The 53,952-nt window shown below is 39.0% G+C and overlaps 1 protein-coding gene across 1 annotated transcript; it reads left to right on the plus strand.

Moving 5' to 3' along the window:
- The first annotated feature begins 1,903 nt into the window (after nucleotides 1-1,903).
- Nucleotides 1,904-38,391, plus strand: capn9 (calpain 9). Its single transcript, XM_016999296.2, has 20 exons — nucleotides 1,904-2,645; nucleotides 9,308-9,377; nucleotides 10,899-11,017; nucleotides 11,412-11,545; nucleotides 13,520-13,688; nucleotides 19,510-19,593; nucleotides 21,071-21,156; nucleotides 22,978-23,055; nucleotides 23,326-23,486; nucleotides 23,872-24,029; nucleotides 25,606-25,814; nucleotides 26,332-26,368; nucleotides 26,608-26,688; nucleotides 28,514-28,571; nucleotides 29,409-29,473; nucleotides 31,721-31,789; nucleotides 33,156-33,234; nucleotides 34,477-34,593; nucleotides 35,405-35,463; nucleotides 38,036-38,391. The coding sequence occupies exons 1-20, from the start codon at nucleotides 2,433-2,435 to the stop codon at nucleotides 38,060-38,062; spliced, it is 2,073 nt and encodes a 690-aa protein (XP_016854785.2). The 5' UTR covers nucleotides 1,904-2,432; the 3' UTR covers nucleotides 38,063-38,391.
- Nucleotides 38,392-53,952: the final 15,561 nt, after the last annotated feature.

Genomic DNA, 53,952 nt, shown 5'->3' on the forward strand with positions numbered 1-53,952 from the left:
CCTTCTCACCCCGAAGGGGACTCAGGGCGGATCACAATATACACATATGTGGCAAACATTCAGTTCCATATGAACACAGAGACAGAGACAAAGACACAGAGGCAATTTAACCTTCTCCAGCTTCCAGCTTCCTGAGGGTGTGCTCGATTCCGGCCACAGGGGGAGCCACTGCTTCATCATCCCCTGGGACATCTTGATGGATACTTCCTCATTCCAAACGGCAGCTGGACGATTTTTATGGTGTCGTAAATTAGTTAAAGTAGCCTTCCCGCAAAGTGGTACCTAAATTCCTATTTGATAAATGCAACTATCTTTCAGTTGCTTAGGTCAACAACGAGCAGGGACTATTTTTTTTAATGGTTGGGTACTCACTCTGACACGGGCTGGCCTCGAACTCATGACCTCTTGATCATAATGATTTATTGCAGCTGGCTACTTAAGCAGCTGCGCCACAGCCCGGCGCAGCTGGTTGACCAGCATTTAAACTTCTGCCTTATAATCATACAGAAGGACTCAATATTCAAAATGCGTAAGTGTTATTTTTCCTTTTTTTCTGTATGAAAATTAAAAACATTTCTCAATCTTTTAAAAAAGTGATCTCAAGACTTCTTGCTAAGCAAATTGGAATTGTAGTAAATTTTCTAAGATCTACGCCAGATTTTAAAGTTGGCAACACATTGTAAAAACAGGCATGGACTTTTCCTTAGCCACGAGAGCACATCCTTTTCAACAGAGGAACCTGTCACTCTGAGCCAGCTTTGTCCATGTAAGACTGAGCTGTGAAATAACATGAAAAGCAATCATAAAGTGACTCAGCAGCATACTTTACACTCTATTAAGTTTTATTGCTATGCCTCCCTCATGTTTGCTTTTGGTAGGATAAGAGGTAAAGCTTCTAGCTGAAGTTATTCTGTAATACCTGGCATAGTTATATTGTCTACATTATTAATGTAGTTGCCACAAAAATATCCTGGTCCACCTTGTCCACGGTATATGGGGAGCGGTTGAGTTGACAGGAGGGACTGATGGTGACTCATTCTCCCTAATTCTTGGCTAATGTATTGCACTGTAATGAACGTGTCACACCCGGATCTGAAGTGAGAAAAGAAAGAAAGAAAACAGTTCATACAGTTAATCTGGCCCCATTCCAGTCATGCCTGTTTCTTTGGTAGCAAATATGTGTGGCCTCCAGTGTCATAACAGTTCTGATGTCTGTCTTTCAACAGCCATCTGTGGTCATAGGTTAGGCCTGGCATAGTTTACACACGATAATGGCACTTCATACATACAGGATTGTTGCACATGCATTAAAGTGTGTGAAATTGCATTGTCTTTTGTGCATTGCAAGTGCAGAGTGGATTGTCACCCATGATCTTCAACCATTGAGTACTACATTGGTATTCAGTATAGGCATTGCATTGCATAGACTCTGCTGGTGGATATTTACATTATGGTGGTGTAGGATCTTGAACATTGATAGACATGCACTGTTTTAAAAACAGAATGAAAGTTCTAAAAGCCACCTGGAAAAACAATTCTACTTTTAGGTGCTGTTTTCTGCTGCTGTCTTGCTGCCAAAATGCACAGCAGCATATTTAGTAGTCACATGATGGACAAGTGTGCTTCCCTATGGATTAGAAGAATAATGCTAACTCACAACTACTGAGAAAATGCCAGGCCTTGATCTATAGCCACTGGGATTAAAGAATATGCAGCACTCCATTGACTGTTGGATTGTAATTTTCCTTGATTTTAGCTAGCAAAGCCAATGATGTAGAGATGATTACAATTACAGTCTAACATCTGAATGTCTACATGTTCTCCATTCCTGACACAGACCACATTGCTCATTTGTACATCTGACAAAAAATGTCAATCGTGATGCCTACATACAACTCACAGCTGGGATTTTCATGTTTGGCCACATTTTTAGAGTCAACCATCCAGCAAAGGCAAAGCCACCACTCCCTCCCCTTATCACTTGCCCCTGAAGGCGGAGCCTTGGGAGTGCCCCTTTTCTTGGTTTGGGTATGGTGAACACATACTACATGGTCAACAATGGCGTTATATCTCTGAGATGCACGGTGGTTTCTGAGTTAACCTGCCAGAGGGCAGGCATCCAGCAGCCAAACAAGTTTCCTTTTCTGTTTGTTCTCAGGGTGTTCCTTTCTTTGTATTGTTTCCTGTGGGTGAGACTGTCCTCATGCCATTCAATCAGGTGCAAACAGGGAGGGCTGCCTGCATAGAGGTTTGTGTTTTTTCTATCTCCTTACTTCCCTGACAGTCTAGATCTTCTTGCTTGCTGCCTGGGGCAATTTGATTCTATCTCTTGTTCTTTGGTTCTAGTTATTTTTGACGGTTGGCACCTTCAGCTTTTTTCCCTCTCAATTCTCCATTCCCTGCCTTCTTGGTGACTTGCTTCTAGGAGAGCAATGCCATACACCTATCGGGACTCCAGCCCGCGGCCTCCTCCAGTGCCCCAAAGCGCTCGTGCAACACACTCCACCGGCCAAACGTACAAGGAGCTGAAACTCGAATGCCTGCAGAAAGGGATACTCTTTGAGGACTGTGATTTTCCACCCAATGACGCTTCCCTTTTCTTCAGTGAGAAGCCTCCTGTCCCCTTTGTATGGAAGAGGCCTGGGGTGAGTACAAAGATTATTTTCTTTATATCTTATCCTGTAAAATTTAATTCAGAAACAGGCTTTTATTTATTGAACTGCTCAGATTCTCTCTTACAATATCACAGTGAGACAGTTTGGCTGTGTTCACAAGGAGGAGAGGTGGTAATGGCTGGCATCCTGTTGGTTAAACTGGGTTAGAATAGACCCAGTCAATAAATTGCTGAATAGTGGGGTCACCATATATGTAATTTAATGCCTCAATTTCTGTTTTACTTACCCTTTCCTGTTCGTTTTCATGCTGGTCTAACCAAATTTTTATATTTATATGAACACACATACATACACATACATATGTGTAAAATCCAGTTAACTGAATGGTTCAACTCCCAAATGGCAAAGCACTGAAGTAGACAGCTATTGCATTATCTGCCTGCTGTATAATTTTTCTCTAGTCAGGATTAACAATTGCATTTAGGCCAACATCCTCTATGTGACCAGGTTTTTCACTATAGGATTCCGGTTACTTTTCCTTACCTTTCACATTGTTTACCCTTTGTCTTGGGAATACATTGACCCTTGTCTTGTTGGTAAGTGCCCCAAATTCTATATTAATATGATTGCCTTCCATCGTTATAATGCAGAAATCGAATTACCATTATACAAGATATATATTTTGGGTGGCAAAATATAGCCTACTTTGACTGTGCCCCCAAATTTCTCAAAAAAGATCATTTATTTATATCTATTTATTTATTTGCTGAAATATTTGTTCATTGCCTGTCAGCCTTCCACTGATGCTCAAAAGATAAAAAGAGATGGAACTGTATTTAAAACTTAATCAATGAAATACATTTTTTTTAAAAAAAACAACTCACACAATTTAAACAGCCCCAAGCTAAACTGATTTTAGGGACTTAAGCCCATACAAAAAATATAGTCCTGGCTATGTAATGGAAGCTCACAAAGCATAGCCAGTCTGACATCTCTTGGGAGAGGCTTCCAATCTCCTGGTAGAGAAAATGGATGCAGTTGTGAAAGCCAACCCAATGCATTTATGATAGTTATTCTGTTTGTTTATAATGTGTTCTTCACAAAGTCTTGTCTTCCTTTTGTCCTTTCTTAGTCTTATCTGTCTATAGGAGAAAGGAAGGGGGGCGGGGAGGAACCCAATAGCATATTTGAGACTAATTTATTTTAACATGAGCTTTCATGTATATTCATCTACTTCTTCAAAGGCACTGATAGAATCAAAAGCACACCATAACTCCCAAATCTGCAGGACCACTAGCTATGGTTTTATTTGTTTGCATCTGACAAAATACTCATCTGTAGGCATTTTCTAGGTCCTCCAACACAATATAATGGTATGCTTCTATTGGAAGTTGAACACAGATCAACTTCTAGAGATGCCTAGAGAGGCATCTTGTGTAGGCATTTCCTAGATCCCCCAATGCAATTGTATGGTATGCTTCCAACAGATGATGTTCATTCATTAAAGATTGCTATTATCCACAGTTTTCATTGTCGGTTGTAAGTATAGGAATGTATCCCCTGTGGCTTATTTTTTGTAAGCAGCCCCAAGTGCTGTTTGGAGAGGGGGCGGGATATAAATAAAGAAGAAGAAGAAGAAGAAGAAGAAGATGATGATGATGATGATTTGGATATAAGAGTTATATGGTATAGTCAAGGCAGTAGGGATTGTGGTCAGAGTATAAAAGGATTACACAGATGCTCATGATAGAATAAAGCAGTTAGTCTCAAAGATATTGCAGAACTGCACCTTTCAATAGTGGAATGAATGAACTGTTTTTTAATAGGAGAAGGAGGAAGAATCAGTCAGCACAAGAACTAAGGAATGTGGTGAGGGGTAGATGGTTCTCCTTGTCTGTTTGTGGCCAGAATGATATCCGTGGGTGTGACTATCCCTCTGACACCAGTGGTACAGTCATGCTCAGTGATGTCATTTGGCATTATGTGAGGAAGAGGAAGGAAGACCAAAACTGACCTCCACTGGCATTTGTAAAACACTAGATGAACCCTGGGTCCAGAATAACTTTTTTATGATGAACAACTTTTTCAAAATACACTGTTCACTTTAGAATGTTGTTATTATGTGCTGTCAAATTGACTCCAATTCTTGGCAACTATCAACCACCTCACATGAGGTACTTTTCGGCAGCATGCAGTGGTTTGTCAATATTTTTGCGACTGAGCCAACCAGCCCCCATCCCACAACATAGAGCAACTTCCAGCCGGGCTTGGAAGTGCATTACTTTACTTCCATATTAGCTTGTTCTCTCCCAGACCAGCATCCACCAAAAAAAAAATCAGATATAAATAGGACAAATTAGCAGTCAGAAATGGGGTTTAGTAGTTTCTTATACATTTAAACATTGCACTGCCATTGGGAAGGCATTGGTAGTGGTGGTGTGTGTGTGGAGGGAGGGAGGATGGATCCCATCCTGTCCAACATTCAACTGTTGTTTTCTGAAAGTTATAAGCCATATGAGAAAGGCCTTCCCAGGTCTTAGATTACAACTGAACTCAATTGCTGTGGTAACCTGTTAGTGTTATTCACTGTCCTTTTTTGGCCAAAGTTGGAAAAGTTGCTTTTTGAGACTATAGAACTGTGGTTTTCAAACAGCACTCTGCATTTATAAACATTTACTGGGGCTTCACAATAAAATCTTCCTTCAAAAAGGGCTCTGTGACTGAAAAAGTTCAACCACCAATGCTATAGACCATTCCAAAATCCATTTGCCATCATGGTCACTGGCAGCAAGTACTATTTGCATATTTAGTCTGGCATTTTTGAATTTAATTTGAATTAGTGCCCTTCAATATTTCCACTATTTAAAAAACTTAACTAGATATCTTAATATTCCATGTATGCTTACATTGTGTGTGTGTGTGTGTGTGTGTGTGTGTGTGTGTGTGTGTGTGTGTGATTAATTTTGTTATGTAAACAACTCTGGTTGTTTTTCAAAAGCAAGCCAGAAGAAAGGAAAGAACTAAAAACATAACAACTATTCCCATCATATCTTCCTCTATCTGACCCATAACTAATTGAGGGATGGAGGCTGAAAACCAGGCTAGCATTCTGCAGTGGATATACTGTGGATGCATAGATTAGGTTGTAGATTTAAACAGTTGGCACCTCAATAACCTCAGCGTTCAGTTCAGTTCAAAGGTTCCCTCCAGCATAGATTTTGTTATTCTTCTGGTGGATAGTTTTAACAACACTTTCTCCTACATCATTTAAGAGATTGTGTATGGATCCAACTTGGAGATTCAGGGCAATTCTATTGACTGCTTATTTCTGTCACTCATATCTATAAAGAATTTCCAAGCTTAGTGACCCCAAGGTGACATGCGGATTTTTTGGACAAAAACCTCCATGACCATTGTCTATAATGGCATGTAGGAAGATTCAACTCAATTCAGATTGGATATTTCTTCCCACACATACATAAATACAGAAATGTATTATAATAATGTAATATGGTTAGGTTCAGAGGTCAAGATATTTTTGGCTGAGTGACACAACCTTCTAGTGATGGGTTATGGGAGTTGTAGGTCAGAACCTCAGATAGGTTCTGAGAGGCTTGTGAGAGGTTGTTGCAGGAATGCAAAGCACCACTGCTAATATTACAATCTTCCCACCTGATGATATCCTCAAAGCAAGCAAACAAGCACTGCCTTTACTTTGCTCAGCTTAGTTACAAGCTCCACATGACCCGGTTTGTTGAACAAGCAGGTGGTGCCAGTGATGTGGAAGAGGTTGGCTCGCCTTGCCTTTTGTTTTCTCTCTAATCGTGACATGCCCAGCGTGGTCATGTTCTCCGCCAGAAAAGGTCCTGAGCAGCAGGAATGCAGCCGCTCAACCAGCTCACCTGTTCTCTGACATTTCCCTTGAAGCAGCCAAAGTGGTCTGAGTCTCTTAAGGTTGGGGACAGAAAATGTCAAGCACTGCTCTGTAGTCATTTCTTAGCTACACATAGCTAATCTGGGTTCTTCAGCCTCTATTAATTGTCTTGGCTGACAACAGACATTTCTCAGGTTTTTTTACTGCACAGATTCAATTTATCTTCCATTTCCAGCACAGTGAGCAAAGTGTGATGCTATATGTAGGTTCCTGCTGTACTGTTTCTTTAGGATGTGAAAGACAGGTGGAGGGCCATCTGTCAGGAATACTTTGATTGTCCTTTTCCTGCATAACAGGAGGTTGGACTATATGTTCCATGTGGTCTCTTCCAACTGTGTGATTCTCTCAATTTTGATATTGTGGCATTTATTCAAATGTCCACTGCAGTTTTGTCAAATCTTGATTCATGTTAAATTGTGGGGTCTTTTTTCTTTTCACTAGAAAATTCAAATGCATCTTTTTTCCCTTTTAAAAGATACTTCACATATTTGTTTTGTTGTTGATGATGATGATATGTAGATTCAAATCATTTCCAACCTATGGTGACTCTAAGACTAACTTGTCACAGGATTTTCTTGGCAAGATTTGTTTGGAAGAGGTTTGCTATTGCCTTCCTCTGTAGCTGAAAGAGTGTGACTTGCCCAAAATTACCCAGTAGGTTTCATAGCCAAGCAAGGATTCACACATGTTGGAAGCGAATTGAGAACATACTGCAAGTCACTTCTGGTGTGAGATAACTGGCTGTCTACAGAGATGTTGTCCAGGGGATGCCTAATGTGTTACCATCCTGCCGGGAGGTTTCTCTCAAGTCTCTGCAAGCTAGAGCTGACAAGCGGGAGCTCACCCCCATCTTGCGGATTCGAACCGGCAACATTCAGGTCAGCAACCCAACCTTCAGGTCAGCAGTCCAGCCGGCACAAGGATTGTGCATAAATGTGATTGCCTTTAAAAGCCTGTTTGAATAAAATGTCGTTGCCTGCCGGTTAAAGGGAAGGAAAGAGGGGGCCAGTTCAGCCTCCCCTTGAAGGGCATCTCAGAGAGTGGGAGCAGCCCCTGAGAAGGCTCTCTCCCCCCCTCTCCCTCTCTCATGTCCTCAACACACAAGCCTGTATTGGCAGTGGGACCGCGAGAAAGCCTCCCTTTGAAGCTCTAAACGTTCTGGCAGGTTTGTATCAGGAGATGTGATCTTTCAAATGAAACCAAGCCATATACCTGGGAATAAACCTGTATTAATTAGGGAGTTAGATGATCCTATCACTGGCCCTCTTCACATTCTGACTGCAGCATTTTTACCTTCCCCCCAATGTTTCCAAAGGCAACCTCACATAGTCTAAATGGGATATAAAACATGGGACCTGTATTCCAGTTGCTTGTGTTAATCAGCAGTGGCATGTAGTATTTGTCAAGATACATTTTGCAAGGATATATGTACTGAATATCTCCTCACACAATATTTTAAAAATCTGCTAGTATAAGTGATACAACTTACTGAGATTGTTTTCACCATCATTACAAGCCCCATTGCCTCCCAGGGTCCTTCCACACAGCTGATTAAAATCCCACATCTGCTTTGAACTGCAATATATAGCAATGTGGACTCAGATATCCCAGGTCAACGCAGATATTGTAGGATTTTCTGCCTTGCTATTCTGGGTTATATGGCTGTGTGGAAGGGCCCCCAGTGAATCAGTGGATTCAAAGGCAAGGAACTAGTTCCAGATTTAGATGCACTTCTGAGCACTAGTAATGTAATGTTTGTATAGTGTGTACAAATGTATGTCGCAATAGAGATTCTCTAGTATTTCCTGTTTCTACTAAAGACACATGCAAATTTATAGGAATTACTTTAGACTTTTATATGAAAAGTGGGGCTTAAAACTTCTAACTACTGTTGACTCATCTGAACAACAAGAACAAATAAGGGTTCTTCGTCCCACATTGGTTCTGGGTGACTGATAGCTCATTTTACAAGTATTAACACTACATTTGCCATTGTAGGACTGAATGCACTTTGGCATTTTCAGTGGAAAATCCTGTAATTCAGACCCAGTAATTTTCCATAAGCTTTCCGAGCAGTCGCTGACAACCTAAGATCTTTGTATATCTTGGCAACTTTATCACTTCAGAGTAAGAATAAGAGATAGAAAGAGTAAGAATAAGAGATAGAAAGATTATCTGGAAGTGCTCAAATAAATGTGTTTCTTGAGTACTTTCAAATAATCTTTCCATCTTTTATTCTTACTACATAGTGTATTGCCAAAATAAACACAGACCTTAGGATGGGTTTCTTGAGTTTCAGAAAAACTGGATGCAAAGAATTCTAGACTGATGCTCTTTTCAGTTTAGAATTTCTTGTGCAGGAAAAAATAGAAAATCAGATTCTCTGTGCAGAAAACAATATTTCCATATGCAGAAAAAGCTGTCTCTTGCACCAAAAATGCAGAAAATTCACCACCTGTGAATTTGGTGCAAAATGAATCCTGAAATGCACACTTTCAGGACCTTTTCGAAACAGTAAGAAAAAATATACAATTGCTACTATGAAGAAAAAATCATGAAAATTTTCTTTTGTAGTATGAATTGTTTTGTAAATTGCATCATAGACAAGTTAATAAAAGATAGAGCTTTCCAGAAGCAAATGTTTATTAGTGACTCCCAATCATGTCTGCCTTGGAACAGAATCGACATTAAGTTCTGTGTCACAGTAGAAAATATCCTGTTGGAAGGCCTGATTTTTCCCTCTGTTATATTCTTCAAGGAAATCGTTAAGGACCCGCAGTTTATTATTGGAGGTGCCACCAGGACTGACATTTGTCAAGGAGATCTTGGTGAGTCTGTTGAAATTATTCTTGTCCTCTGCAGGGAAAGGAAACTCATAGCCTCTGAAGATAATGTTGTTCTTCATTGTGTTCATCTCTGATATTACAAATGGCTCTACTCTTTCAAGGCAACAAAGCTGTCCCTAAGAACCAGGCAAAATAAAAACAGATATTGAATATAATCACAAGGCTAAAATCAGGAGCTAGTCTATTAAATTAGCAGGAATTTGGGAAGCAGACTGCTATGCAAGTTTCATTGATTTGATGTGTCTCCTGAAGGTGGGACTGGAAATTAGATTTTAGGATTGGAAAGTACCTTAGAGGTCATCTGGTCCAGCACAAACAAAGTTCAATGCAAGCACTGTGCAACTCCAACCTCCCTGGCATTTATTCATTTAGGACAGTGGTTTTCAACCTGTGGGTCCCCAGGTGTTTTGACCTACAACTCCCAGAAATCCCAGCCAGTTTACCAGCTGATATGATTTCTGGGAGTTGAGAACCACTGATTTAGGAGTTTATCACACAAGCTAGGCAAATTGTGAATATCAGGACAACAATGCCTTTACCTTATTACATGACATTGTTCCTTTTCCACCGCTCTCTCCATGGTAGACTGTTGGAAGACATGTCTTCTACAAAAGGATGATGTAGTGATAGCAATAGAAGAGCCTATAGAAATGATACCTAAAATATTAGAAATTATTGAGGATTTTGGAAAAGTAGCTGGATGCACAGTTAATAAAAAACAAAAATAATGATTGAATTTGCTTTCCTATTATTGTGGTCATCGCTTCCTTTTTATGAAGTACAACCGAAGCATTTTCTGCAGAGCCCACTGTAAAGACTGCACAATAAACTGTCAAATCAGCCACTAGGTGATGTTCACAATACGTTTATGGTGGCCAATTTTTTTGGGACCCCAATATTGGGGGCGGGGCCCACAGTGGAAGTCACTGTAGAAATGTATGTATGAAAGTATGTGAGTAGTACCTCTGGTATACAACTACAGAGCTTGGAAAATAATTTTCTATGGTTCTAAGTTCGCATTTGAAATGGAGTCTGAATAGAGAAGCTCCACTTATCAATACAAAAAAGCCAGGTAAGAGGCACAGTCCTATCCCTGTCTACTCAGAAGGAAGTTCCATTGAGTTCAACAGAACATATTCTGTGGTGAGTGAGTGTAGGGTTACAGCCTAGACCTCTGTAATAAGTCATGAATTGGCTTTTCCTTTTAAAACAAACTGCTTCTGTGGGCTTAATAGACATTTATTTTATTTTATTTTGGCAAAATGGCTCTTTAATCTGGCATGCTATTTGTTAAATTTGATATTGATTTGCAGGCACAAGAAAAAGCATGGTAATATGGAATAAATATAAGGTTCAAACAACAAGGTTTGCCTGGAAATTAGTTGGTGGGATTTAATGGGAAGCTCTGGTCTGTATTTTGTACATATTAATCAGATGAGGGAAAATAAACCTTCTATTACCTATCTAATAAGAGTGTTTTTCATGGCTCTGTTTGATTTCCAGGTGACTGTTGGTTATTAGCAGCCATAGCATCACTTACGCTTAATGAAAAGACATTAGCCAGAGTTGTGCCACAAGATCAGGATTTTGGACCCGGTTATGCTGGCATATTTCATTTTCAAGTAAGAAAATGCCTATATCTCCTTATGATCTGGATGTAATGATTAAATTATTATGCGTAATAATTTTATAATAATATTTTATGGAATCCTATGGTCATTTCACACTTTATATCCTGTTTTAACCGCCATAGCTGGGATTTGTAGTTTGGTAAAAATTTCTAGAACTTTCTTGTTCAGAATTCAGAACTCCTTTCCCTAAACTGCAAACCCGAGGATTTCATAGGACGAAGCCATGGCAGGTAAAGTGACACCATAGTGCTATAATTTTATAAAGTCCCCCTGAGGACTCTATATGGGACTTCCAGCAATATGGGACTTCCAGCAATTAAATAGTTTGCCTCAAGCAACATATCACAACTAATTTTTTTTGTTATTCCCAATGTGCATTGAATAGTTCTGGCAACACAATGAGTGGCTGGATGTTGTTATTGATGACCGACTACCCACTTTCAAAGACCGTCTGGTTTTTCTCCACTCTGCTGACCATAATGAGTTCTGGAGCGCCTTGCTGGAAAAAGCCTATGCCAAGTAAGCTATGCAGACCATGTGATTGACATATTGTCCTTTGTTTTCTCAACCATCATAACTTTTTCTTGGTTGCTATCTAAACTCTTCTGTCCCATGGTGATCTGTGTGGCTTTTGAAAGACTTCTGTGAGGAGCTGAATCAGGAATAAATTAAAACCTGGTTAGGCATTTGCTGCTGAACACCAGTGGAGGGAGCTGAGGATGTGTGGAGAAACTAAACAAGTCTTTATAGATGTTTGCTGGAAAGTACTAAATTTGATGTTCATAACATTAGATTGGAATGGAGAGAAATACAGAGTTCAAGTGTACTATGAAAATCAACTAATGCACATGTGAGTTGTCGAAGATTTCATGGCCAGAATCACTTGGTTGCAAGTTTTTCAAGCTGTATGGCCACTTTCCAGAAGCATTCTCTCCAGACGTTTCACCCACATCCATGGCAGGCATCCTCAGAGGTTGTGGGGTATATTGGAAACTAAGCAAGGGAGGTTTATATATCTGTGGAAGGTCTAGGGTGAGAGAAATAACTCTTTGTCACATTCACACTGGCCTCCAACAGACAAGAGTTCTTTCTCTCTCCCTGGACCTTCCACAGATATATAAACCTCCATTGGTTAGTTTCCAGTATACCACACAACCTCTGAGGATGCCTGCCATAGATGTGGGCAAGACATCAGGAGAAAATGCTTCTGGAACATGGCCATACAGCCCAAAAACCTCACAACAAACCAATGCACACTGGCCAAGTCCAGCCTGGGATGTCACTTTATGTGACCGTCCAGGTGACAGACTGCAATTCCTATATTAATCATCACTAAACATCATGACTCAAGTAGTGATACAGTAACATCTGGAAGGCTGCGGTTTGTTCTGTTTAGTCGAGATAGTGGGGTTTGAATTTAGATACAAGGCTTTGTGGATATGAGGATATGAGCTTAAAATAGCCCTTTTTAAATAAGAAGGTTTTCAAGATTATGTCAGGGATTGCTGTGGTTTTATATGTTTTTATGGATTTAATCTGAATTGTTTTTAATACTAATGATGTTTAATACTGTTTTAATTTTTGTATATTTTAAGTTGTATGCTGATGTTTTTATGTTAAGCTGCTTTGAGTCTCCTGAGGGAGAGATAAAGTGGAGTATAAATATAATAGTAATAATAATAATAACAACAACAACAACAACAACAATAAATTTCCCCAACCTCAGAGCCACAAGTGCTGTTGGGTTGCAAATCCCATTATTCCGAGTCCACATGGCAGATAATAAAAAAATTGTTATTCAATAACATCTGGGTACATAAATTAGGTAAAAACTAAAGAGCACCGAGCGCTATGTAAAAAATTATAGTTGGCCCTCTGTATCTACAGATTCTCTGTCCATGGATTCGACGGCCCTTTGAAGGCAACCATAAGGCTGATGTGGCTCTCAATGAAAAGTTTGACACTCTTGAATTAATGAAAAACTCACCTTGCTTCCATATCTAAAATTTCTTTAAATTTAAAACTTCACTTGGTTTGGGCAAAACTGATATTTTGGGTTTATCAGACACCATTTACCTCTATTTACAAATATTTTTTCTTTATTAATTGTTCATAAACATGTGTTTTGCACACACCAACTTAAATAAAATGTGCTTTTGTAAATATGGTCAGCTTATATGTTTAGCTCATTTCCCATATCCTGTTACTTTTTATAAATCCAATAAAATAAGAATGATGTTGGAAACCTCTGTGGCAATTTTTCCCCCCAAAATGATTGGAGAGTGTATGATTTTGAAACAATTCATAATTTCTCCAACCTTGGTAGCTACTATCTACCTATTCCATCAGTTATGCATTCAATTGGTGAAATATAGGTTATGGACTATATAAAATGGATATTGTCACTTCTCTTTTCCATGAGTTCAATAGACCATGTTTTGTATGGATATGTGTATGCATTTTTTTTAAAAAAAATGTTCATGTTTACTGTAGGTTGAATGGAAGCTATGAAGCTCTAAAAGGTGGAAGCACAATTGAAGCCATGGAGGATTTTACAGGAGGCGTTGCAGAAATGTATGAAGTTAAAAAGGCACCAGAAAACTTCTATGAAATCTTGGAAAAAGCTCTTAATAGGGGGTCAATGGTGGGCTGCTCTATTGATGTAAGTAAAAGAATAAGGCTGGGTTTTTATCTGTAGAAATGCAAATCTGAGTCTTGGGCAGGCTGCCCAATCCCAGGACTGCTTTGCTAACATATGACTGCTTCGCTAACATGATATGAGACATGGTGCTGTTAGTAAGAACTAGTGGAGATCATTGAATTGAGTGCTGTATAGGAATTTGGAAGAGTCATGAAACTCACTGACAAACAGTAGCTTGGACATTTTTTTTCAGACTGGTCTACATGGTTGCTGTGAGTAGCAAGGAGCAGGGCCATGGACATTGTTTAAGTTCATTGGAGGAAAGGCAAGATATAAACATAAAAACCCAAACATTTTGTTAATGTTAACTGGAGGGCATGGATGGAGTAATGGTTTGAGTGTTGGACTGCAGTTCTGGTAAGGAGAGTTTGATTTCCCGCTCAGCCATAGAAATCCAGACTCTCTTATCCCCAGAAAGCCTTGTGATAGGTTTGCTTTAGGGAACTGAGAGCCATTTCATATTGTAGTCTCCAGAGCATTTATTCTGGTTCCTCCAACATGATCTTGAATTCTGAGGACTTCATCACACACAATAAAATCAATATTTCTACACATTTAAGAACTGGCAAACCATGGAGTCCATCATATAAAGCAAGCTTCAACTGTGGGTTCCAGGTATTTCACCATTTTTAAAGTGAGAGTTTTCCCCACAATTCCTAAGTCGATTAGCAATTGAGCCTCCCCTGGGAGATAGGGCCGCCTATAAATAAAGTATTCTTCTTCTTATTATTATTATTATTACTTATTTTTCAATTCACCATCTAGAGCAGGGGTCCCCAAACTGAGGCCCAGGGGCCGGATGCGGCCCTCCAAGGTCATTTACCTGGCCCCCGCCCTCAGTTTTATAATATATTTTATATCATTTTAAATAATATAATATATTATATATACATATAATATTGATAAAATATTATAATGTTATACAATACTAGCTGTGCCCGGCCACGCATTGCTGTGGCGAAGTGGTGGTGGTATTGGTTAAAAATTGTTGTGTAATTTTTATTTGACGTTATTTGCATTTTTTATTAATTTTATTGTAAGTTATATTTTTATTTATTATATTTTATTATTTTCTTGTATTATTTTTAGTTATTTTCTGTTATTATAGTATTTTATTGTATCAATTTTTTTAGTGTTTTTTATTATTTTTTATTGCTAGGAGACCAAGTTGGAGGAGCTTAGCCTTCTAACTGGCAGCAATTGGATAAAAGCAATTATTCCTCTCTCTCTAATTAGGACTTTATTTTTCTTTTCTTTTTGTTGTATCAACCTAGAGGCATGGAATGGGTTGTGTTGTCAAATTTCGAGGTTGGGGGGCCTGTAGTTTTGTTGTTTTGTGGGTCGCCGTGATGCCATCACTCTTTTATATATATAGATAATATTAATAATACTATATAATAATATTAATTATATGATATATATTACATATAATATTACAGTATAGTGGTATAGTTCAATATAGCAATATATAATGCTAATATTGTGCTATGCTACTAATATAATATATTGTATGTACATACAGCAGCTCAGAGTCCCCTTCTGGGTGAGAAGGGAGGGATATAAATGTAATAAATAAATGTAGTAGATGAATAAATAAATAATTTTAGACTTAGGCTCGCCCAAAGTCTGAAATGACTTGAAGGCACACAACAACAACAATCCTAATTAACTTGACTATCTCATTGGCCAGAAGCAGGACCACACTTCCCATTGAAATCCTGATAGGTTTATGTTGGTTACAATTGTTTTCATTTTTAAACATTGTATTGTTCTTTCATTGTTGTTGTTGTTTTGCACTACAAATAAGACATGTGCAGTGTGCATAGGAATTTGTTCGTGTTTTTTTCCAAATGATAATTTGGCCCCTCCACAGTCTTAAGGATTGTGGACCGGCCCTCGGCTTTAAAAGTTTGAGGACCACTGATCTAGAGACATGTAAAATGCCCAATTTAACATGTGATGGGAATCCCTCCCTTGCCCATGTATAAATAAAATGATTACACTGTCATGGAGGGAGGAGCTGAGATGGACAGTATAGAATCCTTTATTTTTCCATAATCTTTAGAACCAAGGAGGTAATTTATATCTTTTTTTAACAATGGCTAATGCTCCTTCAGGCAGTGTGGCTCCCACTGAAATCAGTGTTTTAAAAGGGTGCCTTAACTCAGCTTCATTGGAAGGGTATTGAGGGCAAATGAGCTCAGAAAAAGTGGTGCCTTAAGACTGATATATCAGCTCTGCTGTAGTTGAAGGATTTTGAGGGGAAATGACTGAGAAGGAGACAGTGGGAAAAGACCTATGTCTCCTGTGTGATGGCAAATAAAATGGATAAATCTTAAAGAAAACGGAGAAAAGGATTTGGTGTGATGGGGTAAGAAAATCTTCAGTTTAATTTCAGAATGGTGCATGGCAAAGCTTAAGGGAAAACCAACTATCTCAAATGTTTTACTTATTCCGTGGGATGAAGTCTTTCAAGTCAAGAAAAAGTTTCATCAGATAAAGCCAAGAGTTTTCTTGCACCCTCCCTAATGTTAAACACATTGTCAAATTTGCATTTATAACACAACTTTATATTAACTTATACTGACAAAAGGGGTGATGATCTACATAGACCTGGGCAAAAAATTATTTCATTTTACCCGTTACTATTCTAGAGATGAAAAAAAAAAACACCCACAGAACTAAAGAGATGCTTGTGTATCTAACTTCATCAATATCTTTGTTCTTTTCTTTATTGAAAATATATTGATGTAGGACAATAATACAACTGCAAGCCTAGCATAAATATGAATCAAGTACTAATTAAATCTACTGTTATTGAACCGCTGCATTTAATTTTCTTTCAGAATAAAGAGCATCACAGCGAACCATACAAAAATAATAAGAAATACCAATCAAGTATGCGTCTTGTTAAATATGGGTGCACCTATGCTCTAGAATTAATGCAGTTTGACACCATTTTGGCTGCCATGATTCAAGGCCCTGGATTCATGGATACTGTAGTTTTATAAAGTCTTCAGTCTTCTTTGCCAAAAAGTATTGGTCTTCACCAGATTGAACCATGGCTATTAAAACTGAGTTAATTCTACTTTTTTTTGCTTGATTTTTATTAAATATTAGGGATACATTAAAAAAGAAAAAAAAGAAAAAGAGGTCAACAAACAAACAAACAAACAGTATGTTCCATTTGACATATATAGTAGTCCGTCTACACGTATTTTTCTTTACATTGAAAGTAGGAGAACACAAATGGAGAAGGAAAGTAGGAAAATAGGATGAGGGTGATGCCATATATATATATATATATATATATATATATATATATATATATCAAGGCAAAACAAAACAAAACAAAGCAAAGGGAAAAGACCAAAATCTAAAAGGAAGACAACAACATAGATGGTTCCAAAAAGAGACAAAAAAAAAAAAAAGAAAAATAGAAAAAAAGAAAAACAGTTATACCACAAAAGGGGGAGGGAAGAATTGTCCACTTCTGATCTTTTGCATCGAGGTTTGAAAAAAGAAGAATAAAGACCAAATGTTCATCTGGAGATGTACGTGTCTTTTCTTTAACACCTCCGCCCAATTAGTCATATTAATCTTGTTGTTAGAGATTTGGGTTTCTTCTTATGTTATTTAAAGTATTCTTTCAATAGAGTCCAGTCGGCTGATTTTTTTGGTAGTCCTTGATTTAATTAATTGAGTTAATTCTACTTTTTGAAGGTATTGCCACACCTATATTATTACAGGGAAAAGATTATAGAACAATCCCCATTCATTCCTGGATGGTTATAGAAAAGCCATGGTACTAAACTGAGAGCACTTTGCTCTCGGGAAAATAAATTTATATATATATGGAGATATAGATATAAATATATAAATGTTTGCAACACTACTTTGAATTTGGAAAATATATGAGACTAGCCATGTTGATGAGAGAATTCTAGGAAAGACAGTCCAAAAAGTAACTTTTTGATTTCTAGAATACATTGTGAAAAGATGATATGTTTCATAAACTATTGGTGATTTTATTTGTTGTTATGAGTAATATTATTAATTGGTATCTCCTTGCCTTTTATCTTTGCAACTGACAAGATATTTTCCAAAAGTAAGATGGTGGACATAAAGTTTTCCATTTCTCCTGACATTTCTTAAAAGTGCCCATCATAAGACTGAGCCAACAACATCCTATGGAATTCTGAGATTTGTATCTGAGGAGGCATATTCAGAACCCCAGCAAACTACGAATTCCATAATTTCACAGGATGCTGCCATGGGAGTTAAAGTGGCATCAATGCTTCAACAGTTTAGTGTGAAACTTAAGTCTGTCTGCCTATCATGAAATGTGTATATCCTTTCAGATTTCATGAACTTCAGGCACCTTTCAAGTACATATAAAGCTAGCCTATAAGATGATCAGTTATAAAACTTAACCTTGACAGACAAGTTAAGTGCCTCTCCTCTTTTGTCATAGATCATTTTTGCATCTTAAATCTCACATGAATATTTCACAGCATGTAGCAGTGAGTGATGCCTCACTTATTGCTATAAATTAAGGGGAAACTGTCAGCTGTAATGATTGGTAGTCTTTTTCTATATGTTTGGGTCTCATTGTCAAGAGAACATTCAACATTTTAAATCTTAGCTTGGAATTCATTTCCTTTCCCCTCCATTCCTCAAAAAGTGGAATGGATTTGTTACTAGGATGTATCCACAGCACACTACACAGTTTTAGTTTTACATGTTAGTTTCTGATAAAAAGGTAAAGGTTTCCTCTTGACATGAAATCTAGTCGTGTCCGACTCTGGGGTTGGTGCTCATCTCCATTTCTAAGCCGAAGAGTCGGCTTTGTCCATAGACACCTCCCAAGTCATGTGGCCAGCATGACTGCATGGAGTGTTGTTACCTTCCTGCTGGAGCGGTACCTATTGATCTACTCACACTTGCATGTTTTCGAACTGCTAGGTTGGCAGAAGCTGAGGCTGACAGCAGGAGTTCACCCTGTCCCATGGATTCGAACCACCAACCTTTTGGTCAGCAAATTCAGCAGCTTCAGTCTTTTAACCCGCTGCGCTACTGCAGCCCGCATCCTATTATAAAATTATGGCCTAATACTTGCTGTTAGTCTGAAATGGGATAGAACCCTTGAATCCATTGGATTTACAGTTCAGTGAGTTTGCTCTAGTACCCTGTTTCCCCTAAAATAAGACATCCCCAGAAAATAAGACCTAGTAGAACTTTTGCTGAATTGCTAAATATAAGGCCTCCCCCGAAAGTAAGACCTAGCAAAGGTTTTGTTTGGAAGCATGCCCATCAAACAGAACACCAGAGCATGCAGGATCAGTAAATGTACGTATCACAGAGTTTTGTACATGGAAATAATGGTAGTAACAAGAAATTCTTGATAGTATTCACAGTTTGTCTGGTTATGCTGGTTTGTGATGACAACTACTGAACAGTATATAATAAATGTTCAAATTTTTTGGTTCAACAATAAATGTGAATTCTTCTTCATGGAAAAATAAGACATCCCCTGAAAATAAGACCTAGAGCATCTTTGGTTCAACAATAAATGTGAATTCTTCTTCATGGAAAAATAAGACATCCCCTGAAAATAAGACCTAGAGCATCTTTGGGAGCAAAAATTAATATAAGACACTGTCTTATTTTCGGGAAAACACGGTAGTTCGAACTAATGAATTTTTATCTGGACTATCCATCACTTAATTTAACAAGTTAATTCAAGAGTTGCAATAAGGTCAAATATGTTTCTTTATTTTAGACCAGAAGTGCAGCTGAGACTGAAGCTCGAACCCCCTATGGCCTTATAAAGGGTCACGCATATTCAGTAACAGGTATTAATGAAGTAAGTGGGTTTTATGGTGATTTTTCTCCCTGGGTAAAAAAGGAGGAAATAAATAAATAAAAGAACATGCATTTTAAGAAAAGGGAACAAATATGGGGGTGAGGGAATGACTGAGAATTTTCCACTCACAACTCAAATTCTTTGATGTCTCTAATTACTGTCATATAACCAGAGAAATCATAATATCACATGCTTTAAAATGCTGAGCTAGAGAAGCAAGTTTTATTAAATAACTCACAGCGTATGCAATTTCTGTATAGTAGGAGCTCAGGTTGTCTTTCGCTGTAATTCTGTCAGTGCACTAAGGTAACAGTTGTACCTTTCTTTCCATATTGCTTAGTGGCAGCAAGGAGAAACAGATAACATCTGTCGCCTCTAAGCAGACTATTTTTCTTCCATTCTGCTGTACTCACAGGTTTTTCATTATGTCATAATCTCCAAAATGTGTTTCAGCAATGAATCTTGGAATCACAGTTTGAAAGAAGGGCTTTCTGGTTCAAACACTCTACCACGCAGAAATATGCAACTAAGGTTCCATCTACACTGTCATACAATGTAGTTTGAAACTTTATTATAGTGTCAGTGTAGGCTCATATAAGGCAGTTTAACTGCATTTAATTGTATTATAAGAGTGTACACTAACTCTATAATGCAGTTTCAATGTATGACAATGTAGATGGGGCCCAAATCACTCCTGAGAGACTCATTCAACTTCTGCTTAAAAACTTGCAAAAAGGAGATTCCATTAGCTTCCAAGGAAACCTGTTTCTCTTTGATCTTATGGCAAAGAGGTTCATCCTTATGTTTAGATGGAATCTCCTTTCTGTTCATTTGAATCTATTGTCTGTGCAGTAGAAAACAAGCTGGTTCCAAATTCTAACTGACATTGCCCCAGACACTTAATATGGCTATCACATTATCTCTCAGGCCTCTTCTAAACTGCCATATAATCCAGATTATCAAAGCATAAAATACACATTATTTGCTTTGAACTGGATTATCTGAGTCTACACTGCCATATAATCCAGTCCAAAGCAGATAATCTGGATTGTATATGTCAGTGTAGAAGGGGTGTCAGCCTTCTCCAAGCTAAGTATACCTAGATCACTAGACCATCCCATTACATTCTTGGTTTCCTGACCTCTTACCATCCTGGATACCCTTCTCATTCCAGTTTGTCAATTTTCTGCTTAATCTGTGGCATCCAGCATCACTCTAAATTCATAAAATACAAGGGATTGATGTGAGCATCTTCAAATGTTCTTGCACTTTTTTTCAGCTTGGGCCAGTATAGGCAATCATGGAGAGGATGCTGGGCTGCAGCTTTGTGACATCTGGAAAGTCACATATTTCTCACATCTGCAATATAATGAAATTGTCAGATATGCTTCTCCATTACTGACTGTAATAAAAGTTCTTTAGTTGTTTGAGGAATGTAAATGTCATATTATAAAGTCATTTTCGCTTTCATTCCTAGGTCAACTACCAAGGACGGAAAGTGAAACTCATTCGCATTAGGAATCCATGGGGTCAGGTGGAATGGAATGGTCCTTGGAGTGACAAGTTAGTATTTTGAGGGGGGAAATTAATCAATATAAGCTTTGTCAGAAATAGTCCCATGATATTGGACACATTAGATTCTAAATTTGGGTGGGTATGATAAGGTATTAATGGTTAGATGACCAAACCTAGGACACCTAAAATGTAATCACTAACTGTATAAAACATAATTTAAATGTCTTTCAGAGGAGTAACTGTGTTAGTTGTTAGTAGAAAAAAGCAACATGCAGTCTTATAGCACCTTAAAACCTTGCAAATTTATCTGGTATAAGTTTTGTCCCACTTTGGGAGGATGCAGGAATAATGCAAAAGACATCAGAAAGTGATAGCCTTTGTGCTGATGTTGAATCGTCATTGAAATAAAAAGGCACATCGAGCTCTGCCAGACTGGTGAGAAAAATATGCCCGCTTACAACACTTACAACATCATTCCTTGGGTTTTGCTGGTATCACCTTTGCATCCACTCATTTCATTTTTGGTGAATTGGGTGTTTGTGGCAATATCTTGGTTCTGCATTACAGAAAATCTGAATGGGCCTATGAATGAGCATATGTAAAACTAACACTGAAATTAAATAGACTCATCCATCAGTTCTTAAGGTTAGTTGGACTTCAAAATGAGACGTCCAATATTCTGTTAAAATATGAAGGTGTCAAATATAAGATATTACAAGTTCTGTGTAAAATAATATTTAAGTATACAGTATTTTTATTTATTTCAGTTCACATAAATGGTAAATCAAATTTGCCAAGAGAGTAAATGGCAAAGATAACTTTTATTACTAACTAGCCTGGGTACCCGGAGGTGCACAGGTTACTTGAAAAAGGGATTGTTTGTTTTGGGGTGTTAGGTAATATCATTTAGTTAATTAGTAAAACTATTTATTAGAAAAAAGCCAGTCTTTGATTTCATTTTTATGAATTAGAAAATACAAAACAATGTGGGTGAACTACAATTCCCAACTCATAGATCCAAGGACAATCACCCCCAATCCCCACCTATATGCACAGTTGGCCATGTTGGGTCTGTATGCCAAGGGTGGTCTAGATCTGATGTCAGCTGGGTTCAGTGCTCTCTGGATAAGGCTGTACTATAACCCCCATATTTCAAGGTCCATCACCCCCAAAGTCCACCAGTATGGAAAGTTGGCAAGTTTGGTGTGGATCTGTCATTGGTGGGGTTCAGAGAACTCACTGAATCCATGTGAACTATAACTCCCAGAGTAAAAGATCAGTCACCTCCCAAAGTCCACCAGTATTCCCAGTTGGCCATCTTGAATTTGTGTGCCAAGTTTGGTCCAGATCCATCATCAGATGGGTTCAGTGTTCTCTGAATACGGGTGAACTATAATTCTTGAATGTCAAAGTCAATCACCCCTAAACCCCACCAGTATGCAAAGTTGACTGTGTTGGGTCTATGTGCCAAGTTAGTTCCAGGTCCATTATTGGTGGGGTTCAGAGTGCTCTTAGATTGCCACTGAACTATACATCCCAGTCCCTACAACTCCTAAAAATCATGGTAAATTCTCCCCAAACCCCTCTCTCTAGTATGTTCAGTTGCTGTGTGCCATAGGAAAAAAAAATAGGAAAGGATTAAGGGAGAGGCAGTGGGTGGGGTCATGCAAATTCCACCTTAATGGAGAGAGAAAGGAACCCTGGGATGTGGCTCGCTCTAACCTGCAATGTCCTTAGAGGGAGGGCTTTGGTGGCTCTTCAGCACTGTGAGTTAAAGCTGTCTATGTAAATGGACACCTCCGCCAGACAAACATATTTTCACTTTTATTATGTGTATAGATTAATGAAAATTGTCTCTTTCTTTTTAAGTTCCCCAGAATGGAATTCTATCAGTCCATCTGAGAAAAAGCGTTTGTATCAGACAGCATTAGATGATGGAGAATTCTGGTAAATGAATGTGCTGATTAAATTATACACATATCAAAGCAAAAGCTCTCTTTTGAATAATTACTGTTTAGTTGGATCAGAGGCATGCAGAAGTCATATTGAAATACTTCACTGTATTTATTACAAGTCATTTTAAGATCAAGTCTAGGACTGCTGTGGTTTTTAGTTTTGAGATATGTTTTTATGGATTTTAACTGAATCTTTAATACCAATGATCTTTAATTCTCCTAAACCTAGCTACAGAATCACTTCTCTTTCCATTTTACATAGGATGAAGTTTGAGGATTTCCAGACTCATTTTGATAAAGTTGAAATCTGCAACCTCACACCTGATGCCCTTGAGGACAACATCGCTCACAAATGGGCAGTAACAGTCCATCAAGGCAGTTGGGTTAGAGGTGCCACGGCTGGAGGGTGCAGGAACTTTATCGGTATGCATTCAAATATCATTATGCTCTTGAAATCATAGTGAAAGAGCTACATAAGATCTTGGATTGGGGGATTGAGGGAAACAGTGGTCCATATGACAGGCAGGAGGACTGAGGCACTCTTACAATCCAGATGATTATACAGTCCAGATGATTTTATAATCCAGGTGATGTTCCAGGGCAGGGATGGTCTATTCCCAGTGATCTGATCTCAGGTGTGATAGGCAGAAGCAAGATCCCCATTGCAATAGTAATAGTAATATATCAAGACTTACAACTTGAGATCCAGAATTGCTGAAAAAGAAAACAACTGCTGTTCCAGTGTTTTTAAGTGCTGAGAGAGCAGTTCCAGATACCAAACAAACCCTCTTTGTTGTCTTGATTCCAGAAACATTTTGGACAAATCCACAATTCAAGATCCAGTTAACAGAAAAAGATGATGGAAAAGATGGCTGTACATTTCTGGCGGCTCTAATGCAAAAAGACCGTCGTAAACTAAAGAAACTGGGAGCAGAAATGCTAACAATAGGATATGCTATCTACGAGGTATTTCTTACTATGTGAGGATCACTTCTGCAATACTGTGATGGAAAACCCTGTCAAGACCCTGGCAGATATCTGTCAAGCCATGGCCTTGCTGTAATGGTAGGCTCTGAACCCCTGCCCCAAGGTCAGAGCAAGGCATTTTGCTGCCTGAGGAAAAGGTCAAGATAGAGCCCCTACCCCTTTTTCCATAGACATAAATAATCCAGTCTGCCACTGCTTCTCCACCAATATCTATGTCCTCAGATATGTGTTTCAGTCTATGGCAAGGCCAGCACCCTTCTCCCCTTTCAGTGTGGCTTGGAGCTGAGCTGTTTGTTATAGTCTCAAATGGTACTTTTGTCACTGAATTGGTGTCACTGAACTGGGTTCCTACCGAAACAGACAAACACTCAAGAAAGGCATGCTACTGCCCCATGGCTTTAGCTGCTTTTTACTGACATGCAGAGTACTCTTTCTCCCAATTTTCCTCTTTGAAGAAAAAGTAAGCCTATAATACTCATTTGGAAGAAGATACCTGAAATGGCATACAGTTCAAGTCATGTCCATGTATCTTCAGGTCTACAGCCTTCTCTGCCAAAGAGCGCCGGTGCCTCACTAAAGTACAAAAAGCTTTCCATAGCACTGAGCAACACCAATTGAAGGTCTCTTTCACAATATAAAATTATAGCACGTTGATATCATTTCAGTTAGCTATGGCTGCATCCTATAGGATCCTGCAGTTTGTGCTTAGATGAAACACTAGAGCGCTCTGGCAGAAACTCTGCAATGTCTTATGAAACTTCAAATCCCTGGATTCCTTAGGATGGACCATGGCAATCCAAATGCTGTAAATGTGTACTATGAAATAGATATTTCAGATCACTGAATTGTTCATTTGAAAAGCTGTGTTATCAAAAATAATATCAGTAATGAATAGTTAAAATTGAGTTTTGACATACAGTAGAGTCTCACTTATCCAACATAAACAGACCAGCAGAATGTTGGATAAGCGAAATTGTTGGATAATAAGGAGAGATTAAGGAAAAGCCTATTAAACGTCAAATTATGTTAGGATTTTACAAATTAAGCAACAGAACATCATGTTTTACAACAAGTCTGCCACTTGTTTGGGAGCGTGGCTGCACTTGTGTTGTTGGCGTGTTGGCCCACTGCACATTGCTGCCTTGAGAAACAGCTGTGGATCCGGGCGGGAGGCAGACTGCATTGGATAATACAGAATGTTGGATGAGCGAAGGTTGGATAAGCGAGACTCTACTGTATATCAGTTTCCTACAAAATGTAGAAATAGATATGTGCTATCTCAGTGTATGAGACTATAATATTCTGCAGGGAAATATGGAAGAACTTTTCGGGGGGAGCTTAAAGGGCATCTTTGGGAGCTGTGGTCACAGTGCATTCTATGGAGGTAGCATGCAGTTCAGATTGCACCTTGCCCATCTGTTGGAATATATGAAAAAGAAAATGCCTGAAATTGTAATGTGCATTCCAGGGCATAACAGTCCATCTTTCATAAAACAGAAGATATAATCAGCTATATCTGCCAAGCTAATTAATGGATCTGAACATCCAATTTCAGAGCCCAGATGAAGATGAGCAGGTGACAAAGGACTTTTTCCGCTATCATGCGTCCAAAGCCAGGAGCAAAACATATATAAACTTGAGAGAAGTCTCTGACCGATTTACATTACCACCTGGCAATTACATTATTGTCCCTACCACATTTGAGCCACATCAAGAGGCTGATTTCTGTCTACGAATTTTTTCTGAGAATAAAGCACTTACTAAGTAAGTATTACCAGCTCTTTTATCCAGCTATGAGAGATGTTCACAGACAAGTGTGCCTTTTGAAGTTCTTCTCACTAGCAGTCTATGACAGAAATAGACCTTGGAAAAGTCTTGGAAAAGTAATAATAATAGTAATAATAATAACTTTATTTGCATTCCGCCCTATCTCCCTGAGGGGACTAGTACATGCCTAGTTGTTTCCCCTTCCCCATTGTTTTCTGCCAAAAGTGATGACACTTCCTGTGCACTGAAATATGCTGATACCGCAACTAAGCGTGTTAACTTTGGCCTTTGCCCCTCACATAGTTGCTGTGCCCCCCTTAAATGTAAGAACTGAGTATGGGGAACTCTTAAATTAATCTTTTCTGTACAGTGTACCTGATTCTCTCTTCTTCTTTTTCCTTCTCTCTCTATCTCGTTGATCATCCACCTATCTCTTACTAAGTTCAAAATGCTGAACAGTAGAAGATTTTGTTTATTTAAGTATATTTTATTTGAATCATTTTTTTAATCACAGGGAGATGGATGGAAAAGTTGACATCAACCTGCCAGAGGTAGGTCATGAAACTCAAAAGAACAACTGAACAAATCATCACAATCAAATTCACATTTTTATTTGTACTGAGATTAAGATGATTTGATTTAATCTGAGTATGACAATGCCAATTGAAAACAATGTCTGAATCTATCACCTAATATTCTAACAATGTGTATCTTTATTAACTGAACTGCATAATCAGAAATACTTTAATATTGCTTTAAACCTCTCGTCATAATTTATTAATTGTTCTAGCTTCCAGAACCAACACCCCAAGGAGAAGAAACAGAAGAAGAGAAGCAGTTCCGAACATTATTCACACAGATTTCAGGAGAGGTAACAGTATACCAATGAAATAGAAACAAAGTAATAACCCAGGGAGAAAAACAATGATCACTGGATGACTTTCAGTGCCCAGTGGCTAGTACACGGCATTCCTAATAAGACTAAGAAAGGATAAAAATCTGGAAAGCCACTCTCAGTACAAAATAAGACAAAACTGGATGCGATTGCAGACTACTCAGTGTTCTAAAGTGAGATCGTCTGGGCCCTGGATTTTAAAATGGCATATTGTGAGTATGGCCACCCTTTAAGTCGGTTGAGGCTGCTATGCCCCTTGCTGTAGGAGTTTTGTGACTCACTGAGGTCTGAGGTGGACAAAATGGCCCCCAAACCAACTGCAGTTGATCACACCTAAATTATTGGACACAACCACAATTATGTTGTGGTTGTGTTCCTTCAAGTCATTTCCAACTTACCGGAACACCAGGGTGAACCTATACTAGGGTTTTCTGGGGGTGCGAATGTGTGACTTGCCCAATGGCACCAGTGGGTGTCTTTGGATGAGTCAGGAGTTCATACTCTCCAGAGTCATAGTCCAATGCTCAGATCATTAGAGTGGGTGGGAAATGTGCTATGCAGCAGAAACTCACCCCAGATCAACAGCCATTACCAGCTTGATGAGATATTTTCTTTTCTCAAACAGGATTGTGCACATGATATTGAAACACACGGGGAGGTGTGTAGATTCCTGTTAGTGACATGCATGGCTTATATGCATGTAGGCTCTTTTCTAAATGGGATAGCAATTTTGTTGTTTTCGGAAGCATCTACCTCCTACTTGCTGAGTTGTCTGATTCCAGACAGGGCTGCTGCTGGTTATTATGGAAGTGAGAGAGCAGGGAGGCAACAATCACAGTAGTTTTGAGAAGAGTAGATAGAAGTGTGCTCTCCATCTATCTTTTCTTTCCACCTCCAAACTGAGAGGTGCCAATTCATCAGCAGCTGCCTTTCCTCCATGCTCTCTCCCTCACTAGTAAGTAGAAGGGCTTGACAGCTGATGTGGTGGGGAGGTTTTGCATGAAACACAAAGAGCTCTTCCTACCCTATCCCTACAAGCCCCTGGGGCCCCAGTAATATCCCCAATATCCTCGTTGTCCTCTACAGTTCTCCCAAAATAGCAACAAGAAATTCCATTTGCCCTTTCAAAAGGGACTTCAGAGGGAAATGGGCTATTTGGTGGCTTTGGGGAAAATCACCCCTAATGCCCACAGAGTCTTCCACCTTGAAATTGGAAAGCCCCTTGCACATTATCAAAAAAAAAGACATATGTGTGGAGGCAGCAACACAATTGTATGCACTCCATCTCCTTGTATGTGTTATCAGTGAATCTCATAAACCATTGTTTTTATCCTCAAAATATGGCTGGCTCTGCTTAAATGGGCAAATGCCAAGTTGTTTGTTGACAAGAGACTCTTGTGTGAAGCAGCATGTGTACAACTTATTAAGGCATGTGAGAATCTGAAGAAAAATATTTGCTTGGGTGTCCAAACAATATGTTCCTTTCCATGAGCCAGGATGAAAGGTTGACTTCAATGGGATTAGTTAATGGAATGTTAACTTTTAGTAATATATTAGTCTAGCCTTAGATGTTGTGACATTTGTGTCTCTACAATTAGGTACAGCTGTTCCTGAACAATAAAGGGATTAAGCAGATCCTTGAGTTTTTGAAGCGTGCAATTCAAATGATATCATGTTAGTCTGTGACGTTATGGAAAAAACTTTGGTTACATAATTTGACCCAACAGAAATGTAACTTTAAAAAACTATATGCATGTCAGATCCCAAAATGTGAACATTGTCTTCCTTTCTTCAACTGTAGGACATGGAGATCAGCCCAGAGGAACTTGAATATGTTCTGAATGCTGTATTGAAAAAAAGTAAGTGCCATCAACTTTTCAGCAGTGGCTCCCTGCCTATGGAACGCCCTCCGAAATGATGTCAGGCAGGCTCCCTCTTTTCTATCTTTCTGCAAAAAAGTTAAGACCTGGTTGTGGGACCAGGCCTTCGATCAACAGCAGCATCAATTATTACCACCTTTAGAACTCAATGACAGACTCAGTTTCAGACTCGAAATGCGCCAATTGTATATTTATATGCATATTTTATTAATGTTCAATGTATTTAATTTTAATTGATTGAATTGTTAGTATTATTTTTATATGTGTGTTTTATTGTAAGCTGCCCTGAGTCCCCTATGGGTGAGAAGGACGGGATATAAGTACTGTAATAAAATAAATAAAACCCCTTTTGCCCAATTGATAAGCAAAGGTCCTTGTTAAGCCAATCAACTTAGAACCTCTTCACATTGAGGTCCTTGATGCAGGGGAGAATAAGGAGGGACATGGGGTGTAGGGGAGCGGGGCAAATCGTGAGCTGAATCTGATGCCCAGCGCCTTGTATTGCCTTCACCAACTGCGTTGTCCGCATGATTCTCTACCTGAACACAGGTAGTCTCCTGTGTTCAGGTTTCCCTCTCCTACCACCCTTCTACAATGCAGAAGTAGTTGTGTGTCATGGGATGAGATCTGTTGGGCTCCATGCTGGCTGCGTCGAGGAAGTGTCATAGGACAGGGAATTTATCTAATGTGATGAGGTTCAAGACTCCTACCTGAAGCCTTGGGACTGAACCACAGAAAGATGAATACAACAAAGAGTGATGCTTTTTGCTTGGTGTGAATTCCCTTTTATTTATTATAATCATGATTCTCTTGCAGCAAACAACATCAAATTCAAGAAAATAAGTCTTCTTTCATGTAAAAATATCATTTCTCTAATGGATGTATCCTTTTGTGCTTTTGTGCTAGTGCTTTTGCTTTTGTTATCTCTAATACAAAAGAAGTGATAGTTATTGGTATGTTTTAGCAGAAAATCTAAGCAGGGCATGACATAGAAGCCTAGAAAAGATTTCTGGAAAAAATATTTGTGTTTGTTATACCTCCAAAGCTAAATTTTTAGATTAATTCAGATTAATTAAAAAGATCTGAAAGGCCCAGATTATGTTCTGTTCTTTCTGATTTTATGTAGGAGAAATGCTTTGTTTATCTCAGAACATTTTCTATTGGCTTCCTGTACAACTCTTTATACCATATCCTCAAGTCAGTTATACCATATCCCCAAGTACATAAGATAAGAAAAAACATGAACAAAATTTAGTATTTTGAAAATCAATGCATGTATTTTGGGAATTCTGAGGGCATGAATCCTATTTTGATGTAAAAGCTGATTAATGCATCTTAAATAATTTGAAACGGCTTGTAGCATACATTAAATGTGCTAATAGGTGGTCTCTCAGACATTCAGCAAGAATAAAGATTTCCTTAAAAGCAGGGAATCATGACTTTTCCAAACGTTTGGACCTAGAGCCAGATTACTTAAAATTTGTTCTCAACATTTCTGTAATTCCCAGTGCTGCCAGAGTCAAGGTGTTATTTTTATGTAACCCAGTTACCTACTAAAACTTTTTCACTCTTGTCTCCATGTGTATGTGAAAGTTAGAATTTTTAATATTTATTTGTTGGGCAGCTCCAAAATTTCCACCGGGCCAGATTCTGGGGTTCTCGAGTGGTCATTCCAAAAGTACTATTTTTAAATTTGGGGTATAGCTCCTCAGATTTGAGCACTAATCTGCATAACGCGGAAATGTGGCTATCTGTGTATGAGGAATTAGAATATCGCAACTCAGGGAGACAAATTGAGGAGGTGAGAAATCAACAAACTCTGTCCTAAATCCAGGTCCCCAAGTTATGAACAAGATAAGTTCTGTAAGTTTGTTCTTAAGCTAAATTTGTATGTAATTTTTTAACAGGCACATCTTTCAAGTGTAACTCCAGCCACAAATATGTGTGTGTGTGTGTGTGTTTCGGATAGCATAGGGGAGGGTTAGCATCCCTGTGGTGTTTGTTTTGCTGTCTGTGCCCCGATCAGAAGATTTCCTCTCACTTTCTGTCCCTGTGAGAATTTGATTTTGAAAAATTTGGCTTCTTGTGGAAACAAGGATCAGAGATAAAACTTTAATGGAGACACCTTTCTCCCATGATAACTCTTTCATGAGTGGATTTCCCTTCCTAGTGGTAGATTTCTCTCACTTCCTGTTATCTCAGCCCCATTTCTAACTGTGAGTTGTTTGTAAGTCGGATGTTTTTAACTCAGGGATATCCTGTATATGGCAGAGAGTTCGGAAATGGAAAGGCAGAACAAAGACCAGGGCTGATAGAGAGGGAAAATCATATACAAAAAAGGTGAGGGTGAGGAGAGGGGAAAAATAAGTCTCACCTCTCCATTATTTTTCAAGAAATAGCATGAGAAAACTTTAAATCTAGCAGCAGATAATACACAAGACTGATAGTACAGTAGAAGAAGAGGAACTATATGCGTGAAATTTTTGGTGCCAGTTGCACATTTCTCTGAACATCTAGTTCTGGCCTATGAGTTACTATGCTCTCTCAAGCACTAGAGAAATTACTTTTAGGACCACACATCTCAACATTCACTAACTGCAATGGCTTGGAGTCATAGCCCTAAAAGTAACTGCCGACGACTGGCTATGGTACTGTCATAGAGCTGCAGCTCCATCACCATTCCTTCTCCTCAAGGGTGATTACTTACGGGACAGTATGGACTCATCCCTAGCAGAGTGGTACAAGTGGCATTAAGAGGATGTGGATAGAAAAGAACTGCAATAGGAATATCCCAAATGGTCTTTACGTTCAGAGCATCCTCTTATATTTGTGGCACTATTCCCCTCCATAAGGAGAAGGGTTTTTGCCAAGTGGGGCAAAGTAAGATGATTCTACCTAACCAGGGACAGTGTATGGTCCTACCAGAAGCCAACTCTCTCTAGCATTTTAGAATTTCAATCACAGGTTGTCTTAGTACCTAGATATGTATAGAATATCACTTTTTGTCGCAGCAGTCAGCATTAATCCATAGGAGTCACCTATGTAAACGGTAATGAAATACAAAATATAAGTTGAATATGGCATTTTACGTATGCAGTACTTGTTTTTCTTAATATGAACTCCATCAGTCTAGTGGAAATGGAAAACTGGATTTCAGTGAGTTCAAAATTTTCTGGGATAAACTGAAAAAGTGGATTGTAAGTATGTTCATTTTTTTCTTAGTAGAATTCTGAGAATAATTGTTAAACTGAGAATAAAACTGAAAGAGTTTGTCTTTATTTTAGCTTTGCCTTTCTTCAGCACTTCTAGAAGCAGTTATTGCGGAAACTTTTTTGAAGTTTAACATTTAATTCATTGTGAATGCTGTTAAAAAGTTATTCCTAGGAAACATGCTCGGTTTTCTATAGAGCAAATTGTAATAGTGTACAGGAAACACTAACAGTACTTTCACTGCCTATTTTAAAAAAAAACATTCTTGAGATAATTAATGTCAGAAATGTTCCTCAGGATAAAGCCAAGTAAAATAAATTGTGAATATAATACATGACTATTGGTACAAACGAGAAGAAATTGCTGATTCACGGTTAGAAGAAAACATACTTAAATCCTTGAAGGGTGACTAAGTTTCCATTCCTTACTTCTGTTTTAAAGAGAAAGCCGTGTTAAATTGCTTCAGTATAAAAAGAAATGGTAGTTTTGGTGCACCTTTAAGACAATTAATTTCAGAATGAGTTTTTTTTTGTAGAATACATCCCAAATTAATTAATTTTAAAGATGTCAGTATGACTTTTTCCTTTAAAAGTCTGAAATGGACTGTTAGAATGCACAGGCAAATTAAGTCCATATATGAGGGGATATTGGGCAGACAATGAATAGTTCTCATGTTTCAACTGCATGGCAATCATGGTGTTCCACTTGTGTTGAAGGAACTACAAGGTCAACAGTGTTTACAATGGATCAACTCTTTGATGGTAGCCAGTATTTCAGGACACCCTGAGTCCAGTGAAAATTCTTTATGAGGCAGGGGAGTGCTTAAATCAGATGAAATAAACAGTGCTTGACTTTATTCACCCATTCTATATAGGGCTGTTGTATTCAAGGAATTCTTTAACTATATGCTTGAAAATGCAAAATTTGATCAATATCTAGGGACAACCATTCTGCTAATACATGTATTATCATTAGCTCCCATCTCCCTGTTGAGTATATGCTCAAAAGCAGAATTGCCATGGCATATAATGTTTCCAGGTCCTAGAGATAAGTAAATGGTTTGTCGAGCTGCTGCCCTTCACACAAACAAAACAATTCCCAACTTGGGCTTAGTGAGTGGTTCTCCCATTCTAATCCAGCATTAATCTAGTAAAGGTAGAACTTGGGTTGCCACATTTTGTAATGCTCAGCCTGATGAATGTATAAATCTGTTAACTCTTGAAAAGGCAGATGATGTGAAAATGCTACCACTGAAGAAAATCACCAAGAAAATAAGAATGTCTTAATTCTTTCTCTTCTCACTTACATGTTTACCATTTCCAGCATTGTGTTCTTTCTCTTTTTTTTGTTCAGGGTATCTACCTCCATTTTGATGCAGATCACTCTGGCACCATGTCGGCCTATGAACTTCGTCTTGCTTTAAAAGCAGCAGGTACCAGTTTTGTTAAAATGTGGCCATGGCAGGATGTAAACCCCCCTGTCCAGTCAGGTGTGGGAACCATTTACTTTTGAATATGTTAATTGCTGTAATACTAGCCAGTGGTGAGGAATCATGGGAGTTGAAGCCTGAAAAGTCATATGTTCCTAGTTACTGTTGTTGTTGTTTATTCGTTCAGTCACTTCCAACTCTTCGTGACCTCATGGACTAGCCCACACCAGAGCCTCCTATTATGGAGGCTCTGGCGGGTGGCATATTGTAGAAGGCAAGGGAAGAGTAGGAGGAACAGGTTCACTAGTTAGGAATTTTGCAGTTGCTTTTTTCAAAATCATCCACACTAAAAGATGAACTGTATATGATTTAAGAGATAGATGAATGGTCCACCTGTGCCTTTCACTTCGTAAGAAGGGTTTATACCACCAGAAGTAGGGGTTAATCTTTTCCTCTTGCTACTTCCATTATGGAATATTAACTATTAACAAGTAGAATAAAACACAAAGGGTCTTCAGTATGGGCTGCAGTTTAGTTCCAGGATCATCCTTAGATACCAAAAATACATGGATGTTCAAGTTCTGTTATATAAAAAGGCATAATAAAATGGTATCCCTTGTTTAAAATGGCAGAGCACTCAAATGAGGACTGGAAAGAGGCTAAGGATCTGTGAAATGGTGGGAAACTATATCAAAGCATGCCTATACTTTATACTATATCAAAGTATGCATGGCCGGGGGTTGGGCTAGATGGCCCATGTGGTCTCTTCCAACTCTATGATTCTATGATTTTATACATCAAAGTAATATTCATCACATAGCAAAATAATGGTTTGCATTTCCTCCAAAATATTATTGAGCCGTGATTGACTAAATCCACAGCTACAGAATTTCATGGGCATGAGAAAGCTTGTTTTAGGAGGTAAAGGTACACAAGAGAAAACCTTAAGCATCCTTCATTCCTGAAATCAGAGCTTGAAAAACAAAACTTAGATTACAGCTTCCCTTATCATGCAACCAACATGCCCTCAGGTCTGCTCTCTGCAGTTCTTCTTATGTTCCTACACAGCAGCACAAGCACGTTTCTCATGAGACAGGCTTATTTTCAGAATGAGAACCAAGGTTATTGGGATGCTGGATGATGCATTGATAGCAGACCTTTAATTTAACTGAGAATATGTTAAAACTGCTGCCTGGGAGAATGTCAGTTGCTTGTTAAATAAACCAGAATTTCTCTTTCTTTAAGGGTTTCAACTTAATAATTATCTGCTTCAGCTCATTGTTCTCCGATATGCTGATGATCAGTACCAGATTGAATTTGATGATTTCTTAAACTGCCTAATTCGCCTAGAAAATGCCAGCAGTGAGTATTTTTTCACGTTATCTTTACTAGTTCCTTTGAAAGTCTTTTAATTCTCATTAATATGTGTTGTATGATGAGCAATAGAGGTCATTCTAACTCCTTTGGCATTTTTAGGACTTCATCACCTACTTAAATATTCTTAAATTATGGGCAATGAGTTTAAAACCATGTTTACCTGTGACATTCTGATTGTATGATCTTTATCTTTCAGCGTCATTATTTCTTCAAAATTCTTGTCTTTTAATACTTATATTTATACTGAACAGCTATATAATGGGTCACTGCAGATAAAACGTTTGACAACTGCTGACATTTGTGTAATTCTTAAGATTCAAAGAGTCTCAGCAGAAAGTGCTAGGAAAATGTTGATCATTGCTAGCTCAAAATAATGCTCAAAACCAAATGGGCACCTTCAGAAAGTGTCCAAATGTCTCCTTCATTCAGTCATTTATTGGGGCAGAACATTCTTTATGTCATGAATACATTTCATCAACAAAACTCCATGGGCCAAATATTTCTAGCATTCCTCTAGGACTGTGGTTCTCAACCTGGGGTCCCCAGATGTTTTTGGCCTTCAACTCCCAGAAATCCTAACAGCTGGTAAACTGGCTGGGATTTCTGGGAGTTGCAGGCCAAAAACATCTGGGGACCCCAGGTTGAGAACCACTGCTCTAGGAGTCTTAAACTCTCCCTGGTCAATGTTAACATTCACCATGTTTGTCACAATTATGGAAACAAGAGTTTAACTAAAAACCATGTATGTAATAATACTGAATTTACAGTAACATCTACGTTCTGTTTATTATTTTAGGAGTCTTCCAGGCATTAAGTGTGAAAAATAGAGACTTCATTAACCTGAATATAGGCGAGGTGAGCATCTTAAAGTGTAAAATAACTTGAAATTTTTTGGAGTATATTATTTTCACTTTGATGCCTTGTTTTTTCAGTTCCCTTTTCCCCTTATACTTCTCTCATTTCAATTTTATGGGACAATTTTGCTATCAACATAAATGAGCATAACCAATAGTAGTAGGATCCAGGACTAATGACCTGACTTCTGAGTGAATCTTCTTACACTATTTTTGCTAAACAATTTAAAGGAGATAAGGAAAGCTGTCCTGTCTCTGAGACCAGAGATAATATAATCATTGTAAGTGTGACCCCCTTATACACCGCACAAATACCTGTGGTTTCATTTAGGCAACAACATATGTCCTCCAGTTTTCCAGTTCATTCAGCACAACTCTAATGTACTCTTATGCCAGAGGTCCTCCATTTCAATATTTTCCGCAGATTTACATACCTCCCTTCTCCAATTCTAAGATACCATCACTTATAAGACACACACTAATTTCAGCACCACAAAAAAACTTTATTGGTATATATATAAAGAAGCACTCATGATTCTAAGACACACTCCATATTTACAAATGTTTATATGAGGGGAAGGCCTATTAAAATTGAAAAAATACAGTATCTACAAAAAAAAATCTAGAAATGTATTGTTAGTCACATAACTCGAATCTACCCTAAAGCAAATGATACTTATACCATGCTAATGAAAGCAGAATATTTGAACTTGAATTGTTGTTTTTAAAATGAGAGTCTTATGACATGTCATACCAAAAGGAAGCCCATGAAAGTGGGCTGTTGTTGTGTCTGTTTAGATTGGCTCCAACTTATGGTGACCCTAAGCCAAATCTATTGTGGGGTTTTCTAGACAAGATTGTTCACAGTGGGTTTGCCATTGTTTTCCTCTGTGACTAAGAAAGTCTAACTTGCCCAAGGTCACCTGGTGTATACTAATGGCCAAGTGGCAATTTAAACTCTAGTCTACAGAGCCATAGTTCAATTTTCAAGCCACCATTGATGTCATACCAAAAAAAACTACTATACGAATCATTGGTGATCTTTTGAAATGGGCTTCTCATCTTTATCATAAGACTAGTGGCAGGTGAGTCAGATTTTAATTCAGGCTTTACAGGAACTCTCCAAGATGCTGAACCCTATTATTAAGTTTGCCACCTTGGAGAGCTCCTTTCAAAATTGAAGCAGATTCACTAGCCAGTTGATATGTGAGGCCCCTTCTACACTGTCCTTATATTCCAGGATCTGATCCCAGGTTATCTGCTTTGAACAGGATTATATGAGTCTCCACTGCCAGATAATCTGGGATAAACAGATAGTCTGGGATCAGATCCTGGGACATAGGGCAGTGTAGAAGGGACCTGAATCACATTTGCATAAAATCAGGAATGCAGTAAGATTTCACTTGCTGTGTTTGGCTGGGATTCAGTTGATGTCATTATTTCTTTTTACCATCAGGAAACTGATGCCTGAAACCCTTCCTTCCACACCAAACTGACTGTGCAAGTGTTTTCTATGACCACAAAACTGGAGTCTGGGGGAGGGAGCGAGGCAAAAAAGAAGCCCTAGGGAAGAGAATACCATCTTCAGTCCAACTTATTTGCATGGAGATCGAGTTGATATATTGCTACCAAACCAACCTGATTTAGTAGATGAGAGTGAGAGCAACGTACCAAAGGCAACTCATTGAGCTTCAAAAGGACTTGAAGCTGAGCTACTGTGCCCTGCCACCCCACCGCAGGGGGAAAGCCATCTGATCCACCTTAATGTCATGACAAGCTCTGCTTCATTCTTGGCTGCTTTCTCATACCAAAGCCAAAAAAGATATTAAAAAACTCAGAAGGTCACACAAACACCCCTGTGGGGGTACAGCAGTAGAATTCACCTATTATATACCTCAGCAGTGGAAAGTGCCTATAAAGAAATAAATGCAATAATATTGGGCCATAGCAGTTGTCTTAGTGGTTTGGATATTGTATAAAATGGGAAAGACTGGACCACCTATTAGCTCTGTCTAAAATAACTTACAGAATTATTGTAAGGATAAAAAATTGGAAAGACATAATAGTAGGTATATTATGTATGTTGTCTTCTGCTGTTAATCTAACATTATTATACATTTACAGTAAGTAACTCTAGGAAATATCATTCATGTACTGGGCGGATGAGGAAACTTCTCTCTTATTGCACATCCTTTAATCTATACTACCAATCAATTCTATCAATGTAGAGTTTTGGGGACAATAACCATCTAAATCTTGAAGTTCCTTAGAACTGTAGTCCAAAGAAGTAAATATTTCAAGATCTTTGATGCATCATCCATAACAAGAAAAGGGGTGTAATACCTAGAGCCTACTTGAAACAATATTTTTGAGGTTCAGGTCTGACAGATTTAACATCATCTCTTTTCTTCTTCTACTAAAACCAAGGTATATTCTATAATTATATTGCATCCTTGCACTTCCAAACAATTCCATATTAAGGCAGAACATGTAGAAGCTGAAATCTTTGCACCAAAACCGTGATAAATTGACATCATCACTTTAACTGTTGTCCTGTCTCTTTCTTTTTTTAGTTTATCAACTTAACAATGAACATCTGAAGACTTCCAACCTGGTTTTCAGCCAAACTCCAAGGAGCCTCTCAAATTAAATCTGGAATTTTTCCAAGAACTCTTTGAACTTTCTGTTATCATATCTTTCACCATTTCCCATGTTCATCTTGTTCCCACTGCTATTTAAATTGTGCTATTGTTTAAAAGAAGATATGGATAAGTACTTAATTGGGAAATAATGTTTACTACACAGTGATATATATTTAAATGTATTGCACCTCAATATAGTTTCGATCACACAGAATGAGAACAATTACTGCCATTTTACGAAATATGATTATCTCAAGTCCCAGTAAAATTGCCAAACAGACAAATGACTTTGTGTTATCCTTTCATTTCTTTTTTTTGTGCAGGTGTTGAACAGAAAAGTGAAAAGTAATAGGAGGGGGAGTGGCCCCTGAAGAGTATTACATCAACCTTGTCTCTAAGGACTAGTGATATTTGATGCCAATGAGGAAAACAGTCTGATGAAACAGGATGATTATGGGGTTGCATTCAGTCACTCAAATGTAATGCAATTTTGGTGTCTTTAGGCAAGCCCTTTAAAAACGTTTGGAAATTCCCTATCAAATTGGTCAGTTTTCTCATGACATACGAGGGTTATCCAGAAAGTACATTACGTTTTGGAATTAAAAATGAACAAAGTATAGGAGAAAACATTTACTATATGCAGTTGAAAGCCACACCCAAATACCACATCTCACGTAGTCGCCATTCAAATCTAGGCACTTATCATAGCAATAAATGAGCTTGGCAACTCCCTCCCCACTAAATTCTGCCACCTCCGTCGTCAATCCTTCCCCCTTCCGCAGCTGCGCAGCGTCGCCAAAACGCTTTTGCCAGCCACGCCCCCATTGTTGGAAACAAGTAGTAAAGAACTTTTTTTTCATGTCAGGAGCGAGTTGAAAAACTGCAAGTTTCATCTGGTGTGAGAGAATTGGCCATCTGCAAGGATGTTGCCCAGGGGACACCCGGATGTTTTGGGTTATATCATCCTTGTGGGAGGCTTCTCTCATGTCCCCACATGGAGCTGGAGCTGACAGAGGGAGCTCATCTGCGCTCTCCCTGGGTGGGATTTGAACCTGGCAGCTTGCAGATCAGCAACCCAACCTTCAAGTCACAAGGCTTTAATCCACTATGCCACCGGGGGCTCCAGTAAAGAACTGGGTCCTAGCAACTCTATACTCCATCTCTTCTAGGGTTCAAAAGAGAGGGAAAAATCTCCAAACACTGCATGTCTCCTGACACACAAGCAGAGAGAGATTTCAATACACACAGCATACACACAGATGTAAAAGCAGAAGCCAAAGACAAAAGGCATACACCTGTAAAGTATCCATTCTACACAACTAATCTGAGTGAGAGCAGAAACAGAAAGGACAGAAGAAATAGAAACATTCCAACTGTCATTCAGGAGACTGGGGGAAGGGCTTCCCCTAAGCCAGTGGTTTTCAACCTGTGGGTCCACGGACATTTTAGCCTTCAACTTCCAGAAATCTTAACAGCTGGTAAGCTGCTTGGGATTTCTAGGAGTTGTAGGCTAAAACACCTGTGGGCCCACAGGCTGAGAACCACTGCCCTAAACTAGGGCCGTAGCCAGAATTTTTTTTGGGGGGGGGGGGTTGAAAATTTCAGGGGGGGGGGGTTGAACCCCTAACACCCCCCACACCCGCTACAAACCTGTCAATATCTGCTTGAGATGGTGCCTAGAAGGACTCTTAATGTTTTGTGTCTCATAGATTTAGCATGGGGATTTGGTTAACCAGTTAAAATTCATGAGTAAACCAGGTTTTTTTTTATAACCTGAAAAATTTTGGGGGGGGGGGGTTGAACCCCTAAACCCCCCCCCTCGCTACAGGCCTGCCCTAAACCTATTCTAAGCTAACTAACTCTTCCTCATTGAGGACTGTAGACTTGGGCAGTGTGGGGTTGAATTCCAACACTTCCAAAGGATTGTGAGAGAGCTATGGTGGAGGGTATGGTGGAGTGAACATCGATCTCATAATCAACATCAGTGCCAAGTCTTACTCAAGAGGGATTATAAGGCACTAGTTCACAGTTTCGTAGTGTAAGGTTAGCTGACAAATATGGATCGCCTTTTGGTAAAAAAGAAAAGTAAATTAGAGGTGTTGGCCATCTAGTCTACATTACTAGGGAGAAGAATAAGAGAGTTCTTCTTCATGTATTAGAGTCCTAATCTCAATCAGGGGCCTTTGTTATCTTTGAAAGAAAAGAAGAAGGCAATGCTTCCAGTTATGTTTTTAATGTCAGGTTTTGCCCACAGTTTGAAGATTATTGCAAACTGCATTTTTAGTTTATGTGTCCCAGTAGCAACATATGAACTCCATAATTAGTGATACAGTGGTCTTTTGGGTTCTTCTGGTTATAAAATTAAATTTCAAAGTTCAACAAGAATATTAAGTTCAATGAGTAATGGGCTTTCGAAATACAGATTACAAAAATGTATCCAGGTTGAAAACAGATTGCCTTGTGCCCCAAATAAGTGGATTTGTAACACTGATGTGATTCATTTCCTAGAGAACAAATGTGACTGAAATAGAAAGATTAACAGGTCATGTCAGAACCATAACTTCCTTGTGTTGATATTACTGGAGGGCAGGAGCACATATTTTTTCCAGGGAAAAAATGACTGAAAGTTCTATTGAGCAAATTTCAATGACAAGTTACATAGAACAAACAGGGAACATGTGAAATGTGGCAAAACCTATCTGTGACATTTGAACATTAACATTTGTTTAAAAAGTGTTCCTAGCTTTGTCCAGATTTCATCAGAGCTATCAACTACATATAATCCCAGCAGGTAAATTCAGTCTGGCTTTAACAGTATCATACTCTCTCCTTTACCTGTCCCAGTACCACATATACAGGTTTTGTGCTGAATGAAAGTGTACTGTCATTGAATGCTGACATTTGTGCTGTGCATTCTCAGCTAGGCATTTGGCCAGTCTATTTAAGAAACAAATGGTACATAATGTGGAAGGAGAATTTATGGCATGAATGGTCAATTTCCTAGAATAGAGGTCTCATGGACTGACCAACCTGGGACTACATCACTGCCAATACCATTCAGCAGTTTCTGCTGCCAAAATTGCAAAAAAACAGTGACATCTACAATTTCCAGTCCCAAATTGTCCCAGGCCCTGAGGTTTCAAGGACAAAATCAAAGATGCCACTGAAGATGCATTAAATATCAACCAGTTTGACATATAGCTTGTCATTCAAACTCAAAACATATTTATTCCATTTCAGAAATTAAATTAGAAATCTTACCTAATGGGTTTGTTCCCAGATCAAGGTGAAATTGTGAGGTTATTCCTTCTCATGCCTCACCATACCACAGGATTCCATAGGATGCATTCATGACAGTTAATGTGGAATTCACTATGCTATAATTGTGCAGAGTGAAGGGGTCCCTGATTAAAAAGGGTTGTGTCCAAAGCTGGAACATCAACCGTTTCTGCTCACAGTGGTCATTTGCCACAAAGGTAAACAAGTTACAGGAGTAGCAGCTCAGCTCATCCACAGCAACTACTTAGACTCTTCCCTTGAAGGCTCTGTACAACAGGAACATCAATCCATGCAAGATATGATATGTGAGCTGAAATATACAATATTCCTAATGTAAGTACTGTAAAGGAAATGTTTTGCATTTGCAGTTCTAATATCATGTCTGGCTCCTCTCATTTAAAATCTCAATATATAACTGCACTTGCATTTCTTTGCCATGAGTCTACATTTGCCCACTCCTTCAAAGAGTTTATCCAAAGTAGACTGCGAGTCATTTGTCCAAGGAGGTGTTTTTTACACCTGTTTTTGATGAAACAGTTTAAATTCAGCTCCCTTTGGCTCAGAAAGAAACATTTTATGTGCTTGAAATGTCCAGTATCTGGAAGACAAAAAAAACCCCGCTCCTTAAGCAGACAATTGTTTGGGGAGGATAACTGTGTTTGCCCTCACAGAGAGACCATTTGAGATTTCAAGAATTCATTTAAAGACACTTTTGGATACAATTTTTGGTAATAGTATCTTGCGGGTATGGGAATTGCTGGCTTTCTGGATTGCAACTACCATCAGCCCTTGCTAACAACCTATAGCAGTGTTCCCAACCTTTGGGCCTCCAGGTGTTTTGGACTTCAACTCCCAGAAATCCCAGCCAGCTTACCAGCTGTTAGGAACTGTAGGAGCTGAAGTTCAAAACCATTCAGCAATCTTCTTGGACAAGGAGATGGCAGATGAACCACTATAAACTTTCGAAATCCTTCTAAAAGTGTAATTGGCAATATTTATATTGTATTAAGTGACAGCATCAAATTGATAAAAACAGAATGCCATTTTCCATTTTAAATTCAGCTTTTCTAGATTTCCCTCCTTTTTCTTTCTTGAAAAAAAAATATTTTAGGGTGGGTGATTGCCTTCCCTGAAAGCTGATGCAAATGTGCTTGATTTGGAAAAAAAGGCTTCTAAAGTTGTTGAGAAGGGAAAAGGAAAGAGGAAATAAGCCTATAAACAGTATTTCAATTGTAATCTGTTTAAAAGCTTAGAAGAAACATGGTCTTGCATGCTGTAGGCTATTCAGGACTGAAATTATCCCTTCTGTGCTGTAATTTGTTATTATTAATACAACTATTTCAATTCTTATCTTGAACTTATTGGGTGATCATGATAGTTATGATGGTGATGTCTCATTTTGTCCTCAAAATTAGAATTCAGAGCTGCTTAAAATTTAAAAGAACAGCCCTCCAGTGGCCTGTTTGATAAACTAGAACACATGTGGAGGCTCTCGGCTCTGTAATCACAACCTGTCCACATCCACAGGATGCACAGATTGCAAAGTATTCAGTGACAGAACAATAAGCAGCAAAGATTACATTCATTGCAAGTTCTTCCACTATGGTCTTAAGCAACTGGGAGAAGCCCTGAAACTCCCAACAGGGGAATCTCAGCATGGATGTTGAAGTTTCTCAGCTCTAAAAGCTGTGGAGACTGCAACACAAACTCTGAGACCATGTCAGTCAACTTACTCAGGAAGGGAGACTGCTGAGCGGTGAAGTGGTTGTACTCCAACAGAATCCCTATCCAGCTTCACCTACATTCTTCCCCTCAGGTTAGGGAACAGAACACATGTCAAAAACTGGAAAAGGTTGAAAAACAGAAACCAGTTTCTTTTGTAGCTTACAAATAAAGGACTGAACACCAGATGCCAAGTCAACTGAGAGACGGGGAGGGGGCATGTGGTCAAAATAGCAAACTGGGATTGAAAGTTCAGCATCAGTTATAATTTAGATCTGCCAAAAGAGAAGGTTGTCAGAAAGTGAGATGTTGAAAGACAAGGAAAGCCTGTAAACTTCATTCCCCCAGGTCTCACCTGCTGCTACAAAGAAAAAAAACTGAACAGGTCTCAGTTCAACATCCAAGTTGCTTGTTTATCCAAAATGATATCCTGAATAGTATTTATTTTCCTTTCACCATCCTGGCATTCAACAGCAGCATTTTCAACTCAGGTGGACTGTCACCAAAGCTATCCCGCCTATTTGACTTTGGGCGTAATGAGGACCCTGCTTCTCATTTTCATGATAAAAAAAATAAAGGTTTCCCTTGACATTAAGTCTAGTCATGTCCGACTCTGGGGCATGGTGCTCATCTCCATTTCTAAGTCGAAGAGCCGGTGTTGTCCGTAGACACCTTCTAAGTCATGTGGCCAACATGACTGCATGGAGCACTGTTATCTTCCTGCAGAAGTGGTACCTATTGATCTACTCACATTTGCATATTTTCGAACAGCTAGGTTGGCAGAAGCTGGGCCTAACAGCGGAAGCTCACCCCACTCCCCAAATTCGAACTGTTGACCTTTCAGTCAGCAAGTTCAGCAGCTCAGTGGTTTAACTCACTGAACCACCAGGGAACCTTAAATATAGTATCATTTTCATGATACAGTAGAGTCTCACTAATCCAAGCCTCGCTTATCCAAGCCTGTCACGACCCAGGCTGCAGAGCACCAATAACCATACACAGAGGCCAGAATCTATCTAATATCTTTATTAAGGAAATATGTAAAGTCAATAAAAATAAGTGTAGAATATAGTTCAGAAGAAGACCTTTCAGGAAAGGTCAATTATAGTCCAGGAAAACAATGTCCAATATAAAATATTAAGGTCCAAAGTTGTAATCCAATAACCGAAACACTCACTTTGCCAAGCAAAGTGAGGGGAGAATGACAAGGTTCTTAGTCCAAGGAACTTGATGTAAGGCTAGAAAGTAAACTTGATTCTTGAAACACAAGGCTTGATACAAGGCAACAAGGAACGAGGAACAGGGACAAAATCCGTGGTAAATACTTGGCAAGGTCCTGGAAAGCAAGGCTGAGTCCTAGGAAGCAAGGCAAGGTCCGTGGAGCAAACAAGGCTGGAAACGGGAACGAAGGCTTGGAAGCGGGAACGAAGGCTTGGAAGCGGGAGTAGCGCTGTCCACACACAACCTACTCCAGTTGCTGACGAATTGACTCCGCAAGATTCCTACAGGGCAAAGAACCTAAATAGGGTCTCGTTTTCCCACCAAAGAACACTTCTCTGGGGAAACAGAACCGAAAGTCAATCTCTGTGTCCAGATGCATGACTCCCTAAAATTTCTCATGGAAGCAGGCTTAATCAGCTGAATGCCTGGCTGCGATTCTCAGGCTTCTGCGATTAGCCTGTTGAACTCCTTTTTGTTGTTGATAATAATTACGTCGAGAAAATGGGGGAGATTTTGACTCAGGGCTTGGTTGGCAGATTTCTGGAAGACAAACCTCCTGCAGGTGCAAGGGCTCCAATTCTGGCTGGGAAAGTTCCAATTCTGGCTGAAACGGTGGAAAACCCAAGTTTTCCTCTTCATCTGTCACAACAGCGCTAGGAACGGGACTACATGGCCCATGAGTCATCACAAAGCCTCTGGATAATCCAAGCCATTTTTGTAATCAATGTTTCCAATATATCGTGATATTTTGGTGCTAAATTCGTAAATACAGTAATTACAACATAACATTACTGCGTATTGAACTACTTTTTCTGTCAAATTTGTTGTATAACATGAAGTTTTGGTGCTTAATTTGTGAAATCATAAACTAATTTGATGTTTAATAGGCTTTTCCTTGATCAGTCCTTATAATCCAAGATATTCGCTTATCCAAGCTTCTGCCGGCCCGTTTAGCTTGGATTAGTGAGACTCTACTGTACTATGTTTAAATATTCTCTTTGCATCTAACTGTGGCTTGTAAGATTCCAATAGCTGCTTACTGAATTTGTGTATTCTTTTCTTCCTCTAGAAAACACATCCTTTCTGTTTCAAAAGACAAAGCAGGAGCTACTAAAAACAACCAATACAAATAAAGCTAGGCAGTGGCAATAATGCTTGCTACCAAACTTGCCCTTGTGTACCACCAAAGTGACTCCCCAAATGTGGCAGCTCCCTCCCTTTTGGTGTCACCCCATTTAGCAGTTGCTTCAGCAGCAGCTGGTCCACTTCTGCATGTGTCTTGCTTTTATGCTTCAGATGGTTAAGGCAGTTGTGCTGGATATTGTGCAGTACTTGCTGTGCCCGGGCCTCAGTCCTGCAAACAGAATCAGTGAAGCAGGGGTCCAAGCCAGTAGCAAGCAAACAGTGACCAAGTGTTGCCCAAAGGAAGCTCACAAGTTTCTAAACTCTACCAATTTGATAATACTCTGGAACCAGAGGGAATATATAGCCATCGTACCTGGCAGACCTTATTTGTAGCCTTATGCCCATGAATCTGACAGTTAATAAGATAAAATTCCATCTCCATCTGGAATTTGCTATGGGTAACCGGTAAACAAACATCGGCTACATCTTCCAGATGGTTTTTGCTATTGGATAGGAGTAACGTCTGACCTTTACTATAATGGTTCCGTTAGGTAATTAAGTAACAATAATAAAAAAATGGAGACACATAGCATGGATGGGATGCCATTGGACATAATATTTTCTTCATCCAAAGAACCAGAGGAATTAAACATAGGCTCAGCATTGAGTTGCTTTTTGACTACAATATTATCCTATGATATTCTGGAAGTTGTCATCCAAAAGGCAACATTTCCAAGGTTAAATCCCATGTCAGACTATTTTCCTACATAGTATCATAATTTTTATTCTGATGTTGGTTATCCGTGGTTTCAAGATTGCTCTGCAGTTAAAGCAGCCGTATTAAATCTAAATACTTTGGAGATTCTTTTCTTACAATCATTACACTAAAATGCCAGCAAATTTACACTGACAAATAAAACTCAGCACTGTCTCCTCCTAATGTAAGCAGACCACTGTCTGTGTTTCATTTCCTAAAATTTATAGAGTGGTTTGATCATTTTGGCCAGGGATGTTATTGTTGCTGGAAAGAAAGGGGATTGATGAAGAGATGTGCATTTGTTCAACAATCTAGGAAAACAACCCTTTTCTATTTATAGATATTTAAAAATTTTTACTTGAGTTAAAATTGGCCTTTTCCACCAAACTCTTGTGGCCTTTATAAAAAAAAACATTCACAGGATGGCCCCATCTGTTCGGATGAGCATTTTTGTGACAACCTACTGCTGAACCTTCTGGTGTAACGTATGTCCAAATGTGATTTGGTTAAAGAATACAATAAAGCAATGGTTTTGGCATCTATAGTAACTATTAACTTCTGGACGCAATTCAGTCTTGAAAATGTTTCATTTGCAGTGCTTTACATAATGTAGTCTTCTCCTTTTCAGAGACTGCCTTATTTTCGCATAGGCTTTAAATTCAGCTAAAACACTCTCTTGATGCACCAAGCCCAATGAGAAAGCAATGGTTTGAAGGCTAGTGATATTCTTACATATCTGAGCCATTAACCAGAAAGAGAAAGACCACGAGTTACTTGGGAGTACAGCTGGGATAAAATTAAAACAAATCACCACTGTTGTCACAGGGTGAGCAGTGATTTTTGGTTAAGATTTGCTAAATTTAAGACCCAAGATAATAAATAATAGGCTTGGCAGATATTAAAAATATAAGGTCTGAACACAAAGCAGAAAGCTCTATTTGAAGATGTGTGTGCATGTTATTGAGAGTGGTAGCAACTGAATGCTGAAGAATGTATAAACAAGATATGGAAATATAAACAAGCCTGGCCAATAATAAATTCAAATTAGGTGCCACAGTGGCTGATGCAACCAGCTAAGAGCTCATTGCATCTGGTGTGTTAATGTTATATCCAAGAATCTGATTAGAGGAAGAGCAATGTTATGTCACCTTCAGGGAGGAGACTGATCGCTCTTATACATAACAAGTCATTCATTTCAATAGGCTTTACAGTTAGTCACTTTTTTTCTTTCTCTAGCAAGTTTGGGAACATACTCCCTCAGGGAGTATGTTCAACTAAACACAGCAGGGATTACTTCTGGGTTAATTATGCCAGCACACTGCAGTCCCAGTAGTGACAGTTGGAAGAAACGATAAAGCTATGGCCTTCTAGAAGTTAGTGGACACCAACACCTCCAGAAATAGCATCCAGTGGCCAGGGATACTGGGGATTGTAGTTCAATAACATTTATAGGGACATAGCTTTCCCACTGCTGATTTAAAGGTTTATTCTGGATACTCTTAAGTGCATGTATATCCTTGGCAGCTCTGCATCTTAGGACCACAAACCTATTTTGTAGTGTCAGAATAACAGTATTTCTTCACTCACTCATCCTTATTTCTCAGTGGTTGAAAATATGCAGCATTGGGTAGAACTGATCAAATATTTTGCATAGCGTTAGGGATTTGTCAGATAACAAGAAATCAGAGGTTACAATATTTACTTTGAATTTACTCCCTGCTTCTTCTACAACAGTCAATCCCAGCTGGTCCTGCCAAATCATTTGTCATCTTTCTCTCTCGCATTCCATGCAATAAAGTTCTAGGATATAATCCTTTATCATGGTGCATGTTAGAGAACGTTAGATATATTTACCTGCATAGCAGAGGCACTGAAACACCCCATTAATTTTACAAATTAAGCTCCAATCATAATGTTTTACAGCAAATCGACAGAAAAAGCAGTTCAGGATTATATATGTCCCCACTGCCATATAATCTGGGATATGATCCTGGGATATAGGCCAATGTAGATGCAGCCTGATTCCTCTTGCAAATGAGGAGGAGGAGGAAGGGAATATATGTTCCCACTGCCATATAATCTGGGATAAGAAGATGATCTAGGAGTGGGTTTCTTCCCGCACTCAGGAATGGATGGGGCATACACATGTCACATACACAGGAGTACTACTAAAACATAGATTTAAAATGCAACCTTTTCCCTTCCCACAATGATACTATTTTTATATATATATATATATATATATATATATATATATATATATATATATATATATATATATATATAAATAATGTTCTGACCATTTCTAACTTAAAGTAAACAGCGAAACTAAACACCCAAAACCCACGAAACTTGGCCACAAAAGACATGGTCATCCCCGCTGTGATTAGACATAAAAAACCCAAGAAAATAAAGTCCTAATTAGAGGGAGTGGAATAATTGTTTTTTGCCATTTCTGCCAGTTAGAAGGCTAAGCTCCATCCACTTTGTCTCCTAGCAACCCACTCAGCCATTTAATGGTGCCCAGGGCCGCTTCAATCAGGCCTCTTCCACACTGCCTATAAAATACAGACTATCTGATTTGAACTGGATTATATGGCAGTGTAGACTCAAGGCCCTTCCACACAGCTATATTACCTATTTATAATCTTATATTATCTGCCTTGAACTGGATTATCTTGAGTCCACACTGCTATATAATCCACTTAGAAGGAGCCTCATATCATCCAGTTCTAAGCTGATAATATAAGATTATAAATATACAGTAGAGTCTCACTTATCCAACATAAACACCCCTTCAGAACATTGGATAAGCGAATATTTTAGATAATAAAAAGGGATTAAGGAAAAGTCTATTAAACGTCAAATTACGTTATGATTTTAAAAATTAAGCACCAAAACATCATGTTATACAACAAATTTTACAGAAAAGGTAGTTCCATGCGTGGTGATGCTATGTAATAATTACTGTATTTACGAATTTAACACCAAAACATCACAATCTATTGAAAACATTGACTACTAAAAGGCCGACTGCGTTGGATAATCCAGAACATTGGATAAGCAAATGTTGGATAAGTGAGACTCTACTGTAATATGAAATACTTACTGTGGTATAAGAATACAGAACAATATACTCTCTAAAACCAGGACAGTAAATAAAGAGTAACACTCTGAAAGCAGGGGAATTGGGAATTCCAGAAAGGAAACAATCAGGGCCAGTTAACACTTCCCAACAAAGGATTCCCCCAGGCAGGAAGCAAACAGGCTTTGAAGCTTCAAGACCATTAAATGCTAATCAAAGTGCCTAATTGCAGCATTCATACCTGCTACACTGAGACTATTAATTGTTTTCAAACTGGCCAACCAAGGATTCCGTAAGGTAGAAAGCAGCCAGGCTTGCAAGCAGCAAGGCTATTTAGTGCTATTCAACCTGACCAACCAAGATTTCCCCTAGGTGAAAATTCCCCAGGCCTTGAAGATATGTGGCTACTCCGTCGCATTCAACCTGGCCTAGCAAGGATGCCCTATATAGAAAGCGGCCAGGCTTTTAAGCTGCAAGACTATTCAGTGCAGTTCAAGCTGGCCAAAGATTCCCCTACTAAGAAAGTAGCCAGGCTTCAAAGCGGCTCTTTGATTGAGGGTGCTACTCCAGCTACTCCAGAAAACAGCCAGCGTGGCCAGGCAAAGCTTATCTATATATATAAAAGAGTGATGGCATCAGGGCAGCGGACAAAACAACAAAACTACAGGCCCCCTAACCTCGAAATTTGACAACACAACCCATCATTCATGGCTCTAGGTTGATACAACAAAAAGAAAAGAAAAATAAAGTCCTAATTACAGGGAGAGGAATAATAGTTTTTATCCAATTGCTGCCAGTTCGAAGGCTAAGCTCCACCCACTTGGTCTCCTAGCAACTCACTCAGCCCAGGGGACAGGCACAGTTAGGCCTCACTTAGGCTTCTTCCACAGATTATCAGATTTTAACTGGATTATATGGCAGTGTAGACTCAAGGCCCTTCCAAACAGCTATATAACCCATTTAGAATCTTATATTATCTGCTTTGAACTGGATTATCTTGACTCCACACTGCCATATAATCCACTTCAGTGTGCATAATAAACATAAAGACAACCATACGACAGACATTCAATACCACCACTACCTCAACAATTTCTCACCACCACCACCAGACAACGCCACAGCAACGCGTGGCCGGGCACAGCTAGTATATATATATATAACGTGAGTCCCTTTCCATCTGAAATCTAGAAAGTGGGGTGCCAATATAATAATAACAACAACAACAACAACAACAACAACAACAATAATAATAATAATAATAATAATAATAATAATAATAATAATAAGGTAATTTAAAATAATAGTGGGGGGAGTTGTGGAAAATCCTTAGCACGGTGATAGTTTGCTTTCCCTGCCCACTGGGTGGAGAGTTCTAGTTTGGGATTTTGCAAGCACATTGGGATTGATACCCCCTCCTTTCCCCCCTTTCCTCACTTAAAGTTTCTGGCAAAGGCAGGAGGGGTTTTGCAAGGGAGATCCTGCAGAATTAAAGCCCTGCAATTATCAGGCTCTCTCCCTTCTGCAAGCTCCGGTTTTAACCAAAAACCGTGGGAAGATGAAGTGGTTTGCAAGGGAGATCCTCCCTCCACTTTTGCAAGCCCGGGTTTAAGCGCGGGAAGACAAGATCCAGGCTCCCTCCACTTTTGAAGACGGTTTAAGAGACCCATAGAAAGCAACCACTCCAAAACGGGAAGGGAGATTTCTCTCCTGAATAACAAAGGTTGGTTGAATTAAAACACTTTCCCATATATCCAAAGGTTATCCGAAGGTATTTAGAGGCATGGGCACCAATGCTTCAAATTGGAAGGTTAATTCCGAAGCGCCAAACCACCTCGGAAACCCCTTTGGATCTACAGTACAGTCTCACTAATCCAAGCCCCGCTTATCCAAGCCTCTGGATAATCCAAGCCATTTTTGTAGTCAATGTTTTCAATATATCGTGATATTTTGGTGCTAAATTCATAAATACAGTAATTACAACATAACATTACTGCGTATTGAACTACTTTTTCTGTCAAATTTGTTGTATAACATGATGTTTTGGTGCTTAATTTGTAAAATCATAACCTAATTTGATGTTTAATAGGCTTTTCCTTAATTCCTCCTTATTATCCAAGATATTTGCTTATCCAAGCTTCTGCCGGCCCGTTTAGCTTGGATAAGTGAGACTCTACTGTATTTTGAATAACGAATTTATTACGAATTTATTCCGAAGATTCGCCCATGCCTATTATGTACCTATCATTTTGCTAGCTTCCCTATTGGTACTGGTAACGTAATGGAAGCCCTTTGGTGGATACAGATGTTAGGAAATTATCAAATTCCTCCTTCTCAGGAACAGGAAGAAGGGGGCGGCGGAGGGCCCCAGACCAGGACAGAGGAGGAACAGCAAGGCTGAGGCCAGGGAGGGAGGAGGCAGTGACAACAGTGGCCATTTTCGTCCCTGCTCTCTGCTCTCCCCCATAATGGACACGCACACGGGGGCGCCCTTTAGAAAATGGGGCGCCTTTCACAGTCGCGTACTTAGCGTATAGCTAGAACTGCCCCTGACTACCAATTTGATAATACTCTGGAACCAGAGAGAATATATAACCATAATGCCTGGTAAACCTTATTTGCAGCCTTATGCCCATGACTCTGACAGTTAATAATAAGAAAAAAATTCCATCTTCATCTTCAATTTGCTATGGGTAACTGGTAAACAAACATGCCTTATAGCATAACATCCAAAAGTCCACAGAACAATCAATAATAAGGCAGCAGAGACAACATGAGACAGACAGTGACACTGGTCTATGTCAGTTGACTTTAATTAAGAATCATATATAAAATGTGACCAAGTACAAGTAAGAATAAGAACAACAGTAAAAACACATGAAAGAAAGGGAGAAGCATCAGATTTTAAGTCAAAGCACAGTAAAGGGTTAGAGTGAGCTCAGGTTCTGTAGCATACAGCTGGCTTCTTTCAATGCATACAATCCACCAAGACATTCTCCTGTACAGCCTCATTTTAATGCAGAGGACAACATACAGACATACAGTAGAGTCTCACTTATCCGACTTCCGCTTATCCGACACTCCGTATTATCCGACGCCATCTAGTGGCCAATTGGAAACATTGCATCCTTCACTCAATCCAAGGTGAGAGCTGTGGCTCTTTCCCTTTCGAAAAAACTGGAAGGAGGAAAACGCATCTCCGAAGGGAAGGGAGGGAAGGGGGGTGAATCATCCCATGGGGGGCCATTTATATGCGAGGGAGGGAGGGAGGAGGGGAAAAAAAGGAAAAGCATGGCTCTTCCTCCCTCTTTCTCTTGGTGCAGGCAGAGCCTCGTGTCTCCAAACCGGCCTTGTTTCCAAATCAATGGCTCGTGATTGGAAGGAAAGAATGGGGAGGGAGAGAAGCCAAAGCAGCTGGCTGCCTTCTGTAATCTCCTTACCTGGGTGGGTGGGCGGAGGACCCCCCTTTCCTCCTGCACACACACACACATTTTGCTCCAGATCCCCCCCCTCTCTCTCCTTCCTTTTTCTCCCCCACGCACTCTTCTTCCTCCTCCTCCTCCTCCTCCCTCTTCTCCCTCTTTTACCCCTGTCAGCCTTGCAGCAACTTGCACTTCTGTCTTCCTCCTCCTCCTCTTTTAACCCAAGCAAGAATCATTAGAGGCATAGCACCCTAGAAACACAAGAGACCCCCTCCTCCCTTCAGAGGCTCTCCAGCCCAGCCCCGTTCTGCCAGGCTGGAAGGCACAAGCCAAGCCCTCCTCCCAACACAGAGCCACCCAGCTCCAGGTGAGATTCTGGAGACAGTTGACCAATATCAAATATTTAGCAAATTTTTGTTTCCCAGTGTTGCCATTGCTCTGCTCAATATGGGATTCTAGAGATGATTAATCTACAGTATATTAGTGTGTTCCCAGCTTCCAGGGGTTTTGTATTTCAAACAGGATGTTTTGGTGCTTAATTTGTAAAACCATAATGTAATTTGACATTCAATAGGCTTTTCCTTAACCCCTCCTTATTATCCAACATATTCGCTTATCCAACGTTCTGCCGGCCCGTTTATGTTGGATAAGTGAGACTCTACTGTAATAGCAACAGGAAGATGTTCCAATCATATAAGATGAAATACAGAGAGCAAATACTGATACCATCCATTAATCAATTTTCTATGTGTAAAGCAAAGAACTTTAAGATGCTCCTCTTAACTTTAGGACATTCTTTTCTGTAAGCAAACAAATATAGAGTTTATTGTAGTGTTTGTTAAAACTGAAATTATCTCATTTGCATTTGTCAACACTGAAAAGAGTACCCAAGCTGGAACATTCATACTTTATCATTTCTGAACTTTGATAAGATTGTTTAAAAAAATGCTTCCTTCCATAAAAGTGCATTCCATAAGGAAAATTTGTGCTCAACTTCAGTTTTTTTCAAAAAGAGAGATTTGTTGCTTTTTTTTAAAAAGCAGCATTAATAACAACTGTTTTAATGTCTACAGTGACTTGGAAATAAAACCCTGTAGCATTAAATTATGTTATCCAACCTCCACTGACTTTACAGGTTTTCTTGTGATTAAAATTGCGTCAGACTTTTGCTGTTTGGAACAGTCAGTTATGCATGTCAAGCAACCTTGAAATGTGACACTGTCACAGTACTTGCAAC

This window comes from Anolis carolinensis, chromosome 1, assembly GCF_035594765.1.
Source record: "Anolis carolinensis isolate JA03-04 chromosome 1, rAnoCar3.1.pri, whole genome shotgun sequence".
Lineage (NCBI taxonomy): Eukaryota > Metazoa > Chordata > Lepidosauria > Squamata > Dactyloidae > Anolis > Anolis carolinensis.

Bases quoted from the DNA above. Each gene is read 5' to 3' on its own strand.
- capn9 (XM_016999296.2), top strand. From the start codon at position 2,433: ATGCCATACACCTATCGGGACTCCAGCCCGCGGCCTCCTCCAGTGCCC. The intron at 26,369-26,607 runs GTAGGTCATGAA...TAATTGTTCTAG, and splicing joins TTGACATCAACCTGCCAGAG to CTTCCAGAACCAACACCCCA. The intron at 35,464-38,035 runs GTGAGCATCTTA...TTCTTTTTTTAG, and splicing joins TTAACCTGAATATAGGCGAG to TTTATCAACTTAACAATGAA.